Genomic DNA, 72,089 nt, shown 5'->3' with positions numbered 1-72,089 from the left:
TCATTTGTAGAACCAAAAATGATATCATCAACACATATCTGTACCAAAAGTAAGTCCTTTCCATGGTTGAGATAGAATAAAGTTTTATCAATAGTCCCTCTATTGAATCCACTTTCCAGAAGAAACTGAGCTAATGTCTCATACCATGCTCTTGGAGCTTGCTTAAGGCCATAAAGTGCTTTATCAAGTCTGTAGACATGATGAGGAAATTTTGAATCAATAAAACCTGGAGGTTGTTCAACATATACTTCTTCTTCTAATTCTCCATTAAGAAAAGCACTTTTTACATCCATTTGAAAGACTGTAAACATTTTGTGAGCAGCATAAGCCAAAAATATCCTTATGGCTTCCAATCTAGCAACTGGTGCAAATGTTTCATCATAATCAATTCCCTCATTTTAAGAGCATCATTTTACAACCAACCTTGATTTATTTCGTATAATTATGCCATCACTATCAGTTTTGTTTCTGAACACCCATTTTGTACCAACAACAGATCTGTTTTTTGGTCTTGGCACTAGGGTCCAGACTTTATTTCTTTCAAATTCATTTAACTCTTCCTGTATTGCTTGCACCCAATCAACATCTTGAAGAGCTTCTTCCACTTTCTTTGGTTCAGTCTGAGAAAGAAAAGAGTGATAGAGACATTTATTTGATGTTGCTCTAGTTCTTATACCTGCTTCAGGATCTCCAATAATCAAGTCAGGTATATGTGCTTTAGTCCACTTCCTTGCAGATGGAAGATTATCTCTAGAACTGGATGCTCCCCCATGATCCATGCTGTCTCCATCAACATTCTCTGATGCTCACCCTGAAATTATGCTCTCTGAGTTGGATCCTTCAGAATTCGAGTTTCCAGAATTATCAGAAATTGGCCCATCAGAACTTGATGAATCAGAACTTAAAGAGCCCGTTCTAGGTTCTGATGCTTCTTGAGATGTGGTTGGATCTTCAATATGCCCCCCCTGCACAGGAGCATTTTCCTGTGGCATAGTCACCACAGTTTCAATAACACAGAGTTTAACCCATCAGAGTTTGCAGTATTAGGATTTAGACTATCAGAATTTACAGAATCAGAATATAAAGCTTCATTCTCAAATCTCAGCTGATTATGATCATTGAAATCTTCAAGTCCGGTAATCTTCTTATCATCAAAAGAGACATTGATAGATTCCATGACAACCCTTGTTCTTAAATTGTAGACTCTGAAGGCTTTTATGGAAAGTGGATATCCAACAAAAATTCCTTCATCAGCTTTTAGATCAAATTTAGATAGCTGTTCAGGATGAGTCTTAAGAACAAAACACTTGCTCCAAATACATGAAAGTACTTTAGATTTGGATTTTGTTTTCTTCACCATCTCATATGGTGTCTTTCCATGCTAGTTGATAAGTGTTGCATTCTGAGTAAAACAATCAGTCTGCACAGCTTCAGCCCAAAAATAGGTTGGTAACTTTGCTTCATTAAGCATAGTTCGTGCAGCTTCAATAAGAGTTCTATTCTTTCTTTCAACAACTCCATTTTGCTGTGGAGTTCCAGGAGCAGAAAATTCCTGCTTGATTCCATGGTCTTTGCAGAACTCTTCCATAATCAAATTCTTGAACTCAGTGCCATTATCACTTCTTATGATTTTCACAGAGTCTTTAACTAATTTATCCAGTTATTTGACATGATCAATCAAGATATATGCAGTTTCACTTTTTGTGTGCAAGAAATACATCAATGTGTATCTGGTAAACTCATCCACTATAACCATAACATATTTCTTCTTTACAATAGACATGACATTCACTGGACCAAATAGATTAACATGTAGTAGGTGATAAGGCTCAAGAATTGAAGATGCAGTCTTGCTCTTGAATGAAGATTTTCTATGTTTTGCCTTTTGATAGGAATCACAAAGGCTATCAGGAGCAAATACTGATTTTGGCAGTTCTCTCACAAGATCTTTCTTAACAAGTTCATTTATATTGTTAAAATTTAAATGAGAGAGTTTCTTGTGCCAATCCCAGCTTTCTTGAATTGATGCTCTGCTTAACAGATAGATTGCAGAACCATTAGAACTTGTTGAAAGCTTGGCTTCATAAATATTACCATGCCTGTATCCTTTCAGAATAACTTTGCCTGTAGATTTACTTACAACTTCACAGTGTTCTTCAAAGAAATCCACATGATAACCTCTTTCACAAATTTGACTAACACTCAGCAGATTTTGTTTAAGTCCTGAGACTAGAGCTACTTTTTCAATGATGACATTCCCAAGATTAATATTTCCATATCCCAGAGTTTTTCCCATGTTGCCATCTCCATAAGAAACACCTGGGCCAGCTTTCTCCACAAAGTCTGATAGCAGGGCTTTATTTCCAGTCATATATTCTTAACATCCACTGTCCAGAACTAGGATGTTTTTCATGTTGCCCTGCAATCTTAATGACCACTAATGATTAGTTTTAAGGACCCAGACTTGCTTGGATCCTTTGGCCTTATTAAGTTTGTTAACATTTGCAGCGGATTTAACATCAGAGTTTATGTTAACATTTTTCTTATCAACATTTACAATATCAGACTTTGCATCAGAACTTACACTAGAAGGAACAATGCTAACTTTCTTTAAAGAAGGTTTTATTTGATAATAATCATAGTACAAACTATGATATTCCTTACAAGTATAAATGGAATGCCATAAACTACCACAATGAAAACAAGGATTTTGTGGCCTATATCTAACAGACTGACCCTTAACTCCTGATTTTGAAGGTAAGGAGTTTATATTTTTATTTTTCCTACAAAAAGAAGCCAGATGGTTAGAATTTCCACAGTTATAACATTTCTTTCTAGGAGCATTAGGATCAGGCTTATAATTATTGCTTGTATTCACACCTTCCTTTCCATTCCTATTTTTCCTAGGTGGTTTTACCTTGTTTACATCCTTAATCTCTTTCATCTTATGATTAAGCTGCTTCTTTGTCATTAAGCCTATGTTAACTTCAGTTGGCTTATCCTGTTTTGGTTTGTCAGAAGTTAATTTCTCTTTAACTTCTGATTTATCAATATCAGACTTTACTGCTATAAACTTAACAGGATTTACATTTGGCTTTTGTTTAACAACTATAGGCTCAATTTCTATAGTTCCTTTATTATTCTTATCATCTCCATAACCTAAACTCTCTTTCCAGTTTCCACTACTTAACAAATTCTGAGTTGTTCTTCCAGAGTTAGTCCAAGTCCTGATAATCTCTCTTTCCTTTTCTAACTCAGTTTTTAGAGATTGATTCAATTTTAACACTTCATCTTTAACATAAAAAGCATCATCTCTTTCTTTCTGAGTATGATGGAACATAACTAACTCTTTCTCTAAATAGTCATTCCTTTTCTTAAAAGCCAAATTTTCAGAAGTTAACCTTTCACATGTTAAAGTTTGATCTCTATAACTAATGAACATGGTTTTAAGATATCTTCGCAACATATTAATATCATCAGTATGAAAAGCATAAGTTATTTGAGGTACCTTTAACTCAGCAGCTTCAGAACTGCTATCAGCATTTGCCATCAAAGCATAGTTCGCCTCACTTTCAGAATCTGAAGTGTCTGCCCAGCTTTTCTTCTTTGTGACAAGGGCCTTGCCTTTGTCACTTTTTCCTTTCTTGCAGTCAGGAGATATGTGGCCTTTCTCACAACAATATTAGCATTTAACACTTGAGTAATCTCCTCTGTCAGACGTTCCAGCTTTGCCTTCAGATTTTCTGAATCCCTTCTTATCAGAACTTCCACTTTTCCTGGAAAACTTCTTTCCCCTTCTGAATTTCCTGTACGCTATCTTTGTGATACCCTTCACCATAAGAGCACACAATTTCATCATCTCTTTATCAGCATCCATCTCAGATAGACTTTCAGTTTTTGAATCCTCATCACTATCAGAACTTAATGACTCAGTATCAGACTTTGTGATGAGAGCCTTTCCTTTGCCTTTCTTTGAGACAGCCACTTTAGGGGATTCCTCCTCAGCCTTAAGAGCAACTTTCCTTGACTTTCTCCCATGCCTCTTGCTTTTTGATCCATCTCAAGTTCATGAGTTTTGAGCATACCATAAATTTCATCAAGAGTAGTTTCATCAAGAGTATAGTTGTCTCTTATAGTAGTTGCCTTAGTCCCAACTTTCAGGAAGAGCTAAAAGGAATTTAAGATTAGTATCTTCAAGATCATATTCCTTATCCACTAGTGACAGATCATTCAAGAGTTTGACAAATCTATCATATAAACCAGTTAATGACTCATCAGGTTTTGAGTCAAAGTGCTCATACTCTTGAGTGAGTATAGTCCTCCTTTTCTTCTTAATTGAATCACTTCCCTGGCATCTTGTCTCCAAGGCATCCCATATCTCCTTTGCAGTCTTGAAGTTAATTACCCTGTTTGACATGACATTATCAATGGCACTATGCAGCAAATGTCTTACCTTTGCATCCTTTGCAATAGTTGAGATATCTTCAGCTGTATATTCACTTTTCTCCTTTGGTACAGTTTGTGCTGGCTCATCTGCAACTACAACAGAGAGCTTGGTTGGCTTATGTGGTCCTTCATTAATTCTGTCAAGTATTCTGGATCTGTAGCTTCCAGAAACATCGACATCCTCACCTTCCATATGGGATACTCAGAAGGTTTCAATATGGGAACCCTAATAGTCTCATATCGATTATGGATTTGAGTCTTTGAAGTTTCTTCAGTTTTGGTAGGCTTGGTTGGAGATTGTGTTTCTTCAGACATGATTGTTTTTGGATCTTTATTGTATGTATGTTAACAGATTGCTTTGATACCACTTGTTAGGTCACACACACTGTAGAAGGGGGTTGAATACAGTGTCTTGCACAATCAAATTGAATTAAGAATACAAGTATGAAACACAGAATAATCTTATTAATAAAACAATATTACAATGGAACTGTCCTCTCTCAGTGATGAACAAATATCACGAGAGCTGCTAGGGTTACAATGAATAATATTCTCGATTAAGATAACACATATAGTGTAAACCCTATGTTGTGTTTATATAGACACAGAGTTACAAGGTAATCTTCTAATTGATATCAAATATGATTCCGCATCCTAAAATATATCAACTAGTTAACTTTTCTTCCAAGTATTCTATTCTTCATAGAATTCTTCTTCATGCATATCTTTTCTTGTTTTAGTCTCGATCTTCTTTCCTTTCAATCGGCCTCCTTCCTTATCTGAAAGTCTCTTTATGTCCTGATATTATCTCCTGATAAATATCTTCTGATAACTTAAGTTCTGATAACTTAAGTTCTGATATCTTAAGTCCTGACTTCTGTATAAGTACTGATTTCCAGTTAAGTCATGATTTGTCCTGTTAGTTAAGATCTGAAAACTAAACACAAATCATCATTAGACATGACATCACAAATATATCTAACACGACACAATACCACCGCAACTCAACTGAAACATACACATGCTTACGCGTGTGTATGCATATACTAACACCCTGACTGAACCAAGGTCGGGGCGGCCGGAACAGAATAGGGCGCTGGAAAAGAAAGGCGGCGTCGGAACTTACCCAACCGAAAGTAAAATCGGACAGGAATCAGAGAAGAAACGGGGAAAATGAAGAGATGGAAGAGATTGATAGGGGAGCTCGAGACATCACAAAGCAATCGAGTGAGGTGAAGGAGTGTAACAGGGGTGAGGAAGAAGAGAACCGAGAGATTGCACGGGAGGGGTTGTGTATATTTGCGTGTGTTTATTTTTCATTTGGTTTTGTTATTATTATTATTATTATTATTATTATTATTATTTTATTCCTGCGAGCCAGCAACTTAAGCAACACGTATCATAAATTACTGCTACACTGATTCCTGACTTGCCACGTAGCAATATAATTCCCCGATAGTTCGATTCTGCCCCGAAATTTAAAATTAACTGACCAAGATGTACTTAAAATAATTTCAGAAAATTACAGAAATAGTCTTAAAATGCTAGAAATATCCCGGAGTAAATGAAAACGTAATTTTCGAAAATTTAAAGCAATTTCTGAAATGCCACTTATACCCGCTTTTAACAATAAAATGAAACAACGCGCGGTAAAATTAATCCCAAAAATTTCCAAAATAATTTTAAAATTCTCAGAATATTCCAAACTTGAATAAATATGAGGTTCATAATTTTTGAAGAATTCTAGAATTAAATATGGATTTTACAAATAAAAGCAATCAGAAAATCATTTAAAGATAAATAATTAATAAAATATTGATTTCTCAATTTTATAAAATCCTAAAAATAATTATTATAATTATAAAACCATAAAAATGATTTTAGAGACAATCCACATATTTATATAAATAAATCTGCATTAAATCCATTTTTAAAAGTGAAACAAAAATAATATAGCTCAATAATTACTTACGCAAACAGCCCTGTACACCACAAATCACCCATAGATAATAATAACACAACACATAGCTAACAGAAGCTATACACATAATTCATTTATTAACAAAAATAATTACGCGTCATATTCCAGATATTACAAGAAAGCTCTAAGGGCCTGGTATGAAACACTCGCTATAATTCTGCTAGGGAGTGGTTTCATAAGAGGTACAATTGATAAAACTCTCTTTTATAAATACCATGGTAAGGACTTATTATTAGTATGGATATATGTTGATGATATCTATTTTGGATCAACTAATGGTAAACTTTATGCGAGATTTGTAAAATCTAATGCATTCCAGGTATCAAATGAGTATGATGGGAAAATTGAGTTATTTTCTGGGGTTACAAGTTAAACAGACTGATGAAGGAATCTTCATAAATCAATCCAAATACACCAGGAATCTACTCAAAAGATTTGGAATGCAAGATGGCTCAACTGCATCAACTCCTATGGCCACTGCAACCAAGTTAGATTTAAATAATGGTTCTTCAGTAGATATAACTAACTACAGAGGTATGATTGGCTCACTCATATATCTAACTGCTAGTAGACCTGATATCATGTATGCTACATGTCTCTGTTCAAGGTTCCAAGCTGACCCTAGAGAACCTCATCTATTAGCTATGAAAAGAATATTTAAGTATCTCAAAGACACTATGAATTTGGGATTATGGTATCCTGGAGATTTAGACTTTAAGCTAATTGGATATTTAAATGCTGATTTTGCAGGATGTAAAATAGACAGAAAGAGCACTTCTGGAAGCTGCCAATTCCTTGGTGGCATATTGGTTTCTTGGTACAACAAGAAATAAAAGTCAATTTCCACATCAACTGTAGAAGCAGAATACATTGATGCAAGAAGCTGTTGTGCTCAGATTCTATGGATGAAGAATCAATTACTGGATTATGGGTTAGACTATTCTTCTATTCCAATATATTGTGATAATCAAAGTGTTATTGCAATGACAGAAAATCCCGTGCAGCATTCAATGACTAAGCACATCAGTATCAGGTACCATTTCATAAGGGAACATGTGGAAGCTGGTATAGTGGAATTGGTATTTGTTCCAACATATCAGCAAGTAGCAGATATATTCACCAAGCCTCTCCGTGAAGCTACAATAACAAGATTGGTGAATGAATTGGGAAAGGTATCAGTACAATTCTCAAACTCTGATAATTAAGTCTGCTGATAGTATTGAAGCATGGTATCTTATTATTTGTCAGTACTTGTTAGATACTGATTCTAATGCTAAATGTCGATGCCATGATAACATGCAAAATATTCTAAATGAATTTATGAGAAAATTGCCTGTTGAACTACTGATTTTGCTTACATATTTTGTTATTAGTTAAACTTGTTTAACTAATAGGTTATGTCAGTAGTTGATAAGTCCAGATAGTTATAATTAAAATGCTGATAATGATCAAAACTTGATTGATTGTTATACTTCATTGATTATTTTGAACTTGTTCGAAATAAATTGTTAAGCAATATTTTTAATTATACAATGAGATAGTGGAATATCTTTTAATTGCTTAAATGGGTTAGTTACTGATGTAAATATCTTGTAATACTTGAGTATTTATATAGGGAATTAAAATCTGAAGAGAGAGGTTACTTTTTGTTTACCTAGATACACGTAATCGTGTATTTGCATTATGGTCAATTATTACTTGATTAATCAAAGAGTCTCTTCAGTTTCAGAACTTCTTTTCTATAAATATAACCCTCCACTTTCAAAACTTCTCACTGCCTTTTTCATACTCAACTCATCATCTTCTCAATACTCTATTCACAACCTTACTCATCAAAAATGGTTCAACCTCAGTTTTACACACGCAACGGTGGATGTTATCTACCGATCTTTAATCCTAGTGATGAAAAGATGTACTTTGATCCATACAGACTTAAGGTTCGTATTGGTGGTGAAGTTTACCACCCTGCTGAAGTTCTAAATTCAGTCTATGATCATCTCTCTTGGGATGATCAGTTGTAACTACACTTCTTCACCGGAGAAGTTCTTCTTCAAGAAGAACTGAGAAGTTCTTCTTCAAGAAGAACTTCGTGCTGAACTGGCAAAACGTGCTCGTCTAGCAACTCTTGAGCTACAAGAGAATATCATCTCTTTTGCAAGAACAATGAGTAAAATCTACCATCGCAGGGCGATGAAGGAAGAGCGAGCGGCAAAGAGGCAGAAGAAGTCCGAGTAGTTAGATTATATTAGGATTTTTCGAATTCTATGAAATCTTGTACTCTGTTTCTTCATGTTTAATGAAAATCTTTAAGCTTCTTAGCTATCTTATTTGATTACTTGTTTACTTTCTTATATGTGTGTGCTTAAATGCTTTTAAATGATATATTAAAATCAATACCGCATGCTAAACTTCGAATGTTTTTAATAGTGCATGTGAATAAACTAATATCTGTTTAAGTTCATGTGATCACTTCAGTACAGATTGAGCACACTACAGGAGGTACTGTTGTTAAAGAAGAAATTTATGGAAGATTTAATTCTTAGTCAATAAGGATTATTATCTTTGAGTGTTACATTCTATTCAAAATCTTTGAAACTTTCTTTTTCTCATCAAGAAAGTTGTTCACACTCATTTCTTAACAATAAATATCTTAAATCTTAAATTTCTTCTAATCATTGAAACACTTGAATTCTTTTCTCAAATGTTGCCAAAAATCAAGTGACATAATCTTTGAATTGTGCTCACCACTCAGAAACAACATTTAGTTGGTTAGAGACTACTTTCTGAGGTAGATCTTAATGATACTAATAGAGACACGGAGGTTTCATTAGTTTTTACTGAAGACTCTGTGAGCTTTCAATAAACACCTTCAAGTGTTAGTTCTTTGCAAGAAGAACAAGGTTTGAGATCATGGTAAATGACAGTAACCTGATCAAATCCTCTCCAATTCAAATGGAGGTTCTCATTATTGATGAACAACAACTGTCATAACCACAGTATCAACTGTGAGCTAAATTGTGTATTCACAAGGTATAAATACTGTTATTACTTTATCAACACTTATTTTAAATATTGATCTAGTTCTTTCAGCATTTATTATATTTTTCATGATATAAATCCTATTGGCATGATTACTCCTAGACCTTATTTAAGGACTACCTCTAGTTGTATGACCACATATCACCCTTCTTTATCCACCTCTTATTTTTGTAGGAAAATCTTTCTGAGCCTTTTTCGGTGAGATGTGTGAAAAGATTGAGAAAAAAACAGAATTTAAGAGAGACGGGATCCTTCCTGGCAAAAGGAGAGGTAGATATGAGATAGGATTTAGTAATCCTTGTGAGGAAGATTTATTTGCTATATTTTGCAGGTGCTCAGAGTACTAAAGAAATAGATGATGAACAGCATTCTGTTGAACATCAAGAACACTCTGATACACCAAGGGCTATCAATCTCCCTGCAAGTCTAAGTACTGATACTTTCTTGCAGTCCATACATTCTTCTATTCCCACACATGGTACAATCCCTGTTTTTGTTGAAAAATAGTCCATTTACTATACTTTTCCATCACCTGAGGAAATCCCTATTGTTGTTGAAGATGTAGTAGCACAACAGTCCATTCACAAAGTTTCATTCATTTCAAAATCACCACAACATGTTACAGGAACTGAGGTTCTGGAAGTAAATCTCAAAGCTCCAATTCATTTATCTACAATACTTGAAGAGGTGGAGTTAACTGTTGAAGGTGTGGAAGCTTCTGAAGCAACTGGATCACATACTACACAAATTTTTAATTCTATTCTACATGCTGAAGCTGGTGATGAAGTTCAGCAATTAGTATAAAATCCGGTTACTGTTGAAGAATCTAATGATGGTGAAGAAGCTAATGTTTCCAATGCTATTATAGATCACGAGGATGACCTTTCTTCCTAGAAGATATGCCTATGTATGTGAGACAACAGAAACTGAAAGAGTTAGATGCTACGAAAGAAAAGGATTATTCTGATAATCTCTGGAATGCTCATTGGAAAGATAATACATATCCTATCTCCTAAACACAAGCTGTTGCACATCTGGAAATAGCAGAACATAAGATTACAAATCCTGATATGCTGAATCATATGAAAGCATCAACTTTAGTTGTCAGATCCTTACACACAGCTCATAAAGCAACTACTACTCAAATCAATCAGTTTAAAGATTCTTTGATTGCTTCAAAGCTGACTACTCATCAGGAAATTCAGAGATAAATTTCACCAATAGTTTCCAGAAAAACTATAATTGAAGCCATTCAAGCTAGATTGGAAGCTAAACAAGATCAAATGTCTGCTCAACTTACAGAAGTACATAATTCAATGAAGCTGATTCTTTCTCTACTGCTTGGTGATGATGCCAAAAAGGGGGATAAAACTATTAAATCTAATCACAAACAACTGTCATTGACAAGTACTGATGATGAAAATCCTGATGGAGGTAATAAGGGGGGACAGAAGAATAGCAAAAGGAGAAAATGTGAGAAGAGTTGAAGATTTGACCGTGACTACAAAAATGTAAAAATCTTCACAAGTTACAACTGTTGCTGATGAAGACCAAGGTATTCTCAAGATAGAAATTGGTGCTAAAGTAAGTCAATTTCTTCAATCTCTAAAAGTTAAAGGAAGAAAGACAACTCTGTTCTACAAGGATCCAAAGATTCAGTTATTTGACTCTGAGGAGAGTAGAAGAATATTTCCAAAAGAAAATCCTAGAGTTGATCTTGAACAGCTAAGGAAAATAGAGGAAAACTTCAAAAATTCTATAAAGACAGCAAGTGTTGATATTGTTGTTATTTATCAAGTACTTTATGAAGATGATCCTTCTAACAGATCAACCAACGGTATAGTTATAAGGGAAATCAGTCAGGCAAAAGATCTGAGATCACAAGTTACAGTAACTGCTAACATGAAGCTTAAAGGAAAAGAGAAGATATGAGAGGAGTCAAAGTTTTCAAAGTCTAAAGCCAAAGCTATTGGAAAGAAGAAGAAGGAAGATTATCGAAGCATTCTGAGCTGAAGAACTAAAATTAACCTCTGATATTGCTCAAGTTAAAGAAGCAGTTCAGGATGAAGAGTAAAGTCTGATATTCACTGAAGTATGATTGAATATGCATACTTGATTCCTGCATTTAGATAGTTTTGACATCATCAATTGGAACTTGTCCATATTTCCATAATGAACAAGTTGAGGGAGATTGTTAGGAGCAATTGATGATATCAAGCAGAAACTATCAAAAGTTCATATCAGAACTTATATCGACGGATGATGATGACATCGACGAATATTGATAATCAACGGATAATGATATCAACAGATGATGATGTCAACGGATGATGAAATCAGTATTTGTCACATCAGTTGATCTTCGAGAAGGAAAAGGAAATAGGAACTCCAGGAGGTGAAAGACTTTATCTCAGAAGCAATTGTATAGGTTTTCTTATTGTTGATAGAATATGATTCCTTATACATTGTGTAACTGTGCTCTATATAAAGCACATATTAGGTTCATACTATAGGCATTGTGACATTGTTATATCTTTCGCATAACCTAGCAGCTCTCAAGGATATTTGTTCAGTAATAAGTTTTTATCAGTTAATATAAAAACTGTTGATTTTGTTGAAGCTTTGTCGAAATGATTGTATTAACTATATTCACCCCCCTCTACAGTTGATTAAGGGCCTAACATGAACATATAAATGAACTCCTTTCAGTGAGTATAACTTCAAGACTGCAACTGTCTTCTTCAACCTTTGTCTATACCCTATCTTCAATTCTTCAGATTTGTATGCTTCGAATATTGTCTATCTTCAATCAATGCTAATGCACTAAAAACGTCTGGTGGCACTTTTACACTGAATTTTCAACACTTATGAAACCTTAAAAGTCTTTAACCTTTATTCTTCACTGAGGCATGAACATACTAATTAACTTCTTTCACTGGCCTGTAAACAAACTTCAAGCATTCTTCTAATCTTTTGATTCTTTGTATTTGCCTTATCTTCATTTCTTTCTGATTTCTGTGTAGATATAGTATTATTTACTTGTCATGTTATAGCGTTGAGTTAGCACGTATACTATTCATAAAGCTTTACAATCTCACCAACATGCATGTATAGTAGGGTTCTTCAGGACCTGGAAGTAGATACTTCTCGGTTAGTTCTCGATTTCAGACGAGGCGAACTTAGATAGGGCATCGGCCGTAGTGTTCTCCTCTCTCAGAACATATTCAGCGTACCATTCATCAAACTGAGTTAGTATTCCATTTACGACTCTCAGGTACTTGGCTATTGTATCATCTTTGGCCTCAAACTCTCCGTTGACTTAAGCAACCACAAGTCTCGAATCTCCACAAATTTTAAGGTTTCTGGACCTCACGGCTCTAGCCAAGCGTAAGCCATCTATCAAAGCTTCGTATTCTAATTCGTTGTTCATAGTTGGGAAGTTCAACTTCAAAGCATACTCAATCATGAACCCTTCGGGGCTTTGCAAGACTAGGCCTGCACCACTAGTTTTTGTTTTCGATGTTCCGTCAAAATGGAGAATCCAATACTCTTTCAGAATCGCACCTTCATCTTTCTCTTTCTCTTCACTTTCTGTGGTTACTATCTCTTGTCCCCGACTTTTTGGTCGTTAATGGTGCATTCCACCACAAAGTCTGTTAAGGCTTGAGCCTTGATGGCTGTTCGAGGCTTATATTTGGTGTCAAATTCACCTAACTCAATTGCCCATTTTATGAGTATCCCACTTGCCTTCGGGATGTGAAGAATGTTCTTCAAAGGTAAGTCCATTAGGACTTCGATCTTGTGGGCCTAGAAGTATGGTCTCAACTTCCTCGAAGCTGTGATTAGGGCAAGCATAAACTTTTCAGTATTGGAATAGTTCTGTTCCGCTCCGTGGAGTACTTTACTCACGTAGTAGACGAGCTTCTAGGGATTCTATTCTTCGTTTATCAAGACTGTACTCACAGCTTGTTCAGATACCGCGAGGTATAAGTAAAGAATGTCTTTCAGACTAGATTTGGCCAGCAACGGGGCCTCATTCATGTACTTCTTCAGCTGTTCAAAGGCTTCTTGGATCTCAAATGTCCACTCAAAATTCTTCACATTCTTAAGGGTTTTGAAAAAGGGGCAGGCATTTGTCTCCATACATGGAGATGAACCTCCCTAGAGTTGCGATTCTTCCGGTCAGCTTCTGAACATCCTTGATGGAGTGTGGTGGCTCCATGTCTAGGATGGATTTGATCTTGTCGGGGTTGGCCTCGATTCCCCTCTTTGAGACCATGTGACCCAAAAATTTTCCAGACCCAATGTCAAAAGCACACTTGGTGGGGTTTAACATCATCTTGTGGTGCCTTAGCACTTCGAATGCCTCTCTGAGTGATTAATATGATAGGGCTTGGCTAGGATTTTGACTAACATGTCATTAAAATAGACCTCCATGGTCTTTCCAATTAGATAGACAAATATCTTATTTACTAATCTTTGGTAGGTAACTCTTGCATTCTTAAGTCCAAAAGCTATAACAAGATAACAAAAGACACCAAAGTCAATTATGAAAGATACCTTGAGGGTGTCATCTTTGTGCATTTTGATCTGATTGTAACCGCTAAAACCATCCATGAAACTCACCATCTCGTGTTCAGCGGTGGCATCGATCAGGGTATCAATCCTTGGTAGGGGTTAACAGTCTTTAGGACATGCATCATTCAAGTCAGTGAATTCGATGCACATTCTCCACTTCCTATTGGCCTTCTTGACCATTATAGGGTTGGCCAACCACTCAGGATATTGCACTTCCTCAATGAATCTAGCTTATGGGAGCTTCTCGACCTCTAGTTTAATGGATTCCAGCCTATCAGGGGCACAAGTTCTCTTCTCTTTCTTCACGGCCTTCCGAGTTGGATCAACGTTTAACTTATGAGTTATAAGGTTGATGTCAATCCCAGGCATATTAGCTGTCATGCAAGTATACACATCAATGTTCTTTTATAAAAAAGTCATCAATTGGCCCTTCAGGGGCTTGTTCAAAGATGCTCTAATATATGTGAACTTCTTCGGGTCTAAGAACTCTAGGGGAGTTGGGACTAAGTCCTCCGCTGGCTTCCCTCGAAGTTCTTCATTCTCACGGACATTCATGTCTTCTATGGGGAGAACATGCCCTCCAATTCCATCGGGCCTAGGTGCTGTAACATAGAAACTGCAGGCCATTTTCTAATCTCCTTTTGCCTCACCGACACCATTCCTAGTCGGGAACTTCAGTACCATATGATAGGTTGAGGGCACGGTCTTAAACGCATGGATCCCTGTTCTTTCCATGATAGCGTTGTAAGTTGAGGCTGCCTTAACAACCTGAAAGTTTAACATCTGTGTGGCCCCTATGGGCTCTTCCCCCCACGAGATGTTGTATTATTCCTTCGACTCGGCATTCCACTTGGTTAAACTCGTAGATGGGTGCATCGGATGGAGTTAACTAGGAGTCATTGTACCTCATCCTTAGAAACGTGTCATGGAACATAATATACACAAAAGCTCTATTATTCACTAGAACCCTCATAACAGAATAATTTCTAATTATCAGAGTGATAACTAGAGGGCTGTCCTGAGAAAATTTCAAACCTTCAAGGTCGGGGTCATCGAACTCAAGCGTCATCTCTAACTTAGAACGCTTAGACGGCTCTCCGACTATACTCATTACTTCTCTCGCATAAGCTTTCCGAGAGTTTCTTGTAGTCTCAGCTGTTGTAGGACCTCCTAAGATCATGTTGATTACTCGACCGAGGGCTGTGGGTTACGATCCCTCCCTTCGAGCGTCATTTCTTTAATCATTATCTCTTTTTTTGCCTCCAGCCTCTTTACCCTTGGTGAAGTGTCTGAACTTTCCTCTTCGGATCAAATACTCAATCTCATCCTTGAGTTGCCTACAATAATCAGTATCATGACCAACATCTTTATGGAACCTACAGTATCAGCCCTTGTCTCTTTTTTTGGAGTCTCCTCTTAGTGGCTTCGACCATCTGAACTCTTTATCCTTCTCATTTCCATAAGGATTTAACATCTTGTAGCGTTCAACCTTGCATATTCAGTGAACCTTGTGGTTGATTCTTCTTAGAAGAGGATTCCGAGCTTTTTCCAGTTCGAGGATACTTGTCCTTGGCGTCATACTCCTGATCCATCTTCCGCTTCTTGTTGCCTGCGGGCTCATTATTCACCATTGTCTTCTTCATTCTTTCTAGTACCTTGATGTACTTTTCAGCTCTATCTTGAAGCTGCAACATGCTTTCACGAGGGCGTTTGGCCAGAGACATTTTGAAGAACTCATCTCTAGTCCCTTTTTATAGGGCTATCATAGCTACCTTGTCGTCAAGATTCGGGACCTTCAGGGCCTCCTTCGTGAATCGGTTCAGGTAGTCTCTAAGGGACTCCTTGCTCCTTAGACTAAACCCATTAGAGAAGCCGAACTCTTCTCGGGTACTCTGCCACTAATGAACTGCTTAATGAAAGCTTGGCTTAAATCTTTGAAAGATCCAATTGAGTTGAGGGGGTAAACAACTGTACCACATTTGAGCCATACCCGACAGGGTTTGAGGAAAGGCCCGACCCTTGATAGCGTTGTTTACGGGCTATAGCAACAAGGTGTTAGAGAATGTCCTGACATGGTTAGCTGGGTCGCCAATACCATCATATTATTTGATGGTGGGAATCTTGAACTTCTTCGAGATGTGGGCATTCATTATATCTTTAGTGAATGGCGGGTCAGGATCATCAAGATCTTTTAGGGGCATCAGATCACTGGGATCAGCCCTTGGGGTTGGAGTTCCCCTTCTTCGTGTTGGACCTTCCAAGTCTATGATAGGAGGAAAATCCCTTTGTCTCGCTATCTGTTGGGGCCTAGGCGTCTGATGCATCTCCAAATCATGCTTCAGCCTTTGAATCTTGGGTTCATGAGCCCTTATCCTCTCTTGTACATATTGAGGAATCCTCAATTGAGTGCTCCCGTGTTGTTGATAACCATTAGGAATCGGCTCCTTACCAGCACAACTCCTCCTTGGAGCGACTTCGCCGTCTGATGAATCGGAGTCTCTAGCGGAGTAGGGTCTAGAAAACTCTTGATTCTCAGGGATGAGAGCCAAGTCACGGATGTATAGGGGAGTCCGGCCTTGTCTTTCCCCTCGATTAGAGGGTCCACTTCTGCCAACCTCGGGATATAGAGACATCCCATAAGGTGGGTTGGTGGTCCCTGGGGTCACGATCGTTGAGTACTCATACCTAATTGGCCGAGGGTTTATCGTTGCCTATAGTTGCTGAAATTGGGGATTCGTCCCTTGAGGAGCCGGTGGATTCTTCCCTAGGGGCGGATCTTGGATTAGGGGATTCGTCCCTTGAGGTTGAGCCTCAGATGCCCTTGCAGGGGTTCCTTTTTGAGTGGTGGCATAGGTTGAGTATGGGGTCCACTATTGATGAGATTGTTGGTGATGAGATGATATTGCCAGTTCCAATGTTGTTCCTTCACCGTGTGTTCATCATGATTGTTGTTGCGAGTCCACAGACGGTGTTAAATGTTGTGGAATAAAAATTAGGTTTCGTTAGTATTTAATGCTAGAGTTTGTGACTTTCGAGCTTAAATGGTTGTTCTCGCGGTGTGGACTGGCTGTCCTCGCAAGATACCTACGTATCTCTGTGTTGTAGAGAATCAAGCCAAAAACGTAGTTCTAGATTGAGGGTAAAGCCCTTTATATAGAGGTGAGTCTAGGGTTAGACTGGTAATGGGAGACTTGGTGGACAAGCCTCCTACTTATATGGTAATTAGGATTTTTGTAAGCCAAGGGATTCTAGATCCTTCCTTGAAGGAGTTAGTGTCCATGTTGGACGTCATGTCTCTGCTCTTTCAGCCGCTCTGGGCCTAGTCCATGAACATCTTATGTTGGTGGACCTTGACGACCTCTTCTCATGGCCTTGACTGCTTGGGGCGTCTTTAGTCTGTTACGAGTCTAGACCAGCCTGGTTTGTATTGAGTTTTGGACAAGAATTCTAAGCGTAATTAATGTGACATTTAATGTGTATTTATAATGTATTTTTTATCCATATCACATGCATACATACATACATATATCTGTGTGCCTGTGTATGCAATTTTATTTTCAGTATATTTCAAAAATATATAAGGATTTATTGATTTTAATTTATGTAAAAAAATTTAAAACAAATTTTTAAACATAAAAATTATTAATAAGTAAGTTAATGATTTGTTAATATATTATTTTTAAATTTTTATTTAAATTTAATTTATTGAAATTAACTCCACAAATAATTCAGTGTTTATGTTTAATGTTAAATAAAATGTCACAGTATTGAATGACACCCACCCACATGTTATATAATTGGTGAAAAATGCAAGTGATAATTTGGTGTAGTGGTTTAAAGATATATTGGCGAATGAGAATACTCAGGTTCGATTCTCATTAAACATTTTTTAAAAAGATGATAAATAAATGGGCAAATCTGTAATTTTATGAGAATAATGTGTTTCATTGATATTATAGCCACGAGCTATCATATATAAAAGAGATATAACATAGTGATATGGATGATTAGTAAGTACACAATGATGTGATATAAAAGTTACGTATATTATATACAATACTCCTGTAATTCTAAAATAAAACATAATTATGATGAACAAGTACACATTGATTTGATATAAAAGTGATATAGTCCTCATATAATTCTAAAATAAAGCATAATTATAAAATAAACATAATTCGAATAATTTGGATAATCAGAAAATCCAAGTAAAAAATTTGAAATCCCAAAGTTTGAAAAATCATTTATAAATATCGAAGCATATTTTATAAATTCGGATACTGAATCGAATTATTTTGAATAAATCCTTTTGGAAGCCGTTTGAAAACTTACATTTTATTTCAAATGAGGGATTTCAAATTACAGGATTTGAGTTGTCATTTCAAATTCTCATATTTATACTAATATTTGATAAAATCCAAATCCAAATTTCCAAATAACGTATTTGATCAAATCCAAAATTTCAAATGAAATCCATTTTACCAAACAGGCAACTATTGGATGATAGCAGCAAAATTGAATTTTGAAAGTTGAAGAATGGGCCGCCGGGTGAAAACAAATAAATAGCGGGTGAATTGAATTGAGTATAGAGGGGGGGGGGGCGGAAAGGATGTTGTTGGACGAGATGAATTCAATTCAAGTACAATTGAAGCTGTTTGCTATTCGTTTCCCTCGGGGGTTGTGCAACCCTGCTTCCTTGTTACTTGATGGGTATGTTTTTTATTTTCTCTCTTCCCTTGTTTACTTATCATCTCACATTTGTAATTAACATATTAATTATGTCATTGCAACTAACTTACTTATGTCTATCCTTGGTTGTTAAACTGAATTAGGTACTTGCTTGACAGACCCCGAATCAAAGCCATCACCAAAGATCCAACAAATGACAAAAGCCGTTACATTATACTATCAGAGAAGGTTCAGAATCCTGGTATTAGTGTGAACATTTGATTTAAATTTTACTTAATCAATTTTAGTTATTTGCGTTTTACTCTTTTAAGTAACAAGTCGTGATCATGGACACTGCTAACCTGAGGACCAGGGCCAGTAATTTAGTGTCTTTTATTTAGGTGCTGTAAGATTCTTGAAACATCTGATTTATCTTGTATATCATCATAATAACAGCCACACAACCGTCACACTCTTGTTTTAAGCTTGCAGTTCTCTCCCTCTTTCTATGTGTTACCATTTCTGTTCTGGATGTTATTGAACATACATTTAAACAATAAATTTCCATGCAACAAAGTGCTATTTTGTTAGTTAGGCGCTACACAAGATTCCTTGAATTGCTAAAGAACATTAACAAGTTGATGTAATTTGCTGCCGCTTTCCTTAAATTTCTGCCTCGTAAATTCCTTGTTGCGTTTTTAAAGTTTGATTTGATTGAAGTGAACTTAGAGACTTGGAGTCCATCTTCTAAAGAAGAAGATATATGTTAGTGTACCTATGGCGAAGTCTGTTATTCTAATCTAGGTAAAATGTAGCTTATATTGTCCTCTCTCATTGACTTTATTTTCTTGATTTATTTTAACTTAAAACATTTTATTGGGAGGTTCTGGTGAGGCTTAGGTATATAAACATTAGGATGCATCATATGTTGTGTGAGTATTACACTATTAGGTATGTAATCATGGTGTATCATGCATTGCACACACGCGCGCACACACACACATAGAGGTAAGTGATGAAGTGACAACCAAGATTAAAATGTCAACTGCCACTTATAATTTCCTTGTATAAATGTATCAGCCATTTTGTAATTTTTTTTTATATTTTATCACCTTCATTGATTTCCTCAACCTCCCATCCTCTAATCCCGCAATCATCCACCTTCATCTTGATGCTCCTACTGATCTCATCATATGTCTTTTTTCTTCTTTATCTTCTCTTATCAATTATTTTTACACATGAAATACAATGAATCTTCTTGAGTAGCTGATATGAAATTAGGTGATTAGAATAAATCACCATATTTGTAGTCAACTTATCAGTTAATATTATTACTTGGTGATTTGCTCAAAATAATTGTAGTGATTTGTCCAAAGTAATTTTTGATTTGGTTCTTGGTTCTTGGTTCTCATTGGAGTATGAACGTGTGTATATGTTATCTTTATATAGGAACTTTCATATCATTTATAAATTCTCATGCAATGTAGCAAGTAATTCTTGTAACCAGTGGAAAAGTTATAACGATGTCTAAATTTTTCTCTATGCATAACAGATCTATCTGATATCCCAAGTGAAAAAATTGATGAACTGAAGAAGCTTTCTAAAGTTGAAGTAGTCCCCTATTCAGTGACCCTTGGATATTCATGCTTGGGTGCAGGTCAGTTATATTAGGGCACTCCTGTGAATTTAAATTCGTGTATCTACTTAATTTCATATGGATAACTACCGGAGTCTGTATATTTCTTTACAAGCACATAAAGAACGACTGCAAGGCATGAAACAGAAAATTAAAATATGATAAAAATTATAGTAAAACGTTTTTTCTATATAATTTATATTTGGCGCTGGTATATATATATATATATAGAGAGAGAGAAAAGTTCTATGGACACCATTTTTTTATCGGAGACTTTGGAGACCACATATGTTCTGCAATCAAAACACTATAAAATTTATTATTTTTATGAAGTATGTTCTACGAGTATCACTAATTCATTAAAATTATTGAAGATCATTTAAGTTTAATAAGTAGAATGTGTATGTTCTGCAAGCTGAACAAATGTTCTGCAAACTTAACATGTTTTGCAGAATAAAGTATTTTTGTAATCTTTTACATGCAGTACATATATGATATTCAAGATTTTGAATAAAATAAAGATCTTTGTAGAGCATGATTCACAAAACAATATGTTTTTCAATGTTTTTATGCAACATTCTACTTGCAGAACACAAGTGGTCTCCAAGGTCTTCAAAAAAAAGTGGTCTCCATAGAACTTAACCCTATATATATATATATATTTGTAATAGAATCTCAATGTAAAAATTACATGCCGGAGAGTAATATATTTATTGCATTTTTTTCTAATGTAACTATAACTTAATCATAATGTATATCCACATACATGGTGCAATTAATATATTCATTCAAACTATAGAAAATAGTTCAAATTTTGGGCTTTATAAGTAAAACAAATATAAAATCAAATAGAAATTATAATTTAATAATAAATATGTATATTTAATATACTGTAAATATGTAATAATGTTAACCAAACGTGTTAAGACCAAACCGATAGTAAGGGATAGGCTATGCCAATTGCATAAGCCAGTCAAATATAATTTAAGCTCCTTTTTAGAAGTATCTAGAAGTTGTCAGGGGACTTGTAGCACATAAGGAATTTCATATGCTACCTTAACATAAAAGTTTAATTTAAAACTTTCAATTCTTTTAGATCATCAATATACCATATGCAAATTTTTGTTAGCAGTTTATAATATAATAAGAAAATTGAAATCGTTAATGAATTTAATATTGTTTCACTAAAACTGGGCAAACAAGTTTGTTAAAGTATAGTATATGATCCTGGTAAGTCCTCCTAACACCTTGAGATCTTGGAAGCACCGGTAACTTAACATGGTGTCGAAGATAAATTCCGAGTTTGAACCCTCCCGCCCACCGTGCTCCACTTTTGACCAAAAGATGGTCTTTTAAGTGAAGGGAGTGTTAGAATATAATTATGATCTTGGTGAGTCCTCCAAACACCTTGAAGTTTTAGAACTGATAACTTTACAAAGTCATACTTTTGAAACACATTAAAATTATGTAGGCATTGTTAGTTATATGTTATTAGTTGGAAATATTATATCTATATTGCCATAAATTATAGTAAACCTATAATGTCATTCGTTGCATGTGTATTTATGCATATATATCTTTATAACCACAATATTTACATAGCAAAACCTTTTGAGATATATCTTGTAGACAATGATGGATTTTGGTTTTATATATCAAATAAATTAGGGTCTTTCTAAGGTGTGCCCAAGGGCACACACTAAGTACTAGCACACACTAAGTACTAACTCCTATGAGTTTTACTTATTTTTATTGGTGGAATTGGTCTGCATGCAGGGGTGGGGGGAGGGTCCATCAACATTTATGAGTAGAAAGCCAATCAAAATAAGCCACACCGATTAAATTATCCGTTTCCATATCAATATTTTATAGCCATATCAGTCAAATAATAGTACTATGTAATCTATATCCTAATGTTAATTGTCTCGCATTATCAACAATTAATTGGTTATATACATAAGAACACTGGGTCTTTTCTCTGACATTTGCCCTTCCTGATCCTTGGGCCGCAGGCTGTTGCTCTCCCTCGCTCTGGATGGGGAATGGTCTCCTTTTGCAATTTTGTGTTGGACTTGGTCAAGACTTTTAGTCCATTAAACAGTAAAAGCTTCAATGAGAGGTTTCTTTTCAGCACCGTAGTTGATGATAATAAGCAATAAATGAGACTCTATGATCCTCCAACTTCAAGGCAGAACATGAAATGTAACCGATATGTATTTACTATTTATCAATGTTTTGACCCACAAGTCAGAAAAAAATAAATTAACCTCTTGCTATCTAATTTGATCATTTCCTTCCAGCATGTAAATCTTGTATACTTTTTCATTAAAGGAATTCTACTTACTTTCACTCTCTTTAAAATCTTAGATATTTGCATTAATTAAATATACTGTTTTGCTACTATACTGATTCTGTAAATCAGTCCAGGAATGTATAGCCCTTTATTTTGATCAGTTACTAACCACCTTAATGGTTAATATTGCACAATAGATCATGTGTTGAAGCAGATTCTTCCTCCTGGGATCGAAGCACCTTCATCATTCGAAACTGTAGTTAAGTATTAAATATTTTCTGTTATTTGAGCGTTTCTGCTTTAGTTGCTGTATTCCTCCTCATGAAGTTTAACAGCATAAGTTTTCTTTGGATAATATATTATATTATTTTCCACTATGCCTATCTATTTTGGGCAGGATAATTCATCTTTAACCTATGATTTTGATGGAAAGAACACGCATTTTCTTATACAGGTCACGTTGCCCACGTGAACATAAAAAATGAACTACTTCCTTACAAGGATCTTATTGCGAAGGTTATATATGATGTAAGTTTTACTATCCTGTACTGTTCCTACACAAATTCGCCTAATACCATCTCTAGTTTTATGTCACTCTTCGTAAGTGGTCCATGATGATTGGTGTTAGGTACATCTGTCCAGTTACTTATTGTTTCTCTACTTATTCAGTGTGAATCCACCACTCTATCTTCTTGTTTCCATTTTTTTACCTTTAGCTACCATTTGGAGGTTATTTGTAGTAAATAATACTCCCTCCGTCTCTTTCAATTGTTTACATTTTTTAGAGGTGCCTGACACGCATTTTAAGGTGTATATAAAGTATAGTTCTGTAATTTTTTTTACAATTTTGTTTTTCTGAATAAAAATTAAAACATTCAACTTTTATTCAGAAAAAGAAAATTGTAAAAATAAGTTACATAACTATACTTTTTATGCGTGCCGGACACTTACTCAGAAATGTAAACAATTGGAAGGGACGGAGGGAGTATCTCTCTGCAGTCCAATGGCTTGCCTCCTTAATCTGTTGCATATAAGATAGAGGGGCATTCCTAAATTTCTAGTTATATGCCTCTATTCTAATTTGCTTAGATATGATTAACACACGCATCTGGTTTTTCTCCCACAAATTGCATTCAGTATACCCACTCATCTGCCTGACTGCCCCCACCAATACTGATTACACAGTAAATTTCACATTTTGTTCTGTATAATGGAAACGACAACATCTTAAATCCGATATCCAATATAGTTTCGTAATGGCGCGTCTTTTGAAAGGGGGTGTAAAGTTTGAATTTTATATCGCCAATATATATCTTCCATAGATAATTGGTTCTATAGTGTTAATTTATGACCTTTTGGTGTTACAAGGTTGTCAAAACTCCTAAAACATCTTAAGTTTTAAAGTTAACATGTTCCTTTTTATTAAGAGATATAACTTTCGGGTTTCCGACTTAAAAAGTTCAGAATTCCCAAACTAATGATAACGTACAAAGAAAAAAGGTTTTTAAGAATGGGTTGGTTGTGCACGTGTGCATGTGTGTGTCGAGTTGTTTAAGTTATCTTGTACTTCAAAATTTAAATATTGCTTATAGACATGCTTATAGACATCCCTCACTTGCATTTTCTAATATTTCATTTCCTTGTTATTATATCCTCAGAAAAATTATCCCAGAATTCAGACGGTTGTTAATAAAGTTGGATGTATAAGTAATGAGTTTCGTGTACCGAAATTTGAAGTTTTAGCTGGGAAAGCTGACCTGACTACAGAAGTAAAGCAGTTTGGTGCAACTTTCAAGCTTGATTATGGCTTAGTCTATTGGAATTCAAGGTTGGAGCATGAACATATAAGGTTGGTTTCGCAGTTTCAAGCAGGGGAAACCATTTGTGACATGTTTGCTGGTATTGGTCCATTCGTTATTCCAGCAGCAAAGAAAGGATGCCTAGTGTATGCAAATGATTTAAATCCAGACAGTGTTAAGTATCTGAGGATTAACGCCAAAATCAATAAGGTGGAGGACTGCGTTAATACGTACAATATGGACGCTAGGAACTTTATTGCACAACTGATGGCAATTCCTACTTGCGAGACACAATCTGTTGCTCCTTTTCTTGATTCATCCATTGAACTGGACAAAGTACCAAAAAATGAAGACCTTGGGCAGATAAATGGTACCCCTGCCACTCTGCCTTGTGGATATTTGTACTTACAACAGCACTATCAATAATTGTAATATCTTTATATGTTTTGCAGGGAAGGTGAAAGAAGTCCCATGTAATAATTCAATTTCTTTGGATGCTGGCAAAGTTTTAGGTATGAATGAAGAGACAGATGTCACTGCTTTTAAACGAGGTTCAGGAATTTATAAAGAAGGTATTGTTACAAGTTCAGGGAGGTAAAAATGGACAAGTAATGTGCCGTACTGAGTAGAGTGTTAGATACATGCTTACCACACTCAGATATTTGTAAGATTATCTTAGCTAAGTCCATTTTGTCATTTTTTTTATTGCCGAAGCTACAAGTGCCGACAATGTTGGTCCATCTTTAAAGACAAGCAAGGGACAAAATTTGCAAATAAAAGCTTCTGTGTCAGTCAATACTAAACCTTGGGAGCATGTTGATCATGTGATAATGAATCTTCCAGCTTCTGCACTCCAATTTATTGGTATGCTTGGGTCCTTATTATATCCATATATATTTGAGAATTCTGTTTTAGTCGATGCTGAACCTTACTAAGCCTTATATAAAGATAAATGATGAATTTTCTTCGTTCTCTTTTTATTCCATATGCCTATATGTTCAGAGTTGCACCAACTTGTTCATCTAGATAACTGTGTTCCTAGTTCCTCCATATAATCTTATGCCACTATTTCAGAAGTGAAGCCTAAAATTTCTGTTCATTTGTTACTGATCTTTGTGCTGTGTAGTTCAGCCATGCTATGACATGTAGTCGTTTGATCTTTATTAAACTTTATTTGGAGCTGTAATCATGCTAAAACAAACCGCATTATCTTCTGGTTCTTTACAATTCCAAAAAAAGTCACTTTTGCAGAGTTCTCAATATTTGGCTGCAAGTTTTATAATGTTTACCTCAATGTATATAAGATTCTAGTGTACAGATGATGCCTTAACAGGAAAACTGATGACATCACATCATTCTTATTATGAAACAGTAGGTCATAGGGCTTTTTTGCTGGTTAAATGGTTATTTATTGAAAATCTAAACAAAGTGCAATTTTTGTCGGATGTTCATTTTAATTAACTCCATCTTTACAGATCTCTGGCATAGATGTTTGGAATACTAATCTGTTTTTGTGTATCCAACTACTAATGTGTTTTTACGTATGTCTTTTGCAGACTCATTCAAAGGCCTCATACGGAGAAAATTCTGGAAGGGTTCACTACCTTGGATTCATTGTTATTGCTTTATGAGGTCAACTGAGACGAGAGAATCAATATTATCTGTGAGTTCCTTTAGCATGGTTGTCATCATAAAATTTCGTTGGGTCTTTGCATGCACTGCATGATAACTTGTATATACAAAATTTCTGACTGATAATTAAGGTATTTAATTCTCTCCGATTTCTCTATCTTATATGTGGACCTGTGCCTGTTGAATGTTTGGCAGGAAGCAGAGGCTGCTTTGAAGGCTAAAATACAAGATCCAGTATTTCATTTGGTTAGAAATGTTGCTCCATACAAGGTACAAAGTATACCAGGAGTGGGACGTTAATATGGTACTTCATTGTATAACTAACACTTCTGTAATGCAGGATATGTTTTGTCTAAGTTTCAAGCTTCCAGAAGAAGCATGTATCAAGGAAGATGACGGAGACTCTAACAGTGTGCTATTCTACAGATAAATAGGTATAATCACTTCAGCATCTGTCCCCGAATCTGGAATCATTGAATTAACTTTTATGTTCCATCCTTGATTTCCTTTCAACTTTAAGAGGCAAAAGAAAAGGCCTACTACACAAACACTGTAATTTGAAATAGTTACCGAGAAACAATTATTCCAATATATAATTGCTGTTGAAATGTTTATTTACTCATCAGATTTGTTTATGATTCCACCATCTAATTTTTATTTTCGAGGTCACTGTTTTGTTGATAGAGGTGTGGATGAAAAATACAGTGTGCATCTCCTCGCATTTTCCTAAATTCACTTCGATATAAGAACCAATATATTTCCCCTACAATTTACCACCTTTTTGGAAGAGGAATATGCATACACCAACGCGTTTGTTCATTGGTTGTAAATTTTGGCACTCTTGCTAAGGGCCCTTCTTTTTTTAACTATTAAGACTCTCTGTTGACTGTTGTTGTATTGGTTTTTGTAGATCATCCATAATTATTAAGTTGTTTTCTATAGATCATTAGTAAATTTGAACCAGTAAATAGAAGTGAAACATACATATACTTGTCAAGGAAAGTACTCAAATTTTAGTCATCCCTTGTGATGTAGGACAAACAATAATAAGTATTGAATTATATGATATCCAATAATAATTAGTTAAATTATTCCCAAGAAAAAAGTGTATAATCAAAGCTTAATAGTATGACATCATTATATAGAGGATAAACAATAAAGTACTTAATTATATAACCATATGGATCCAGTAAAACTCTCATGTGATTAGAGAATATATGTAACGATCGAGAAATTACGCGTGTATTATATTATAATAAAGATAAATTATGTGTATTATTATGTGATTAAATGTGTTGAGTCATTAAATCATAATTGCGTTGTGCTACGTGTTGTTGTCGTTTTGATCCGAACGTGTTTTGGATATTTATTGAGTGTTTTATCGTAAGTTATATATTTTATATCAAAACCGTACAACTCAAACAGTGTTTTAAAAGTCTGTATTTCAAATAAAATCATTGGCCCTATTTTGCCAAAAACAACCTATACCATATCGCTATTCTGAATCCCTAGACGTTTTACAAATTTACCTTTTTCGCGAAAAATGACTTTTCTGGACCCTTTCGGGTACCAAAAACCCCACAAAAATCACATTTTTATTTTTATATGATCATGAAATTATCATACATCATTTTTCTTTGCATTTTTGAAATATTCATAATTTTTGGGAATTTTTAACATTTATTTTGTATTTATTGGATATTTAAAAATTCATAAATAATACCCAAATATTATAAAAATTGGGGTCAAATATTTTTATTAGATGTGTAATTAGCCCCTTAATTTTATTCAGGGGTATTATTTTCCATAATATAAATAGCCTAATTTTTACTAATTAATTAGTTAAGTAATCATAAAAATTCAGAAAAATCAAGAACTAGGGTTTGTTGGTGAAGAACAGGGCAGATAAACAAATCGGATTTTGAATGTGATTCCGGCATCCAAATTGATCATGTAAGTATCCGTTTTGAAGCTTATTGATCGTAGTTTTCAATTATGTAATCGTTTTTGTTGATGGTTTAATCGATTTTGATTTCGTATTTTTGGGTTTTAATTTCGAATTCGGGTTTTATGTTTGAGTAATTGTTTGATGAAATATTTGATGGGAATGAGTAGATCGTCGAGTTTCCTATCGATTCGTACCAGTCTCGTTAATTTTGGCTTCGTTTTTGGTGTCGCCGGAGAACCGCCGTCGCGGCGGCGTTCTTGAGCTTTCCGGCGTCGAGATCGATAAAGGAGGACGGAGGACGACAGGAGGAGGTGTCTGTGTTGCTGTGGAACAGAAACAGTGAGGAAACGAGGTTGATATCGTCGTGTTCAGCCGTGTTTCGCTCACCGGAAAGCCACCGGCGTCGTTGCCGGCGACGTGTTCTTGGTGACCCGAGGTCGACCCGGTTTCTACCCGGGTTTGATCCTCAAAAGCCCCAACCTGTTTCCTATTTCCTGTTTCTGATTAATTTAGTATTTAATTATATTTTACAAAATCAAATCAGTTTTAATAAATTCTAAAAATCTATTAAAAATTAGATTTAAATCCTGAAAATTATTATAATTAATTTCTGAATTACATTATTAATTTAGAAATTTGAAATTAGTTATTTATTTAATTAATTATTTAATTATTTATCTAATTATTTATTAGTTATTTATTAATTAATAATTAAGGATTAAAAATAATCAAATAATATGAATAATAATTCGTTAATTAGTTGAATATTGCGAGTAACTCGTATCTATACGAGTATGGATTCATTAATTAGAATTATTATTCGAGCGATAATTTATTTATTCGAAAAGTGTCATAATGATTATTCGTATCGAATAATTAAATACATATAATTAATTAATTAATTAATCGTATAAGTTATAATAATAATAATAATAGTTTGATAATTATTCGAGGAATGCGAGTAGCTCGTATTTATACGAGTAGTTAAATATTGAGTTAGTTTATGGTACGAATAATAATTATTTATTCGATAAATAGCGTATCAATTAGTTATATCGATTATTTATTTGTAAATAATCGATCTAATCGAGTAAATGATAATAATTTGTAAATAATTGTAATAAATTGTAGTTAATCCTAATAATTAGGGATTAATTATTTTAAAATATAATAATTATTAATTAATTATTTAAAAATATAATTAAGGATTATTTAATTATAATTAATTATTAATTAATTAAATCTTGTTTAATTCATAATAATTAAACTGTTAGTCCGATTTGAGTGAAACGAAGACTCCTAGACTCAGAAAAATGAAACAAATCCAATAAAAATAATTACAAGTCATAATTTCCTCCGAAAGAGAGTGGTCTTGTGATAGTTAATTGTTATAGGCCCTAATATAGGTAGAATCGAGTCAAATAAATTCCGAAAAATTATAATAAAATCAAATAGGGTTAGTTAATACAGTTATGAGTCTAGTATCGATTCTAAAAATATTTATAAGTCCAAAAATCAATTATGTGCTTTATGTGCTATGTGCTTTACGTGGTTATGTGAACCATATGTGTTATATAATTATATGTGTATATATGCGAGTCAGATAGAAACGCATGGGTAGATTGATAGGGTTGCGTAGTATCAATTCGAGATACGCGTATGTAGTAAGCTATCTAAATGACTATCTTTCTATGATTAATTCAGTATCAGCAAGGCAGATCAAGCAGGAGACCGAAGGCGGTGAGTTGAACCAGGTTAAGTACGCGCCAGACAAGTTTTTCCCCTATTCTAAATCCAGAATAGTGAATTATAACCCATTTTCCATATCAGTTACACTTTGATAATTCTTGTTCATATACACTGTTACACAATTATTGATTCTTGTTTCTATTTCATTTTGATTCTTGATTTCTCCCAATTTATTGAATCCTCTATTCATATTCCAATACTTTTATCCTTGTTATATATACTCTGATATACCCTGATGTTGGGATACATCAAAAGCATTCCGATTGTTCCGGATGCTAAGCTTTGGACTGGATGGTTACGATATGGGCTGGGTTTTACCCAGACCATTAATTAATAGGCCGTAGTTGCCTGAGTACTCCCTATGTTGGTTGGATCTATGCAGTTGAGTATAACTCCGCACTGTATCTTGACTGATCAACCGGTTATAGTGCATAGTTAGTTCTTGTTTCCAGTTTTATTCATTTGGCACTCGCCCGCAATGGCAAATTATTATTCTATACATAAACAGATGATTGTTCAAACCAACAGATTATCGGTTCATTTATTCTTCTCTCTTTACACTACATATATTGTTGCAGGCTTGTTGAGCAATTTTGGCTCATCCCCTTTTATTGTTATTCCTATTGTTTTACAGTTAAGGTAGAGAATGAAACCCATCAGAACCCGCATAGTCAAGAAGCGAGTCAAGCAGCGGGACCCTCTTATACCAAGAGTGTTCATCCCTATCCCAGAAGAGAGTTTTGAGTTACCAGATCAGGTGTAACAGGATAAGTAGTAATGTTGGTTTGAATAAAAGTTGTGTGGTGAGAATGTAGATAGAATAAATTTTTGTAATAAAGAGAGTTCTTGAGACAGATGGTTTTTAAACTGGTTTGTAATAAAGTTAGTGTGTCGTTCTTGTTTTTAACTCTTAACCTTAAAAGATCCTAACTAGCAGTAGTTCGGGGTAATTATTATATTTGTATTCCTCTTGTGCAGGTTTAGTTTGTAGTTGATATTAATAATGCCCCAAATCTATACCCCAGATTTGAAGGGTGTTATAATATATATAGTAATAGCCAGAGTAGTAGTATGTGTTGTGCAGTATAGTATGTATTGTGCAATATGTGCTTAGTACTAGTATGTGTTATGCAGTAAATGTGTTGTGCATTATGTATTGTGACATGGGGTAGTATGGTAAGATGTGTCATTAAGGGTAATTTTGTCTTTTCTGTCATGTGTTGTATTGCTCTATATATGTCATGTGTTGTACTGGTCTATATAAACCAGAGTATTGTTCTATATGCTTTATGTTGAATGATATGAAAATAGCTTTTGCCACCACTCCCCCCCTAACTAACTCTCTCTAAATCCTATCTTATTTGTTATGTCTCTCTAAACTCTCTTATCTCTATCTCTCCTCTCTAATTATATCTCACTTATGCTCTATTCTCCGTGATCTACTTGTTCTATTGCTTATAGATATAGAAAATACCAAAAATAGCATAAAATGAGGTCAGAAACTTACAAGTTGGTATCAAAGCTCTTTATTTTGAGATTATTTAAGTTTTGTTGTAGTGGAGATTGTCTTTTGAAGTGTGGAATTTAGAGTAAGTAAATTGGAAAAGAAGGATGAACTGGGCTTTGATTAACTTCTACAAGAGGTTCAACAACAGTTATTGTGTTACAGTGAGTAATCTAATCTAATCAGAGATTTCAGGAGTAGGATAAACCGATTGGATTAGTTGCTCAACAGATGGAGAAACTGAAAAAAAAGAGTTCATAGAAGGAGATCAATCAGAATAGATAATTCTCTTGTTAGAAGAAAGCAAAGAATGTACAAGAGGATGGAGAGAAGCCTTTATATCATCTCAAACTTAGTTTTCCCAAGTTCACTGAAGGAACTGGAGTTGGTGAAGGTGAAGGCATACAATACTGTGAACAATACTTTACAGTATTCAAAATTGAAGATGCAAAGAAAGCAGCTATAGCAGGCATGTATTTGGAAGGAGTAGCTAGTAGGTGGTCTCAGACTCTTACACTGGGCAAGAAAACATTGGATTGGGTGCAGTTCTGTCAGCAATTCTCAGCTACGTTTGGAGTAAAAGAACATGAGCTCTTATATGTTTTAAGCAACTTCAACTACATTCTTCTGTGGAGTTGTACCTATCTCAGTTCGAAAAACATCAAGAACAAATTAAAGAAAAACTTCCTTTATTCACAGAAGGTTGGTGGACTGTCTCATTGGAAGTTTACACGTTAAGGTCAGAGAAACCTAAGTTGCTTAATCCATATATTGTATTACAGGCGTATAGATTAGATAAATAGTGTCACGACTCTAATGAATCGATAAAAAAATGGAGGAGAAACAAGAGTCATATGTTAGCAAGAAAAGTCTAGTTGTCACAATAGGAAAGTTGGATAATCTGCAGAGTAATATAACGACCCGTATATTTTTATTATTATTTAAATATGTAATTATAGAATAAATAATTAAATAAAATATTTGTGTGGGTTCAGTCACTGGGTTATTACTCTGTTACTATGTGTATGTGATTACTAGTGTATGGAATTAAATTGCGTGGTTAATTAAGAAATTGTATGATTTTGTACCGTTATTAAATTGGTACTACTGCAGTTTTATTTCCATAAATACTTGGATTGTCTCTGAAATTATTTTTATGACTTTATAATTTCAATAATTATTTTTAGGACTTTATAAAATTGAGAAATCAATATTTCATTAATTATTTATTTTTAAATGATTTTCTGAGTGTGTTTAATGGTAAAATCCATATTTAATTATGGAAATCTTTAAAAATTATGAAACTTATATTTTATCAAGTTCGTATTATTCTGAGAATTTTAAAATTATTTTGGGAATTTTCGGGATTAATTTCACCCGCGCGTTATTTCGTTAATTGTTAAAAAGCGGGTACCAGTTGCGTTTTAGAAATCGTTTAAAAAATTTCAAAATTTATGTTCTTATAAACTTCGGGATATTTATAGCATTTTAAAAATTAGTTTGTTAAATTTTTGGATTATTATCGTTCGCACATTATTCGTTAAATTTCAGAAGTGAGATAATTATGCGACCCAAATAAGAGGAGGGACACGTGTATAACCCCCAGCATTTCATTTTGTGCGTGTCTTCTACTGATTGGAAGAAAAATATACATGTATATCTAACAAACACACAATCACAACATCGGGTTACAATCTCTCAATTGTTAAATCTCTTCTCTCTCCCTCTCTGATTTCGCCTGCAATTCTCTACATCTCTCTATCTCCTCTTGCCTCTTTGTGCTCTTCCCCTTCCTCTCGGTGATTCTGGCCGCCGAAGTCCTGTTGTTTCCGGTTTCTTGGTCGCTGTTTTCTTCCTCTCGATGACATCGACGCCTTGATTCAGTTTTGGTGGCGGTATCTATACACGCACGCGCGTGTGTATGTATGCATCATGTGTGTGTGTTTCCGCTGTTGAACAGTTAAGGTGAGGCTGTGGATCGATTCTGGTGTTCCGCCGTTGTATTTCTGTGTGTATTGTCTGTGTAATTGTTCCGGTCTGTAGTTGTTTCAGTTTTGGGATGGTTCTGGTGGCGCGTGAATTGCACGCGCGGCTGTGTGTTTGTGCGCAGTTTGTGTGCAGGGAACTTAATATTTTATTAATTTTTAATTCTATTTTATGCAGGTATTAAATGAATAATATTCGTGATTAAATGTACTTACCGTGCGGGAATTTGATTTGATTATCGGTGAAATTTATTCGGACACCCGAATAATTTCGGGCACCAATAAATTTTGCCACCGTCCGCGATGAATTAATACGAGCGGACGGTGGACGATGATGATGTATATCTGAGTCCTAATATTTTAAAATAAATAAATATAAAATACGAATAAATCTATAAGATGTAAATAAGTATATTTAATTGGTATTGGTGAATTTGTGAATTGACTTGTTGACTGGAAGTGGTGGTTGGGAATTGAATTGTAGTTGGCTTGGATTTGGTTGTGATTGATTTGACGTCGATTTGTTCGACGAGTTAGTCCGATAAATAAAGGAGGTGCTGCCCAATTTCCGAGAAATCGAACTACAGAGATACGGGAGCGTATCTAGCAATTATCGAGCCGTCGAACGAGTATATAAATATATATATATGTGTGTGTGTGTGTGTGTTGTATACGAAATTTGATTGTATGTGGTGGCGAACTGTTTTGCCAAAAAGTAATAACCCTAATTTTTGCAAAATGACGAGTATATGTATTTTTCCGAAAACGAACACCGAACCTATTTTTCATGAATATGAACCCTAATTGTTATGTGTGTTATTATAATATGTGTAATTACGAGTCGGGATTTGATGTCGAATGGGCAGATGTGTTATTGAGGATATGTCAAGCATACCTAGACGTCTAACGTAGGGTATTTCGGCTCTGTAGGTTCTAGTCGAAGGACTCAAGAATTGATATCGAACTAAGATAACCTAGTGATCAGTCGACGAGCGCAGCGAGGTTCCCAATCGAAGGACCTGAGCGTTGAAGTCGAATTCAGGATAGTCAAATAGTAAAGCGATAAAGCCTGAGCGTCCGAGTTGGCTCAGAGTCGATTAATAACAGTTGTAAAGCTCTGCAAGGCAAGTACCCCTGACCATTCTTTTGTGGTTCAGTGCATATGAATAGCTAAATGTTTTATTCTTGTAAAGGAACATAAACGTTTTAAGTTACGTATCCCCTGTAGTTATAAATCACTGTTTTCAAATTGTTTTGGGGAAAAGTAACTTCGCAAGGTACCTATCTCGAATGAAATGATTTGCGAACTGGATTTTATATGTGTGCTCGTTAAATAAATGATTTTGAAAATAAGATAGGTACAAGTGTTTTGAAAACTGGATAAAACGGTCAGATATGGGATACATTGGGGCCAGAGTAGGCCTATTGAGGTGGCGTAAGAGGCTAATTCGGTTGCGCGCACTATAAAACCGATTAGTCCAGCAGGTCAGAGACCTAGCTAGTCTCTGAGTTCCGGAACAGGTATATAGGATGGCAGTGGGCGCTGTCCGGTGTTGATAGCCTGATCAACTATCTTCACATATCCACTACGTATCTGATTTGGGTTTTGTAGTCTCCATAACGGAGTAAGTGGTTTATCTAGTGGATTTGGAAATGGAGATAACATGCTAAAATTTGACTCTGGTATTTATACACAGCACACTACTGATGTTATTATTTTACTGAGCATGCTAGTTTTGATATCCAGTTTATACTTGATTTACATGTTTCTGGCAAGTTATAAATTCTGTTCCTATAACTGCTTTATTTTAAACTGTTTTGCTTGTTATTCATATAGCGGTACTGCTGAGCAAGCAATTGCTCACCCTTGCAGAATGTTTTATATGTATTACAGATGCCTAGGAGATTCTTCGGTGATAGTCGGGCAGAGTTCCAGTTCCCTTCGTGTCAGACTCCTCTGAGATGGTTGTGCTAGATCAAGGGTGGTCTGTTGAGTTGCTGTATTAAGTTAGCTGCGTCGAGATAATTGTTGTAAGTTTGAGTTGTGTTAGTTGAGTAACCTAAGTCATATTTAAACCTGACAAAGATCTTGATAAAGGGGTCGTAGTTATATCCTATTATTGAATTGTTTATCTTTTGGTTGTTGTTGATGACGTCAACTCCTGACCCCGGGGTTAAGGCCGTCACAAGTAATACAAAGGAAATAAATATAAGTGAGGGTTTTATTCGAGTTGACTCTTGAGAAGTTAGAAAGTAGGCTTAATGAAGGCCTCTTTCAGGACAGGAATGGGGACAAACATCAATCTGTTGAGCCTTGTCAGTTTGTAATAAGGCAAGTTGACCGAAGTACTACAGATGAAGGTATCAATGAAGAAGTGAAGCTTACTTCAAAAGGTAATGTGGAGACTTCATCTGTAGAAACAATAGAAGTTTCGGTACATGCCATTGAAAAATGCTAAAATATGGGATCATAAGACATAGTAGATCATAATTTGCCTCTTCTCTTATATTAGTAAAAAAAGATGGTTAACGGAGATTCTGTATTGATTATTATAGGATGCTGAATTCTTTAATAACAAAGAGTAAGTTTCCTATACCACTAATTGATGAACTATTGGATGAGTTGTGTTGAGTGCGTAATAATTGGATATCAATTTATTAGATAATCAATGAGTGAATGATTAATAGTAATATGGGAGAATTAATGAACTCATGAATAGATTCTTTACTCTTTTTTTATTGTCAGATTATCCAACCCTTTCAAGGTAAGGGGATATCAAGTATTTATAGGGAAGTCCCTATTGGGCTTTCCTTTTTCTATTACATATTTGAGCCCCTAATTGGGCTCCTTTTCCTATTACATATTTGAGCCCCTAATTGGGCTCTCTAATCTATTCCCTTTTTACACCTTTTATCTTCTATTTGGGCTCTATGACCCAACATTTGTCCCCCCATTCAAGTCTCAAAATCTTCGTATTTTCGTTCGGTGCCTGCGAAAAATAATAACTACTATTATTTTATCTATTTATTTTATTATTACTATAATCTACTATTATTTTATCTATTATTTTATTATTACTTCCAAATTTTCATCAAACTTTTTATGCCAGTCTATAGGTGCTTGTTGAAGGCCATAAATGGATTTGACTAACTTACATATTTTCCTTTTGTAACCAGAAGCAATAAATCCCTCAGGCTGATCCATATAAATCTCTTCTTCAAGGTCACCATGAAGAAAAGATGTTTTTACATCCATTTGATGGATGAAAAAACCATGTACAGAAGCCAATGCAATAAGCATTCTGATTGTTGTCATTCGGGCAACTGGAGAATATGTATCAAAATAATCAATGCTTTCGCTCTGCCTAAAGCCCTTAGCAACTAGCCTAGCCTTGTACTTATCTATTGAGACATCAGGGTTTAGCTTCCTCTTGAAGATTTATTTACATCCAATAGTAGAACACCCAGGAGGGAGATCAACTAACTCCCATGTTCCGTTTGAAACAATTGAGTCAATTTCACTTTTTACAGCGCCTTTCAAATGCCTTGACTCCGAAGAATCCATGGGTTGACGGAAAGTTAAAGGCTCATCCTCGACATTGTAAGTGATAAAGTCACTTCCAAAGTCCTTGACTACCTTTGCACGCTTACTCCTTCTAGGTTCCTCTACTTCGTTTGGAGTAGAGCTACTACCAGGATCCACCCCCACATTCGACATCCTTTCCACATGATCGGGAATGGAACTCGATGTGTGAGCGGGATCATCCTCAGAACTACCCAAAGGTATACCAGTCTTCATAGGGAGTACTTCCTCAAAGAAAGTTGCATCATGAAACTCAACTATCAAATTCGCCACAATACCAACTATGTCAGATTTTAATACTAAAAATCTCATAGCAGTTGTAGTTTCAAGATAGCCCAGAAAGATACAATAAACAAATTTTGGACCCAGTTTCTTTCTCTTGTGTTCAGAGACAAGCACCTTAGCAAGGCACCCCCACACACGAAGATAACTCAAACTTGTCCTACGTTGTCTTCATAAAATATGGGATCATAAGACATAGTAGATCACAATTTGCCTCTTCTCTTCTATTAGTAAAAAAAGATGGTACACGGAGATTCTGCATTGATTATTATAGGATGCTGAATTCTTTAATAACAAAGAGTAAGTTTCCTATACCACTAATTGATGAACTATTGGATGAGTTGTATTGAGTGCGTAATAATTGGATATCAATTTATTAGATGATCGATGAGTGAATGATTAATAGTAATATGGGAGAATTAACGAACTCATGAATAGATTTTTTACTCTCTTTTTATTGTCAGATTATCCAACGCTTTCAAGGTAAGGGGATATAAGTATTTATAGGGAAGTCCCTATTGGGCTTTCCTTTTTCTATTACATATTTGAGCCCCTAATTGGGCTCCTTTTCCTATTACATATTTGGGCCCCTAATTGGGCTCTCTAATCTATTCCCTTTTTACACCTTTTATCTTCTATTTGGGCTCTATGACCCAACATTTGTCCCCCCCTTCAAGTCTCAAAATCTTCGTATTTTCGTTCGGTGCCTGCGAAAAATAATAACTACTATTATTTTATCTATTTATTTTATTATTACTATATATATATATATCTTCTTTGAGTATAAAGACGTGTAGTCATTATTAGGTTCTTTGTTTCAAATCATTTCCTTGGGAGTTGTTTCTCGAGTCTCTTCGGCTTCCGGGTATTTGCAACAAAATGAGACGTGGTGGTGGTTTATCTGTCATTCTCCTTCCTCTCTTAAATCTTTGTAAGTTTTTCCTCGTTTCTTTCTTTGTCTTCTTTTTAATATTCCCTTTCATGCTTTCAATTTTGTATTAGAAATGTCAAATAGTGTATCTTCATCCGGTGCTTTAGATGAATTGAACCCTGAAAAGAGACCTTTAGAAGATTATGGGAACGACTATAAATCTTGATCATCTTGAGATGCCAGATGTCTTGTCCTCTCAATCGTTTAGTATGTTTGATGAATCTGAACCTTAAATTAAACGCGGCCCACCTCTGAGTCCAAGGGTCTCAGTTTTTGAGGGGTCACGTTGTTGAACGAGGTCTCGCTGATGGGCCAAAGAGTTTGCGGGTGAACATACTTAAAATCTGCTAGTTATTATATTGATCGTGTTGTGTCTAAGTTGAAGCTAATGGAATATATAGACTTTGATAGTGTTTATGAGATAAAGGTACATAAGGATGGGGATCGTGTTTGGATGATGCGTGAATTCGGTTTACATGGGTTTCCTTTGATTTTATTTGACTATGGACTTTGGCTATCGATGCACCCTTTTTATCTGGAAATCTTAAAGACAATTGGTTGTGGGGTGGCCCAGTTGGCTCCAAATGTGATGACCCCGGTCTTCGGCTTTGTGGCTTACTGAGAAGTGGATTGTGTACGTCCATGGGCCTGATCTCAAGTTTGTTAAGCCTTATGGGAATGTTAGTCGAGAGTCCCTCATCTTTTTGAATGGGATAGGTAAGTATGATTCTCGGTTTGTTTGTGATTTTTTAGGCACATGTTCAAAATATACGCATCGCCAATTTAAAGAGGTTGATTTTATGGAGTTTCGTACTCATAAGCTAGTTTATCGAGTCTTTTTTTTTGCTAAAGCTGTTATTTTATTCTTGTATCTTTTGTTTATTTGATTAACATTTTTGTAGTGACACTCATTTTTTTATACCTTCCTAGTGGCACGAAAGTCTCTAAAGGACATTTTGAATCGAGGTGTGTGTGAAGTTGGGATGGATAAGGCTTTGATGTTAACTGGGAGGGTGTCTGGGAAATCTTGTGGAGGAAAGGTCGGGTCTTCATCCCTTGGTGTACCATCTGCTCCTGGAACTGGTTTGAGGGCTTGTAGCACTGATAGAAAGAGAAGCTTGATCGATGTTGAGAGTAATGATGCCTCGTTGGGTGAAGCTGTTGTTGGTTCTCATAAGCGAAGTAGCAGTGAGGTAGTTGCAGACAACAAAGTTTCGTCTAAGCGAACGAATGAGTCTAGTGGTCAAGGTGTGGGGAAAACACTTACCATTGTTGGCTGTTCTGGGATGCCTATCACCCCCATCGAGGTGAAGAAGTCTAGTGAACAAGTGGTGATTGAGATTGATGCTATGGAGGCTTGGTGTACAGGAAATGCTCCCCCTTTGAACGCCTTTTAGGCTTTTAACCTACATCAAGATTCGACGTCGTATATTGATCGATCATGGGAGGATCTTGTAAGGAACTGTCTTCGTCGAGGAGGGACGGTACGTTACTTTAACTTACTTTTAGTGTACAAAATATATATTTCTCTTTCTCTCTTTCTCCCTTTCTTTTTTTTAACTTTGATATTCTTGTTGTGTAGTTTTTGTCTGATGTTGCTAGGATAATGGAGGGTTATCAAGCCGATTTTGATGAACACCGTCGAGCTAAGGCGAATGCTGAGATTTTGGTTGTGAATGAAGCAAGGAAAAAAGCTGAAGACAAGGTGTTGGGCCTCGAGAAGCGAGCACGTGATGCTAAGGAGAAATTGTGGGCCCTTGAAATGATGAAAAAGGATATGGTTGAGAAGCTTAGAGACTTGGAAGGTTGCGTTGGTGAGATGCATTCCTCCCGTGCTACTAATGAGATTAAGCTGTCTTTGTTGCAAAAGGAAAATGATGAACTTAAGGAGAATAATGCAGCTTTGGTGACAAAAATAATGACTTGAAAATCGAAGTCCAAGCTGGTGTAGAGAACTTGGGGAATGCCTTAGCGGGTGGTTACTTTTGCTGCTATAATCGCATCAATGTGCTTGGTCTTGGTATTGACCTTGAAGGTCATACTTTCGATCAATATCTTGCCGATTTTACTGCTAATGCTGGTGTCTCTGTTGCCGAGGGTGGTTCGGGTCCTGTAGCTTGAAGGCGGGGTATGCCCCGTGGAAATATAATGTCTTTATTTTAATATTGTCTATTTCGACTTTCTTATTATACTCTGGCCAAGGCATGCCTCGTGTTCTCGTGGATGTTGTTGACGTATTTAAGAACATATTTTTCGAGGTTAATTTCCTTCGATAACTATGTTAATCAGTTGTTTTTGTCATTCGTTTGCGTAATCTTTTCTTAACTATTCACATATTTTTTTATGGCCAAGGAACTGTATATTATTTTCAATAAAGATGTCACTTTGGTAATTTTTGTGTTTGTTTCTTCAACTATTCATTAATAGACTTACATCTATTTGTTGAAGAAAAGTTCTTTTCTTGTAACTTTAAAAGATTTGAAGTGGGATTAAAGGGAAGAAGAATATTTGCTTAACTTTTATTATTTACCTTGAAAAGGTAATGTTTTATTTGTCACAATGACAAAGTTGTAGGAACACCATTTTGTTGTTTGTACAATTTACCTTGACGAGGAAACTAATTTTCATCGTTGAAATCTTGTTTATGGATTCCTTATTATTTTTGGATTTGACGTTTAACATGTTTATTAATTCCCCTTTTATTTTATCATAAATTAGATAATGAATTGCGTAGTTTGGGAAAGATAAAATAAATTTCGATAAGTCGTTTGGTAACTTTAATTGTGGAAAAAGTAGAAGGTTTTTAAGCAATCAAAGATAATTTATTCAATAAATTAATGGTATTTCAATGGGAACCTCTGAGATGTCAATGAGATTTCAACAGGAATGACATCTTCCATCCCATACGCCATTTTGAACAGGTTTCACCTTTTGAGGTTCGAGGGGTAGTTTTGTAGGCCCACAACACATTTGGGAGTTCGTCGATCCAACTCCGAGGGATTTCTTCGGTCCTTTTCTTTAATTCCTGCATAATGATTCCGTTGGTGACCTTGACTTGCCCATTGGCTCGCGAGTATGCCACAGAGGCTTTGATGTGCTGAATGTTAAGTTCTTTCAAGGTAGATTCAAACTTCCCCCCCACAAATTGAGTCTCATGATTTGTTACAATGATTCTGGGTATTCCATCTTTCCCCATAAATAATTTGATGATGTCGTTTTCTCTTATTTTGGAGAGCGGCTTCGCTTCAACCCATTTAGTGGCATAGTCAATTACGAAATAATGTATTGTGCTTGGGCAATGGATCGTGGAAAGGGTCCGACGATGTCTATTCCTCAGTGGAAAAGAGGACATGGATTCAATATTTCCTACTTCCTCTGCGAGGGTCATACGGTACTCGACGAGTTGGAACGCCTCTTGTAATGATCGAGGGTTCTTTTAAAAAACTTTTCTAGCAGGGTCGCATGACGATGTTTATAAATGCCTGCAACCAGGTAATTGACGATCAGTTCTGCAACTAGGTTGGGGACCTGTGCCATCCCTTCTCTGAATCGTTCTAAAAACTTTCCGAGAGATTCATCCTGACCTTGTCTAATTGTTATTAATGAGGCTGTGATTTTACCGCCTTTGAAATTACCGAAGAAACGAGAGTGAAATTTGGCTTTGAGTATTGTCCATGAGTCAATTGAGCGGGGAGGAAGATTGTTATACCACTGGAGTGCTATTCCTTGAAGACAAGTAGAGAAAAATTGACATCGCGCTATTTCTGAGTGATCATAGAAAGCCATGTGTCCGTTGAAAGTGTTCAAGAACGTTGAGGGGTCTTTCGATCCATCAAAATGATCAAGAGCTGGGGTTTCCAAAGTTCGATCTATTATGATATTCTCAATTGCTCTTGAAAGTGGACTTTTGCTTGTTAAACCGAACTTAGACTGATTAATAATGTTCTCACGGAGTATCCCCATTTTTTCTTGTAGGCGCAGAATGGTATCAGGGTCTACAATCTGAGTTGTTATGAGTTCTCGTTAGAAGCTGTACCTTTGGTTCTATAGTGACGGGGTCTCGAGTAAGTGGACTTGATGGATGCCTTGTCCTCATGTTCATAATCCTCATCTTACATATTGTCATCCTTATAAGGATATTCTGTCACCTCATCATCAAAGAACAACGAGGTCGGCGTCTGTTCAAGCTCGAGTTGGAGTCGGCGAATTTCTCTCTGTTTGTCTAAGCGATTATGTAACTTTTTGACTCTTCTTTGAGTAAAGTCCATTGCTCATCGTCGACCACGCTCTCACCTAACTCAGCTTCTCATTGAGCTTTTAGGCGTTGAATTTTGTCCAGGTGTAATCTTATGTCACTTGATAAGACTTTTTTCCTAGAGGTTATTGTAATTCTTGGGCTCGTGTCTCTCTTGGTTCGGCGATGTCCGCTAACCGGTTTCGAGATTGCTGGACGTTTTTTGTCAATTCTTTCAAGTTGGATCTGTTGTAGGAAACAAACGGCGAGGCGTAAAATCGAGAGGCCTTACTCTAAACCATCTTTGGGGCCTTTCCCATTTCCTTCGTGCCTTCAATTTTGTTCGTTCCCTTTTCCTCCATTTTACAAAAAAAAGTTTGTTGGATAAATGAATAACTAAAGAGCTCCTTTTAGAGTCAAATGTTGAGTCCGTATTAATTGGATATCAATTTATTAGCTGATCAATGAATGAATAATCAATAGTAATATGGGAGAATTAATGAACTCATGAATGGATTCTTTACTCTCTTATTTATTGTCTAATTATCCAACCCCTTTCAAGGTAAGGGGATATCAAGTATTTATAGGGAATAACTTATTGGGCTTTCCTTTTTTAATTATATATTTGGACATTTTTGTCAATTCTTTCAAGTTGGATCTGTTTTAGGAAACAAATGGCGAGGCGGAGAATCGAGAGACCTTATTCTAAACCATCTTGTGGGGCCTTTCCCATTTTCCTCGTGCCTTTAATTTTGTTCGTTCCCTTTTCCTCCATTTTCCAAAAAAAAATTGTTGGATAAATGAATGACTAGAGAGTTCCTTCTAGCACCAAATGTTGAGTCTGCATTAATTGGATATCAATTTATTAGCTGATCAATGAATAAATGATCAATAGTAATATGAGAGAATTAATGAACGGATGAATGGATTCTTTACTCTTTTATTTATTGTCAAATTATCCAACCCCTTTCAAGATAAGGGGATATCAAGTATTTATAGGGAAGTACCTATTAGGGTTTCCTTTTTTAATTACATATTTGGGCCCCTAATTTGGCTCCTTTTCCTGTTAAATATTTGGGCCCCTAATTGGGCTTTCTAATCTATTCCTTTTTTACACCTTTTATCTTCTATTTGGGCTCCATGGCGCAACAATTTGCATGGTGCTAAATTCTACATAAAGTTAGACCTAAGAGCACGGTATCATTAAGTGAGAATGAAAAACAGAGACATAGATATGTAATCTTTCATGACTCACCTTGGTCATTATGAATTCACACTGATGCCTTTTGGCCTTACAAATGCTCTAACCACCTTTTAGAATATAATGAACCAAGTCTTTGCACCTTTTTTGAGAAAGTTCATATTGGTATTCTTTGATGTTATCCTAATCTATTTTGAAACTACTACTGAACACTTGCAACACTATGTTATCCTAATCTATTTTGAAACTGCTACTGAACACTTGCAACACTTGGAGCAGGTCTTTTAAGTTATGAGGCAACATTAGTTATTTTCCAAGCAATCCAAATGTGAATTCATGAGAAGTCAGGTGGCATACCTTAGTCATGTTATTAGTAAAGGAGTTTTGGTTGACAGCAACAAAGTTGTAGATGTGTTGGCTTGGCCAAAACCTCAAAACTATCAAGACTTTAAAAGGATTTTTGGGATTGAGTGGCTACTGTAGGAAGTTTGTAAAATGTTAAGGACAAAGTGGCGTGTCCCCGTATTTCACTATTCATCTTCGTGGGGGGGGGGGTGGAAGTGCATGAATTGTAATTGTTTTGCCTCTTACAAACCTTTGTCACTTCCGCATGGTTGTTTCTCTGCCTTCATCGTCATCGCTTTCATAAGTTTTCATGTCCATGTTCAATTTCTTGTTATCAGTCATCAATCTCCATCTTCGATTTAAGGTTTTTATTTTTGTATGTATAACATGTGTGTATATATGTGTGTTTCCCAGCTATTAATAAACAAAAAAGGGCTATGACCAGTTTTCGAATTCTGAAGCTGCCCGATTATACCAAGGAGTTCACAGTAGAGACTGATTCTTCTAATACTAGATTAGGAGCTGTGTGGGCATCCTTTGGCTTACTTAAGTAAAGCTCCGGAACCAAGATGTCAAGCAATCTCTACGTATGAAAAAGAACTCAAGGCAATAGTGACAGCTGTAAGAGAATGGACACCTATTGTATGGACAAACACTTCTACATAAAGACTGATCATTGGGCTTTCAAGTACTTGACTGAACAAAAAATTAATAACTTGCTCCCACAAAAATGGATCAACAAATTATTGTGGTATCACTATACTATTTTGTATAGGAAGGCGGGAAGGGTGCTGAAAATAAAGTGGCTACCGCTCTCAGCAGAATGCATGAAACTTCGGAGTTACCTCAGGAGCAAGGATTGACTAATCACAACAATGAGGACATGGATGTCTTTAAGGGGGAGGGGGATGCCAGGATTAGAAAATATATAGTAATAGCCAGAGTAGGTAGTATGTGTTAATAGCCAGAGTAGTAGTATGTGTTGTGCAGTGTGGTATATATGTTGTGTATTGTGGTGATAGTATGGAAGTATATGTGATTAAAGGTAATTATGTCTTTGCTGTCATGTGTTGTAGGCAGAGATGTTCAAAAAATCCGAAGCCCGAAATCCGATCCGGAAAAAAGCCCGAAAAGCCTGATCCGGAAAAAAACCCGGCCCGGTTCGGCCCGGCTCGCAGGCCTTAAATGGGCCTCCTTTTTTTCTCGAAAATCCGGCCCGGCCCGAAACCCGAAAAGCCCGGATAAAAACCCAGATTTAAAAAAGTCCGGATAAAAGCCCGGATCGAAAAAAACCCGGATAAAAGCCCGGGCTTTTTGAAAAGCCCGATTAAAAAAACCAATTTTTTTATATAGAATTTGAAAATATACAATACTTTTTATGATTTTTAAAATAATATATCATAATATTAGAAACAATTAAAGTATATATGATTATTTATATATTATATTAAAAATAATTATTTATTTCGGTATCTAAACTACTCTATCTAATATATCAAGATATTATTTTCTCTGGTATTTAAACTACTCATAATTCGAGTTATAAAATATTAAAATATTTTTTTAATATATAAATAAAAAGCCCGGATAAAGCCCGGTTCGGCCCGATCCGGCCCAACCCGCGGGTCTAAAACGGGCCTTATATTTCTTAGGAAGCCCGATCCAGCCCGATCCAGCCCGATTTTTAGAAAAGCCCGGCCCGATCCGTTTTAAAAAACCCGGGTTTTTTAAAGCCCGGATAAAGCCCGGCCCGGTGGGCTTTTTGTGCATCTCTAGTTTTCCTAGTTCTAGTTGTACGGGTATTGTAAAAAATATAAAGCACTAAAGTGGAAGACTGTGTATAATCATATGATCATATTTGCTCCCTGAAGCTTCATTGTATTTTATTAGGTTTAATGACAGAGGACAATCTGTATACTACATCTAATGAGATTTATTTTCCTTCCTTTTTATTATTATTAGTTAAAAGATATTGAATAAAGTACAATATGGTATCTAATTTTCTGTACTATGCCACGGCTAGAGCCGGTCGAGCGTGCCGGCCCGAATTGGTAATCAGCACAGTCATGAATGGTCCGTAAAAATTAACGGTCCGTGCCGAACTGGGCCGAACAATCAAAGGAGTAAATCGTTAACGGCCCGCGAATTAAACGAATAGACGGTTCGTGTGTGGCGCGTATTTCCAGAAGTGCGTGGCGAATAATTAGCGGTTCAACCGCGAATTGGCAAATCAAGCTGCGTTTTTTTCTTTTGTCTGTTACTAACTCACTGACTTACTGTTACTATTAGTCTTGTTAGTCTGTTCCCATATTTACAAAATATTTTTTTTTCTTTTTCTTTCTCTAGTTCGCTTCCTATATTTACAAATTATCTATCTATTTTATTTTGATTTTAGTTCCTAAGTTGACTTAATTTTTCAAAAGTATATCAAATTGATTTTTTAAAACTAGCAAACAGGAATGTCACAATTAATTTGGGCCTCTAAAAAATATTATGATAATTTTATTAATTAGAATGTGTTAAAAAAATTGTGATAATTTTATGGAAAATGCTAGAGAACCCAAATATTGTTACAAAATTTTTTCCCAAATGCTTTATAAATGGTAACTTTTCTAGTAATAATATGGGACCCCGCGTGCATTTATATGTACCCACGAATTATATTTGAACACATATCATGCAACGTCAATTTGTAACTATTTTAGTACAACTTTTGGGTTACTTAGCATTACTCTAATTTTATTGATTAGAAGGAGGGGACAGAGACAGAAGGAGCCGTTGGCGCGTGGGAATTTCTCGCGATTCGCGGGCCGGTTGGCGGGCCGTGCCGAGCGGTTTGGTCTCGACTGAATCGCCCCGGTTTAGCGATTCGTGCGGGGCCGGTTACGGTCTTCCAGATTCCAACTCGTGCTCGGTTCGTTTGTATAGACGGTTTGTGCCGATTTCTGAATCGGCACGTGATCGGCACGTGACGAGCCGACTTACGCAATTTTCAGGCGAGCCGGTTTCCGGTCGTGCGGAGCCAAACCGCCCGTTTAGCCGGCTCTAGCCACAACTATAAAATGTCAAGCAAGAGCCATTATATTGATTTAAATAAATGAGCTTTCTACATCATATAAGAGTGTAGTCAGCTTGACAAATGAGATGGTGAATTCTCAATTCTCAATCTGAACTGGAAGCAAGTCATGAAAATGATACTAAAGTCAATGTAATTGATTCTAGAGGGAAGCTGGGAGGTAGTGGTATCAGGTGGCACTTCAGACGTCAATGTCTCTTGTGAGAGTGTGAAAGCTTCCATTACCACCAATGATATGATATGAGATGGTGGCTTTGGAACTAGAGATAATATAGGTTGTTTTCTTCCTGTCGCAATTGACTTTTACCTACCGACACTGAAGCTTCTCTTCCTGATGCTCAAGATTATGATGACACTAGAGAAGAAACTGAAGACCAGTTCTTGGCTGGGCAAAATTATAAACTAGAAGTAATTTTTTCTATTGAAATTTTGAACTACTTACACCGAACCTTGGTTTATACTCTTCTGGTATCTCTTTCTTTCTGCTAATGCAATTTGTGTTTCCTGTATTGCGGGTGACTGGCTTTCATTTAATAGTATATCCTTCTTTTGCTTGTATTGATTGTTTTTTCCATTAAATCAGAAAATGTGCAGCTAATTGTGTCCTCTTTTTTTTTTATATATATATTTTTGTTTTCTGCAACTAGACAGTAATAATTTCCTTAAAATTTTGTACCATAATATCCAAAGTTTATAGTATATGCATAGTTGTCAAGAAATCGGATACTTCAGACAGTTGCATGTCTTTTTGAGGCAAATATGATGAGTGCTTGGTACTACAATGTTGATTTCCCTTTAGCGGAAGACAAAGTTACATATCTGTTATTTCTTTCTGGAAGATCTTTTGACCAGGAGATAGAATTGCCAGGGGATCGTAGGTATATTTCCTCTTTCTAAAGATCTCCCATTTAGTACCAAAATGAGATTTCCACTCTTCCTGAGTGTCATAGTGAGGCAAATATTGCTTGACCCCAAGATGGGCTGAATCACAGAAATCTAAAATTCTTCTATTTTGTGTCAAAATATGTTTTAATCCATCTGACCCGGTGGAGTGCGGCACTGCTGAAGATAGGAAGGCCACAAGGTAGAAAAGATCTTCCTGCGGGGTTACCATGGAGGTTTTGTTGTCCCATCTATAATAACAACATCAGTGCACGTGATTATTAGTTTGAATCAATGCTAAAACATTTCATATTTGAATATGGAGGAGGAAAATTAGTGAAACTAGTACCTGGATTTGTCAACAGGGTAAATGAGTACAGGACCATTGCTGGTGTCTGTAAGAATGTTTCCAAATACTTGTTGGGCAAACTCATGAACACTGCTCTTAGGAATGAGAAGATTAAGCCATGGATGAGGGACCTCCCACATGCCAATTTCTCTGAGTTTCATTTCAGCAACATGCACTCTATCAAGAAATTCCACATATGAGACATCTGATATGAAAAGAGTGAACCGTATATATTTCAGTTTGTTTAAGAAGACCGTATATATTTCAGTTTGTTTAAGAAGCCCTCGATCCTCTGCATAGTAAATTTACGAGTCAGATTTAAAGCTAAGGAACTTGGAGGGTCACTGGAGAAACTATGTAATGTGTTGCTAGCCTACCTGGTTTATCTTACCACTTTCTTCTGGATTAAAGTACTTTGCAATTTCAAGGCAGTAAAGAGTTTTGCCCTCCGAATGGAATTGGCTGGCTTGAAGCGGGTCTTGAGGACTGAAAGTAGATCTCCAGTTATTTAGTAAACCAGTCCTGTTTATTATGACGAATCCCTCAACATACTCGAAGTAGTTTTCTGATGATATTAAATGCTCTTGGTCTTGGCAAAACGTGCTGAAGTCTGAATACAACAATCTAATCCATTTAACCTGTCAAGTGATCCATTGTACTATAAATTTATGGACTTGTTAGGCATATGATATCTAGTTCCAAACACTTCATAAAAGTTAACAGAAAAATCTATCTTACCCGCCTGGGTGCTTGTTCAGTGAAGATTCTAGCCCTTGTGATAATGCCAAACTGTCCCAGTCCTCCGAGGACACTGTAGAAGAGGTCAGCATTGTGCTTCTTTGTACAAGTCACTATATCTCCTGTTCCTGCACTTAATCAAACATATGAGTTAGTTTTTGTATATATATTTACACTGTGGGGGGATCTTTCATAGGTCTGATACTGAATTCTTGACCATTGAGGTTTTTGTTTTATATACGGAAACAGGAAAAAGAGTGTAGCAGAACATTCTTTCTTTGGTACATGGGGTTATGGGTTAGATTGTTTAATTAATTATCAAACTACATAAGATATTTATTAAGTAAGCATATGAGGGAGGTAGCCATATTACCATATAGCGCGTGTAGGAATTTAATAGAAGTATAAAAGAAATGTACCTGTGACTACCTCTAGCTCATAAACGTTATTAATCTGTGGTCCGTGGCGAAAAGCTTGGCCACTGATTCCAGCGTTTGATAGGGTTCCCCCAACGGTGAGGTGAAGATAATCTGTCCAAGATTTTGGTGCGAGACCATGTTTAAGACCCTCATGCAGAATATTAATCCACAGCTCACCGCCAGACACATCGACATAAGGAAATTCTCCCGTGTGAAAGAACATTTTGCGGTCCTGAAGAGATTCCATGTTTATAACAATCCCTTGACGGGCTTGCGCTTGACCTTCAAGGGAGTGACCATGGCCTCTTGCAGCAACAGTGAGCACAGAAGTCGTACCCATTTCAAAAACATGCTTCACAGTTGATGAAATATCACGAACTGATTTCGGGTACAAAACTGCTGCTGGCAGGAAATGATATCGATTGCCAAAGTCATTTGCTGCATGGTGAATGTTCTCAAAGAAAAGATGCCCATCAAGACTAAGTGACTTGAGTGATAACGGTAGGATTGAGAACTCTGACTGAGGAGAAACTGATAGGGTATGAGAAGGAAGTTTAGGACAATAATCATTTCTGTAAAGATTGTTGGTCAGCAAAAGAATCATAAGGAACCTGCTGATTATATCATTGTTCTTAAGTAAACCATGTGCCATCGATTTCATTATAGTTTTCAACCATATACTTTGTCAAATTTGAATTAAGATGCGGGCGTGTCGTGTGTGTGTGAGAGAGAATTAGATAGAGAAAGAGAGATCAGAGAGAAAGAGATCGTTGTAAGAAAGAATTGGAGATTTGTAAGAGCTCATGAATTCAAGTGTAGTATTTAAGTACAGGAAAGGTGTTGGGTTAAGCTTTGCCATGATAGATCAGAAATCTAGAAGTGTGAACTGTGCATGGATTTGAGTACTTATTTTTCACAATAAGGTTACACAAATGTTTATTGTTTATTCCAGTTGATAGCCCATAAACAATTCAGGCCCAAGTGAAGAATCTCAGGGCCCAAATACAAGAACCCAGGACACGTGGCGGCATCACCACCGTCCAGGTTCCCGAGATCCAGAACATTCCTACGGTCCGGATCTGACAGTACTCTGACGGATGCAGCGTTGACCTTGAGGAGCCCTGGACACGTGGCAGCATCACCACCGTCCAGGCACCCGGGATCCAAGACGTTCCTACGGTCCGGATATGATAGTACTCTGACGCATCTCAGGCGTCCAGATGCCCTACAGTCCAAAAGGTCAACCCACGGTCCAGATGAAAAGGGACAAACCCCTAAACCCTAGTAGGAGGCCTATAAAAGGTAGAACAGAAGGAAGATTACAGGTTACAAGCTTTTATACTCTCTCTCTCTCTCACACATATACTTACATGCACACACGTACTCCTCACAAACATATCTGCATAATCCCAACTTCGCCCTTCTTCCCCTCAAAAACCTTTTCTCATCCTCACGTCGGAGGTGCCGCGGGGACGCCACCCCCCTCCGGTTCTGTTTTGTAGGTTCCCACCCTACAGCTACACCGCACACGGCCGCCGTCACAGCCTAAAAGGAGTTTGAGTTCGGGCCCTACAAGGAGAAGGCCCCAGGGTGATCTGGGATTATCATTGGCGCTAGAAGGAGGGGTCGAACCTCCGAGAAACGTGAAACACCATCTCCCAGTAAGAACGCTGATACCCATCTCTTAGATCCGTTTCCACAAGTTTTATTATTGTAAATTCATAGCACTTCCAAGTAACCATGACTACGAGAAAAAGCAAAGCAGCAGTTTCCGCCTCTTTCCTGCCGCCTCCACCCCAACCCAGGGATGGAGACATGGAAGACCTGGACGAAGGGTTCCCCATAACCCGGACTCCCTCTCAAAATCTCCAACCAGGAGACCAGAGAATAGTCATTGAAAAAGCTGCCCACAAACACACAAGGATCACTACAAATCCATGGGGAAGCATGACCCCGGAACAGATACAGGCGGCTATGGACTTGTGGAAGGAAAAGCAGAACGCCGAGCCTGAGACCCGCCCAGGGGATCAGCGAGAGCGGTCTAAAGAACAGTCCGGAGAATCTCGGGGATCCGTCTTCGACCGGATTGCGAAGAATTTAAAAAAGCCACCAGAGGATGCCAGAGATGAAATAAGAAAAGCTGCCCTCCGGGAGAGAATCCGGAAGGAAGAAGAGGCTAAAGCCCAAGAATCTATAGAAAGGAGGATCCGGGAGGAGGAGGCCAAGCTAAAGAGAAAGGCCCACCGGATTCATGTTTCCTCAGACTCAGAGCCGGAGAAGGAGTCCAAGCAAGAGCACATGGCCCGGGCCCTTCGAGACCTTAAAAGGAAAGTGGAGGGCGACATGGAAGTAGGGGCAGCAGCGACCCCGTTCACAAAGAGTCTGGAAGCCACCCCTAGAGAGTCAGGGCTAAAGCACTTCAATTTTGACTCTTTTGACGGGCTGGCTGACCCTGAAGAGCATTTGAACTATTTTGAGCAAATATCCAATATTTATGATTACAGCGACCTGACTAGATGCCGATTCTTCGCGTCAACATTGAAGGGGGCGCTCAGAAATGGTTCAGCCGCATACCATCCCGGAGTGTGGACTCCTGGAAAGACTTCCGCGAGATATTTTTGAAAAGATTCAGGGCCAACCGGATGAACGAGCTGCAGATGTGTCATCTAGAAACAATCCAACAAAGAAGCAAGGAGCCCCTTTCGGAATTCATTAAAAGATTCCAGGAAGAAATCAACCAACTCTCCAACTTGGAAGAAAAGGAGGCAGTAAACATCTTTCGAAGAAACTTGCACCCGATATCTTGTGAAGGCTATGTCAAGGACCTGATCCATAGGGAGCCCCAAAGCCTGACATCAGCATATGCGTTGGCATCAAAGTTCATAAAGGAAAATGATTTCCTCAAATCAATGAAGATGAACAGAAGAATACATGATGATGACGAGTCTCCGGAGCGACGCTCGTCGTCCCGGAGAGACAAGAGATACAAGCTTGACAGGCAAGCCAACTACATTCAGCAGTCCCGGGGAACCCCACCCCGGGAAACGTACCTCGAATCAAGAAAAAACGAAAGGAAACAAAAGGCCAAGAAGGAACCCAAGCCGGAACCAGAGTGGACACCCCTCAACAGGCCCCGGGCCGACGTTTTGCGTGAAGTCAAGGGCAAACCGTTTTATTATCCGCCAAAACCCTTGCTAGCACCTCCCGAAAATAGGGCCCGGGACAAGCATTGTGGCTATCACGAAGATCATGGCCATACTACTGAAAACTGTTTCTCCCTCAAGATGTTCATAGAAGACCAAATCAAGAAAGGAAACATGAACCAGTATCTTCAAAGGGGCTCGAATGACAAAGACAGAGCCCCGGGAAGAGGCAAAAATGTGGTGAATGTTGTTTTCGGGGGCACAGCCTCTCCACCGCGGAGCCCGGATCGGGAGAATGATGTGATGATGATCCAGACTCAGGAGGACGAGCCGATTTGCTTCTCTTATTCTGATTATGAGGGCCTCGATCCGGATCACAACTTGGCATTAGTGGTGACCCTCGACGTCGCAAACAACGAGGTAAAAAGAATTCTAGTTGATAATGGTTCATCTGCTAATATCGTATTCGAGCACACACTTAACAGGATGGAGCTCGGACACCTCAGAATGGATCCCTATCTTGAAGACCCTTTGTACGGATTCGGGAATACCATGATTCCAATCCGGGGTATCATCTATCTTCCCATCATATTTGGAACCGCACCCCGACAGGTCTCCCATATGATGAAATTCTATGTGATAAGCGCAACCTCCTCATACAATATGATCCTTGGTAGGCCCACTATCACCAAGCTCAGGGCGATCCCCTCAACTATTCACTTAAAACTCAAGTTCTCCACCCCAGGAGGCACTGGAGAACTGAAAGGAGATAGGGAAATGGCTGGTAAATGCTATGGTCAAGCACTCGTCATGGCAGAAACGGAATCGGAAAACCGGAAGAGAATAATGTCCCTGCCCAAGGGACAAAGCAGAAAGAAGCATCGAGAACACCTTAGTAAAAGGGCCCATTTGGATGTGAACATGATCGAAGACTCCGGATACAGCGTAACCAACGCTGATGCCCGGATACAAAAGTTTGTAGAAAGCAAGGAGAAGACGAAGGTAGAACCGGCCCAAAAGACAATCGAGGTAGATTTGGAACCCGGGAACCCCACCCGAAAAATCAAAATCGGAAAAGGCTTGGAAACCACATTCCAAAAGGAGCTTATCGATCTACTAAAAGAACACGCTGACGTATTCGCCTGGTCCCCGGAAGACATGCCGGGGATTGATGAATCCGTAGCCATGCACAGTCTGGATGTAGATCCAAAGCAAAAACCAATCAAACAAAAGCGAAGGAACTTCGCCCCGGGAAGGTAACAAGCAATCGACCAAGAAGTCGAGAAGTTGTTAAAGGCAGACATAATCTGTGAAATTAAGTATCCGGACTGGCTAGCAAACGTTGTGCTGGTCAAAAAACCCAATGGCAAGTGGCGAATGTGCGTGGATTATACAAACCTCAATTCAGCGTGTCCTAAAGATTCTTACCCCCTGCCCAATATCGACCAGCTGATAGACGTGACCTCGGGCCATGTTATGTTAAGTTTTATGGATGCCTTCTCGGGTTACAACCAGGTCAAGATGAATCCGGCAGACATTGCAAAAACGGCATTCATCACACACCGGGCCGTCTACGCTTTTGTCATGATGCTGTTTGGGTTAATCAACGCCGGAGCAACATACCAAAAAATGATGAATACCATCTTGAAAGAGCAACTGGGCAGGAACATGGAATCTTACGTTGATGATATGATCGCCAAGTCGGTCACAATCTCAGAGCACATCCAGGACCTTCGGGAGTGTTTTGACAATTTGAGGAAGTACAACATGAAGCTGAACCCGGAGAAATGCACGTTCGGGGTCCCTTCCGGGAAGTTTTTGGGTTTTCTGGTCAGTGAAAGAGGAATAGAGGCCAATCCGGAGAAGATCAAAGCTATAATGGAAATGACAGTTCCCCGAACTCAAAAAGACATCCAAAAGCTCTCAGGATGCCTAGCAGCACTTCGAAGATTTATCCCAAAGTTGGCAGAGAAATGCCTACCGTTCTTCGAACTGTTAAAAGGAGCCCAGAACAAAAAGATAATCGACTGGACCCCGGACTGTCAAAAAACATTTGAGGAAGTAAAGCGACAGTTGATGAACCCGCCTATTTTATCAAAAGCAAAGCACGGGGAGCCCCTTTACTTCTACATCGCAGCCGGGGAAAGAGCAGTATCCTCCACACTCATCCGGGAGGAGAATGGGACGCAGACCCTAATATACTATGCGAGCCAAGTCCTGAAAGATGCCGAAACCCGGTACCCAAACTTGGAAAAATTCGCACTGGCCCTCGTACACTCGAGCAGAAAGCTAAGACAATACTTCCAAGGCAGGGAAATCAGAGTAATCACTAATCAACCACTTCGCAAAATCATCCACAAGCCGGACGCCTCCGGGAGGTTAGTCAATTGGGCAATTGAATTGAGCCAGTTCAATATCAAATTCATCCCGAGGATAACCATAAAAGCCCAGGCGTTGGCCGAGTTTGTCATGGAATGTACTTTTCCAGAAACCCCCGGAACGCCGGAAACCAGTTCCAAAGGAGAAAAAGAGTTTAACAACCGGGATCTTTGGACGCTACATGTTGATGGCTCGGCTACAGCCGAAAGGTGCGGAGCCGGTCTGATCCTCTCCAGCCCGGATGTATTCGCAATTCAGCAGGCCATCACCTTCACCTTCAAAGCAACAAACAACCAGGATGAATATGAAGCCCTACTCTCCGGGCTCAGGCTAGCTAAATCCCTTGGAGTAAGGAGTTTAACAATCTACAGCGATTCTCAGATCGTGGTAAGACAAACCAATGGTGAATATGTCGCAAAAGATCCTAAATTGGCCCGATATCAGGAAATGGTTAGAGCAATCCTGGAAACCATCCCGGACTCGACCATCTTGCAGATCAACAGAGAAGAAAATGCAAAAGCAGACGAGCTGTCCAAGCTCGTCCAGAATACTTCAGATTTAAGCAGCTCGATTTACTTCGAGGAGCTCGGAGCCCCCAGCACCGATCGACAAGAAGTATTATGTGTTAGCAACCCGGAGAATTGGATGACGCCTTACATAGCCTACCTCAAGGACGGTACCCTGCCGGAAGATCAGAACAAAACCCGGTACCTCAAGTATAAGGCTGCACGCTTCTTTCTAGAAGACAATCAGTTATACCGGAGAACCTTCTCTGCACCAACTCTAAAGTGCGTTGATCCGGAGGAAGCGGACTACTGCCTCCGGGAGGTTCATGAAGGGATCTGCGGGGATCACCTAGCGGCTAAAGCTCTATCCTACAAAGTCATCAGACAAGGCTATTACTGGCCAACAATCCACGCTGATTCAGTCGCCTATGTCAAAAAATGCAGTAAGTGCCAGAAGTTCAGCAACGTACCAAAACAGGGTTCAAGCCTCTCGGGATCCGTTCTCTCACCGATCCCATTCGCTGTCTGGGGAATTGACATCATGGGCCCTTTCCCTCGAGCAAAAGGGGATCTCCGTTATATTCTGGTAGCAATAGATTATATGACTAAATGGGCGGAGGCCAAGGCTATGAGAACCATTTACCAGCAAGACTGCATCAAGTTTGTGGACATGATTATAATGAGGTTTGGGATCCCGATGGTCTTAATCTCGGACAATGGCCCACAGTTCGTGGGTTCAGATTTTGAAACCTATCTGAAAGAACTCGGGATTAGACACAAAAAAGCATCTGTTGCCCATCCACAAGGGAATGGACAAGTTGAGGTCACAAACAGAACTATACTCCGAGGCCTGGAAAAGAGACTGGAGGACTCTAAAAAGAACTGGCCGGATGAACTCCCGAAGGTTTTATGGTCATACAGAACTACCCCCCGGACGGGAACCGGGAGACTCCATTCAAGCTCGCCTACGGTACTGAAGCCCGGTTACCGGTAGAGACCGGATCCCCTTCTCATAGAGTGACCAACTTTGACGAGGTATCCAACATAGAAGGCCTCAGGACCAACCTCGAATTCCTGGATGAGGCAAGAGATCGGGCCGTAGAAAAAATGGAAAGATACAAGGAAAAAACAAAGCTTTACTTGGCAAGAAAGCCAGAATACGGGAATATGTGGCAGGAGATCTAGTACTCCGGGACACTGAAGCCTCGGACCCAACTAACCAGGGAAAACTGCAGCCGAACTGGGAAGGCCCTTATATAATCAAAGAAGTGGTCCGTCCGGGAACTTACAAGCTGAACTACCTCAGCGGAACCGAGGTCCCCAACACCTGGCATGGAAACCGCCTAAGGAAATTCTACCAATGAGAAAAAGGAATGAAAAATTCTACTTTAAGCGTTCCATACCTTGAACCAATTTCATTACGTTCCTTTATTTGCTATCAAACTTAAACAAATGCAGCCCATGTGTACTCAAAGATTCTATAAAAAGGGTATAGAAATGTTATCCAATCCCAAGGAGAAAATTCCATCAAATTGAAAACTACCCCATCCCGGGGTCCGAAAAACGCAGCCCATGTGTACTTTAAATTTTCATCAAATTGAAAACTACCCCATCCCGGGGTCCGAAAAACGCAGCCCATGTGTACTTTAAATTTTCATCAAATTGAAAATTACCCCATCCCGGGGTCCGCAAAACACAACCAACGTGTATTTATAAAATATTTTTTATAAAAGCTCAGCCAATGAGTATTCATAAAATTTTAGAAAGTTAAAAATACTACCCCATCCCGGGGTCCGAAAAACGCAGCCCATGTGTACTTTAAATTTTCATCAAATTGAAAACTACCCCATCCCGGAGTCCGAAAAACGCAGCCCATGTGTACTTTAAATTTTCATCAAATTGAAAACTACCCCATCCCGGGGTCTGAAAAACGCAGCCCATGTGTACTTTAAATTTTCATCAAATTGAAAACTACCCCATCCCGGGGTCCGAAAAACGCAGCCCATGTGTACTTTAAATTTTCATCAAATTGAAAATTACCCCATCCCGGGCTCCACTAAAATGCAGCCCATGTGTCCTTAGGAAAATTCCTCACCACTACTCAAATTCTAAGTTCTAAACATGCAAATCAATATGAAGGAAACGGAACACAATCACATTAAACTACCCCAGGGAAACACACCCCGGAGAGGCAAACCGAGATCATTCAAATTACAAACAAGTTTAAAAAGCCAAAAGGCTTAGTTCGGAATGACTTGAGCTAAAAACAAGGAAATAAAAAATTACATGCCAAGATATGGCAGAATCTTTAAGCTTCAGCGGTAGAGTCGGCGGGAGGCGAAGGAGGCTGCTCTGGATTGCCCTCTGGTAGGGGAGGCTGCTCAGCAAGTGGCGACCCGGAGAGGAAGGGGACATTTTTGGACGTCCCAACACCAGACTCCATTGCTCGGACAGCTTCCTTTTCCTGCTCCAATCGGGTCTCCTCTTCTATATACTTCTCCAGGAAGACGTCTATTGTACCTTGAGGCTCCTCGCCGAGATACTTCGAAGCAACATTCCAGCAGATCTGGATCTTCTCCAACGCTTTGTCATTCAGCTCTTCGAAATACGCGGGAGTTCCCCGGAACCCTGCCAAAACCTCCTCGGGGGTAGGCCGGGCGGCAAGATCATCTTTCAACTTCTGATTTTCAGCCCTCATCAAAATTTTCCCAACAGCCCCCAAAATTTTCCAAAGTATTTCAAGGAATCCTACCTTGAACTCAAGTCAAATGACTAACCAAGTCAACCCCGGAGTCTCATCCCCATTTGACCCCGGGGTTAGGAGGCAGCAAATCAAACAACCCCCAAAATTTTCCAAAGTATTTCAAGGAATCCTACCTTGAACTCAAGTCAAATGACTAACCAAGTCAACCCCGGAGTCTCATCCCCATTTGACCCCGGGGTTAGGGGGCAGCAAATCAAACAACCCCCACAATTTGGCAAAGGCGTCGCGGCTCAAAGGCAGTTACTCTACTCCCCCATCTGGGTAAACCCGCATAAGGGAGTGTGGGGCAAATGATAGCCCATAAACAATTCAGGCCCAAGTGAAGAAGCTCAGGGCCCAAATACAAGATCCCAGGACACGTGGCGGCATCACCACCGTCCAGGTTCCCGAGATCCAGAACATTCCTACGGTCCGGATCTGACAGTACTCTGACGGATTCAGCGTTGACCTTGAGGAGCCCTGGACACGTGGCAGCATCACCACCGTCCAGGCACCCGGGATCCAAGACGTTCCTACGGTCCGGATATGATAGTACTCTGACGCATCTCAGGCGTCCAGATGCCCTACAGTCCAAAAGGCCAACCCACGGTCCAGATGAAAAGGGACAAACCCCTAAACCCTAATAGGAGGCCTATAAAAGGTAGAACAAAAGGAAGATTACAGGTTACAAGCTTTTATACTCTCTCTCACACATATACTTACATGCACACACGTACTCCTCACAAACATATCTGCATAATCCCAACTTCGCCCTTCTTCCCCTCAAAAACCCTTTCTCATCCTCACGCCGGAGGTGCCGCGGGGACGCCACCCCCCTCCGGTTCTGTTTTGTAGGTTCCCACCCTACATCTACACTGCACACGGCTACCGTCACAACCTAAAAGGAGTTTGAGTTCGGGCCCTACAAGGAGAAGGCCCCGGGTGATCTGGGATTATCACCAGTCACAGTAAGCAGCGATTAACTTGACTACCTCTCTTCCCTTGCGTTCTCCTTTCACCTTTGAAAGCTGAATACTTCTTCCTTGCATTTTTGTCTAAGAAATTTTTTGATCTTCTGAAGAGGGAATGGGACAGCCACCTCTGTGATAAAACTTCCTTGGTCAGATTACAACCTTCTACTATCAGTCTTTTACACTAAGCTTTGATAATCTAACTTCACATGTCAAGTTTTTTTGCATACCTGTGATAAAATTCTGTCAATAGTATTTTAGATAACGATTGACAGACTTCTCTACGGTGAGGAGGCCCCTACCGAGTATAATATATGCTGTTAGATGCTAAGTCTGCAGTGGTCCTTCTGGAGTATAATCTTTAAGTCTGTGTCATCAGATGTTGCTCTAAATGGACTACTCAGAGTTATAGTCAATTAGGGACCGACATTAGGAAGAACAATGCTCCAACTTGGGTAGAATGTCTATACAGCTCAAAGGTATCTCTAGCACATTATTGTATTGCATAATCATGTACTCGGATTGGTATATATAGTGGTGAGAGTAGAGATTAACCAGGACAAGTTGCAGACCTAGTAATTTGCCAAAAGATATTCCCCCAGATTAATCTAATTATTTATAGAGAACTACTCCTGATTTATTATTTACATTAATTATCATGTATATTTTATTAGATAAATTTGAAATCAGAGAAGGTTCGATGCTTGTTTTTCCAAATTTGCAGCCTCGTGAGTCATGATGGTCTGACCAAGAACCATAGCAGTCTCTATATTCTGGACGTATTTTGTCTCTAACTAGTAAGATGCTAGCTTCCTTATATATCATGGCCACTGTGTAATTGAGAAATTTATAATGTGGTGTATTACTCATATCCGGTATTATGCATGCAGAAGGCCTGGTACTTTCTGTAGGACAGGGATGCTAGAGTAAAAGGTGGACATCCAATGAGTTTGAATCATTCTGCAGAATGCAGTAAATCTATTCTCCATTGCCTTTCTAATAATATATTGTTGATGCCTTCTTTCTGTGCCAAGCAAGCATGTATTATCTATGCTATTCACAATCATTCTAAAAGATCGTCCAGGCAACCATTTGTAGGGGTAATTAACCGAAGTAAGTGGTTGTAGCTGTAGTTATAGTGTCTGGGTCTTCAGTAAGCAGGCTCTGAGCTAGATTCTATTAGCAGAGATTAAAGCCAAACAAGAAACAATACATCGATGTTTAGAAGATGACCTTTGAATGGATCAACTGCGTACTCTGATAATTATCATGAATGAATACATCTGATACTTATAATATGCTAGAGATTATAACAGACCAGAAGATCAGGAACTAACTGCTGATTTTCCTCCGTCAATCTACTAACAGACTCCTAAAATAAAGCCTTACCATGTCTTGTATACTTAGACCGCATACAAACAATTATTTAAAACAAAACAAATAGAAAATAAATAATTATGTTAGATTATTAATCCAACATATTCCCCCCTAATCCAACATAATTAAACTGATCGACCTGCAGCAGTTTCTGCAACACCAAGTAGCTTCCTCATTTTCTCAAATTTCATTGCAGAGAGAGCCTTTGTTAAAATGTCAGCACGTTGTTCTCCTGTGCTAATGTGTTTAATCACTATCAACCCCTGTTCTACACACTCTCTAATAAAATGATACCGGACGTCTATATGCTTGCTTCTGCCATGGAATACGGGATTTTTAGCTAGGTCAACAGCAGACCTATTATCAATGTACAAGGTAACAGGTCCAACTTTCACATCAGAAATTTGATTCAGAACTCTTTGCAACCATATCGCTTGACATGCTGCAGCTGTGGCTGCCATGAACTCGGCTTCACAGGACGATAGAGCAACACAACGTTGCTTCTGGGAAATCCATGTTATCAAACTTTCATCCAAATAAAATACCATTCCGCCTGTGCTTCTTCGATCTTCAATACTTCCAGCTAGGTCGCTGTCTGAAAAACCTGCTAGCAAGTAGTTTCCTCGTCCCTTTGTGTAAACTAGACCAAAGTTTATCGTTCCCTTCACATAACGAAGGATCCTCTTTGCTGCATTAAAATGAAGTGTAGTTGGACGTTCCATGTATCTGCTTACAACTCCAACAGCATAGGCGATGTCAGGCCTAGTGTGTACTAAATAACGGAGACCTCCTACCATCGACTTAAACTGTGTTGGATCAACTGGTTCACCTCTCTCATCCTTAGTCAACTGAATCTTATGTTCCATAGGGTATTTAACAGGGTTGCATTCACTCATTCCTGCTTTCTCGAGAACCTTTTTTGCATAGGCAGTCTGTTTCAATTCGATCGATCCCTCCCTTTGTTCAACTTCCAAACCGAGATAGTAAGACAGTGTGCCTAGATCAGTCATGTCAAATTCCCTGGCCATCTGTCTTTTGAACCTTTCAATGTTAACAATATTGGTTCCAGTGATCAAAAGATCATCTACATAGACTCCAAGTATCAGGGACTCAGAACCTTCCCTCCTAGTGTAAACGGCATGTTCATAAGGACATTTTACAAAACCTAAACGTAACAAGCACTTGTTCAATTGTGCGTACCAGGCTCTGGGAGCTTGACGTAATCCGTATAGGGCCTTGAGCAGTCTGTACACTTTGGTCTCGTGACCAGCCTTTACATACCCCTTAGGTTGAGACACGTATACTTCCTCCTCTAATTCGCCGTTCAAGAAGGCTGACTTAACGTCGAGGTGATGCACCTCCCAATCATTTTTTTGCAGCCAAAGCGAGTAGTAAACGGACAGTCTCCATTCTTGTGACCGGAGCAAAAACTTCCTCATAATCGATACCGTACTTTTGAACGTATCCCTTTGCTACAAGACGAGCTTTGTGTTTTACAATGTCCCCATTCGTGTCCTTCTTTACTTTGAAAACCCACTTTAAGTCAATAGCTTTGTGTCCCTTTGGCAAAGAGGTCAATACCCATGTTTTATTTTTTTCTATTGCTTCGATTTCACTGTTCATCGCTTTCTTCCATACATTGTCTTTGGTTGCTTGCTCATATGTCACTGGATCATCAATTCCCAACAAGAGCATTTCATCAGCTAGCTCAATTGTTTCTGAGTTGTTATAGATATCACTAAGAGTTCTGAAATGCTTTGGCTCGCTACTTGAACTAGCGTCTAAACTGTCAAACTCGTCAGACCCATTTTCTACTATTTCTCTGCTGTGAGCTACGGTTTCGGGAGTGTATGGACTTGAGTTTGCTCTGGCATTTGAGTTATCAGATAAGTGCCTTTGTGACTGTGGTGTGGACACACTTGAGTCCTCCGTTTCCTCTTCATTCTGCACATTATTCTCTTCATCTTGCATATTTAATTCGAAACCAGCCAATTCAAAGGAACCAGTAGCATAGTGTTTTTCAAAATCAGTTGTCTCCCATGGCCATCCTTGTGATTCGTCAAAAATAACATCACGACTTACATGAATTGTTCCGGTGATTGGATCATAGAGCCGATAGGCCTTGGTTCCAGGTTCTCTTCCAAGATGGACTACTTTCTTGCTTCTGTCATCTAATTTCTTGACATGTACACTGGGTATCTTCATGTGAGCAATACAACCAAAGATTCTTAAGTAGTCCACAAAAGGTTTCTTTCCAAACCAAGCTTCGTATGAGGTCATTCCTGTTAGACTTCGTGTGGGTAGTCTGTTTAAAACGTACACAGCATGTCGAATTACTTCCCCCCACATGACAGATGGAACTTTCATTTCTTTCAACATACTTCTGCCCATTGCTACTACTGTTCTGTTACGGCGTTCAACAACGCCGTTTTGTTGAGGTGAGTATGGAGCAGTAAAGTGTCGAAGTATCCCTGCTTCTTCGCAGAATTTTGTAAATTCATGTGAGCAAAACTCACCCCCACGATCAGTCCTGAAAACTTGTATTTCTGGTTTTCCATCTTTTTCAACCAGTGCTTTAAAACATTTAAATATCATCAATGCCTCATCTTTAGATTTTAACATATAAACCCACATCATACGAGTAAAGTCATCAACCAATAACATGAAATATTTATTTCCAGCAGGTGTGTGAGGAGATATGGGACCACATAGATCCCCATGTACCAATGCTAAAGGAGTTTTTGCAGAAAAATTAGACTTAGTAGGAAAGGGCTTACGAGTTTGCTTTGATAAGAGACATCCGTCACACAGTTCTTTTGGTTGACTTAATGCAGGCATTCCATTCACCATGTGATGCTTTGACATTTCTTGCATTGCTTGATAATTTACATGCCCCAACCGTAGATGCCACAGTCAGCTTGTTTCTTCTGCTTTGGCTAACAAACACGTTCCCCTGTTCTCCTGAATGCTTAGTTTATACAACCGGTTTAATGACCTTTGGACTCGCATAAGTAATTTTCCACTTGTGTCATATACCCACAGTTGGTCCCCATCGAGAATAACTCTGTTGCCTTCCTCGGATAGTTGCCCCAAGCTAATTATGTTGCTTTTAAGAGTGGGAATAAAGAATACGTCTTTGAGTTCCCTCTCCTCGCCGTTCTTGCACAATAATTTTATTGAGCCCCTTCCTCTTATATGTACCACAGAACCATCTCCAAACTTGACTTGACCAGCAACACTTTCATCGAGTTTTGTAAATTTTTCACGGTGTCCAGTCATATGATTGCTGGCACCATTATCTAAGTACCAGATATTCTCTTCAATTTTACCTTCAATTTCCTTTCCTATGTTGGTCGTTGCCTTAAGTGTACCAGTGTTGTGTAGCATCATCCTTACGTCCGTTATGTTTGTGTAATTCTTGAGTTTTGCCACCAACAAGGCGGGCTCTTCATCATTAATTTGAGTTAAGTTTGCCTCAGCTCTCTGTTCTCGTCTTGGTTTTCGACATTCTCTAGCGTAATGACCTTGATTTTGACAATTGAAGCATCGTACCCTGCTTCGATCGCCTCTGAACCCACGGTTGTCTTTGCCAGAATCCCCTCCTCTAGTTGTCTTCTTAATCCATTCCTCTCGTGTGAGCAGGAGCTTTTTCTCACTTCCTTCCCGTTTCGACCATTCTTCTTCAGTCAACAGGAGTTGTCCACCAATATTTTCATCTTGACCTTTGAGCCTCTCTTCATGTGCCTTGAGAGATCCAACTATCTCCTCAACTGACATGGTTTCAGGATTGCCAAATTGTTCGATTGCTGACGCAATTTGCAAGAATTTGGCAGGTACTGCTCTTAACAACTTTTTGACCACGTACGCTTCCTCAACTGTCTCGCCTAGAGCCCGAATGTTTGTCACTAGGCTGTTCAACCTCATACAAAAGTCATCTATAGGATCTGTTTCCTTCATACGGATTGATTCAAACTCAGCTTTAAGTGTCTGGGCACGTGCTTTCTTCACTTTGTCAGCGCCCAGATGTACCGTTTTGATTGCTTCCCATGCTTCTCTTGAATTCTTTTTGTCTGCAATTGATAACAATAAATCCTCCCCGATTCCTTGATAGATGATGGCCAATGCCCGTTTGTCCATCTTATCCTCAATGACCGCCTTTGGATCTTTAGGTTCTATAGCCTCCCAGACACCATGAGCTTGCATAAAGACCTGCATCTTCATTGCCCATGCCGTGTAATTAGTCTTTGTCAACATGGGATAACTGAGACCGAAAGAACTCTCTTTACCCTTGGCAGTGTCCATTGTTGGTGGGTGTACGTGGATAGCTCTGATACCAATATATTAGCAGAGATTAAAGCCAAACAAGAAACAATACATCGATGTTTAGAAGATGACCTTTGAATGGATCAACTGCGTACTCTGATAATTATCATGAATGAATACATCTGATACTTATAATATGCTAGAGATTATAACAGACCAGAAGATCAGGAACTAACTGCTGATTTTCCTCCGTCAATCTACTAACAGACTCCTAAAATAAAGCCTTACCATGTCTTGTATACTTAGACCGCATACAAACAATTATTTAAAACAAAACAAATAGAAAATAAATAATTATGTTAGATTATTAATCCAACAGATTCCTCGCGGATCCTTGCTACTCCTGTTTTTTTTATTTGACATTTCACTTTTTTGCATACATTTTTAAGTCCAGACTGTATAGCTGACAATTTTTATGAATAAAAATATGCAATCATAACTTTAAACTTTAATTTACAAAAAAATTATTCATAAATTTTTTTTATTTACATTGAAGATACAGTTTTAGAGCAGCCGAATATCCCGGTCAGGGTGACAAAAAGTGAAGATGAATCAATTATACTTTTTGGGGGAAAAGGGCAGTAGTGCATCAACTAGGTCTTGAGCCCTAGATACCAGCACTATACACTTATAAAAGACATAAAGCTAATGAAATGATTCTTCTTCAATACAATATTAACCATCCACTCCCTCCCTTTAGCTTGGTTGTTGCTTTAGTAGTAATAGTTTGTCTAGTTGTTTTGTTATCACTGTCTATACTCTATGGATCAGCCTTTTTCTAAGATCTGTTTACTTTTCTTTTTAAGCATCCTTTTCAGCTTTTTTCACTTTTTTTTTTTTTTTTTTGTGTCAGTGTTTTACCATTGACATGCATGCAGTTAGAAGCCAGATTTTTCTTATGCCAAAAGCTTGGCAAGGGAAACTGCTCCATTTATTTCACATGTCCATGTACATATATACGAGTCTAATATGTATGTATATTGCAGAGCTTGTTCTCCTTTGTTTGTTATCATTAGTTTGTCATCAGAAAATAGTGAGGCAAAAATGAAGAATCAGAATATTATAGGAATCTAGAAGGACTTAAATGCTCAAATATTGTTGGTCTGCATTGATATAAAATCCCTGCCATTAGTGTCATTTGTCATAAGGATCAGAATTGTTCAGTAGTTTCATCATTTCTAGTAAGAACTAAATATGTACCAACTTGTTTCTAAAGTTTTTGCCCCACTTTTATGTTGGTTTTTCATAAAGAGTCCCCAACCAGTTTTTTAGCTTAATATGAGAAAAGTCCATATTGTACCTGTATTTTGAGGGTTCAAACATTTGTAATACTATAGTTCTAAAACCAGAACATGCTCGTCACATATTTTATATAATTGTCGAATCCCTCTCAGTATGCCTCCGTCTTAAATTATGTGAGCCAATTTCACTATCACGCTTTTAAAAAAATTAAAACTTGACTTTAATATTAGTCGTAAGATAGTGGGGGTTAAAATAAATATATTAGATGAATGTCTGATTGCAGTAAAATGTATAATCAAGTCGATCCGAGTCTAGTCGAATACTGTCAGGTTCGGCTGGAGGTCGGAGAGAGTCTAGCTGAGCCAAACTCGAGCCTATCATATTTTTTACGAATCAAGTTTTGAATTTGGAATGAAAGACTCGATAAGACTCGCGACTCTGACGAGCCGAATAATTTAATACTCGTGTTTGGATTGGGAAAAAAATCGAATAGCTCTAGCTCGACTAGGCTTGATTACAACCAAGCCGAATTCGAATATTTTACAAGACGAGCTCGAGTAGCTCACGAATGGTTTAATTCATTAATATTCTTAGTTTCGGTAATCTTAATCTTAATTAAATGCTATAAATGAAAGTTTCATTTTGTTTGAGACATACAAAAAATGAAAATAATATTTTACGAGCTAAGTTTGAGTAGCTCACGAATAATTTGATTTATTTACACTCTTAGTTGCAATAATCTTAAACAACTGTTATAAATGAGAGGTTCATTTTGGTTGGATATACAACAAATGAAAGTAGGTAATATATAATGGGACAGAGGAAAATACAAGATTTTGGAAGACCCAAATGACTCAATCCATTCTCGTCATGCCCCGAAAATGTATAACATTGAGATTTTTTTGGGAGAGTCATATTTTACAATGTGCTAAAAGAGTTTTTCCGAATGAGATCGAGATGAATAATTTGAATATGGATAAGCAAGTTCATGAGTATGTATTTACGATTCAGTGATCGAATTTTACGGTATTTCAAATTTTAATTCAAAATTTGTATATACGGAGAAGAACGTATAAGTTAATTGAGTCAATTTTTGCTTGTGACGGTAATATAATCATTGTACATATGATTGGACAAGTGTCTTCTCACGACGCTGGTTAAACTAACGACAATATATTTAACATAACAAACAATAAAATCCGGTAATACAAGTGCTGATTTTAGAATTATAGTTGTTGAAAGTATTCGAACCTACAAAATGCAATTACATAAGTGCACTTTTCCCAACAAATATTAAAGATCCTGGTGTTAACATACCATATATACTCAAGCGGGCAATCGGTAATATTTATGTAAAAATCAGAATCTGTAGAATCGTATATGGCATTTAAAAGTGCAGAATTTTAATTCTGACGTTTTAAAGATAGCTGAGCATTGTTCAAAATAGGAAAAAAAACATAAAAAGTTAGATTATTATTTTTACTTGTAACATTTTAAATTGATCTCCACCAGACATACCATGATTCTTCTGTTAGTCTTGTTTAATTTAATTTCTCTGGCAGGGAGTTTTTGGCAAATAATTAACTTTGTGTAAATTGGACAGCATAATTGCATGGCTTTGTCCCCTACTTTGTTGTGGTTATGATCCTTCTCTTCCACTAAATTCTTAATCAGCATGTAGTACATGATTAAAGCTTTTGCGTCTATGGGTTGTTCCCCAAAAGTGTTAATTTTCCTTATGTTTAGGAAAGGATATCTGTCTAACTGCTTTAGTGATTATTGTATGTTTCATAGTATAACTTTACTTTAAAAGATTAAGGATTCATACTTAACTACTGCTGTCCAATTAAAAATCGACAATTAACTTGACTATAGGCTTGTAGTGTTGTAGATTAAATACCAAGATTATATGGTAGGAGTATTATTTTCCCTTCCTCTTCTGCATTTTACTCAACTCATGTCTATGTCTAATTCTCTCACACACGCCAACAATCACAGGTGGCTGACTAAAAATTATTAATTCCGGGCTAATGTACACTTAATTACTGTCAACCTTTTGCTTATATACTTTCATCATATATCCCATCTTAGATTTCACAAGATTCGGACCTTCGACATCTCATATAAGAAACGATGTAGCAAGAGCGATAGTGATGGACAAGGATTCAAGAATCCAATCTCTCACAAAAATACGAGAACAATACTGCACAAGTGTTTGGTCTTAATTTTGAAATATGCAGGGATTTGGCTAAAATTGACAATAACACAGCTGAAATTTATAAAGTTACTATTATGTGCTTAATTATGAGCTTGGCTATGTGTTGCTTAGTTACTAATCTTAAGTTTGATGTTTTCTAATAGTACATGATTTGTATATTTCGGCCCACTTTTGTTGGTCTTGTTCTGTTTTAGTTATTATGGTAGATAGAGACCGTGTTCTACCAACCTTTTAAAATTTTCATCTGAATAACTTGTCTGTAAAAAATTTTTTATCAAGCTTTTAAAAACAGCCTCCACAAGCTTCCATAAATAGGTATGACTCATCCAGCTACTAGTAGCAAAGAATATTTGTGTAGACAAAGTTGAAATTGGCAGAAACTATGGCAAGAAATTCCAGAAAGTGGAACATATAGGTAGGGGTGTCTAGTTCTGGGGCTCAAATGGCATTCTACTACTGTATTATTGAAAAGGGATTTGACAGATAAAGATGAGACATTTCAAAATGACATGCAAGACTTGCAGAAGAAAAAGAAAATGTTAAAAATCAAACTCTCCATTAGGATATTAAATGAATAAAACAAAGCAGTTGAAAATTATAAGTTAGAAAAATGGCAGCTGTACATGGGAGAAATAAAAGATGGTTGTGCATGAGAAAAGAAGAAAATACAGTAGTTTTTCATGATCAATAATAACAAGCTACAGGTCTTGGAATCATGTCCAAAAAATAAGGTAGGCTATTAACCTCAAGAAGATGTTATCCAGAAGGCTTGGTCAAAGAAAGAAACAGTAACTCCTGAAATTAAGGTGGGCACTGCAGAAAAATAAGAACAGCTTGAAAGGTGACAGTTGTTTTTGGTAGGCTGCATGGGAAAACATATAGCAACATATGTAAGCGATGACATAAGCATTTTAGAGCCTATAAATAGCAGTTCTACCAGTATTAGTAAAACAACAACACACAACGAGAGAGGAAAAACAGAAGAAAAAAAAAGCAGAAGCTTTTTGTTGTAAGAAAAGAAACAAGGCTGTAGCCTTTACGTGTTGTACTTTTATTATTCATCAAAATAAAAGTGTAGTGTTATTGTATTTGTGCTTTAATATTATCAAAGTTTAGGTGTAAAAGCCCATACACGTTTCCAACAAGTGGCATCAGAGCTAAGGTTCCGTTCGTGAAAAATGGCGACGATGGTGCAACCAAATATTCCAAAATTGACGAGTATAAATTACGGGATCTGGAGTATTCAAATGAAGGTATTACTCGGTTCTTACGATAATTGGGATATTGTCGAAAGCGGGTATGACGAGCCCACAGATGCAGCCGCTGAAGCAGCCCTGTCAAATGCTGAGAAGATGATTTTGAAAGAGACCCGGAAAAAAGATAAAAAGGCGTTATATACAATTATTCAAGGAGTTGACGAATCAACCTTTGAAAAAATTTCAAATGCAAAAACGGCGAAAGACGCGTGGGAGATTCTGCAGAAATCATTCCAGGGTGTCGAGAAAGTCAAAAAGGTTCGTCTCCAAGTACTACGTGGGGAGTTCGAAAATTTGAAGATGAAGAGTTCTGAAAATATTGGTGAATTTGTTACGCGTTTAAAAACGATGACAAATGAGATGAAAAGAAATGGTGAAAGTCTCGACGATGTTCGGGTAATAGAAAAGTTGTTCCGTTCATTAACAAGAAAATTTGATTATGTTGTTACTTCTATCGAAGAATCAAAAGACTTGTCCACGATTTCTATTGATGAGCTCGTAGGTTCTCTTCAAGCCCACGAGCAGAGAATGAACCAGTATGATGATGTAAGCCATTTGGAAAAGGCGTTGCAAAGTAAGGTGTCCATTGGTGACAGTTCTGGCAGTAGCAGTTATGCACGTGGCAGAGGTGGCTTTAGAGGTGGCTACCGTGGTGGACAAGGACGAGGAAGGCAGTCTTTCAATAGAGGCCAGACATCTGAAGGGTATCATCCATCTGGTCGTAGTCAAAATTTTAGAGGCCGAGGACGAGGCGGATATCAACAACGAGGTGATAAGTCTCAATATCAGTGCTATAACTGTAATAAATATGGTCATTTCAGTTATGAGTGTAGAGCACCAAATGTGGAAGAAAGAAGCCATTTTGCAGCAGCAAAAGAAGACAAAGATGTTGGCACTGCTATGTTCCTCACTTACAAAGGAGACGAGAAAAACAAGAAGAATGTTTGGTATCTTGACTCAGGGGCCAGTAATCACATGACTGATCACAAGGAATTATTCACGGAGATTGACGACACCATCAGCGGAGAAGTTACTTTTGGTGACTCGTCAAAGATTCCGGTGAAAGAAAAATGTACTGTCACGATCATGTCAAAGAAAGGTGAAAAGAAATATATAAATGATGTTTATTATATTCCTGCATTGAAAAATAATATTATCAGTCTTGGACAACTTGTGGAGAAAGGATATAATATACAGATTCAGGACAATTCCCTCATCATCAGAAATCAAGCTGAGGAATTGATTGCAAATGTGGAGATGTCAAAGAATCGATTGTTTACACTTGATATGCAAACGAATATGCAGAAGTGCTTAAAGTCGGTCATTAAAAATGACTCGTGGTTGTGGCATTTGAGATATGGTCATCTTGGATTTTCTGGCCTGAAATTATTGTCAAAAACAAAAATGGTGGACGGTTTGCCAGAAATCAATGAACCAGAAAATTTGTGTGAAGCATGTGTAAAGGGAAAACAACATCGACAAAGTTTTCCCGTTGGAAAATCATGGAGAGCCAGGAGGCCATTGGAGATTGTTCACACAGATATTGCTGGTCCATCTGATATCTCATCACTTGGAGGTGATAGATATTACCTAACATTTATCGATGATTTTAGCAGGAAAAGTTGGGTGTATATCATCAAAGAAAAGTCAGAAGCTCTTGATAAATTCAAGGAGTTCAAAGCACTGGCAGAAAAGCAAAGTGGTCATTATTTGAAGGTACTCAGATCAGATAGAGGAGGCGAGTATACTTCTAATCTGTTCAGAAGCTTTTGTAGAGCACATGGAATCAATCATCAGTTGACAACGGCCTATACTCCTCAACAAAATGGCGTTGCAGAAAGAAAGAATCGCACTATTCTTGACATGGCAAGGAGCATGGTGAAAGCAAAGCACTTGCCAAGAACTTTGTGGGCGGAAGCCGTTCAATGCGCAGTTTATTTGTTGAATCGTTGTCCAACAAAAAGTGTCAGAAATAAAACTCCGAATGAAGCATGGAGCGGAAGCAAACCATCAGTTGGACATCTCAGAATTTTTGGGTGTATTGCTTATGCCCACGTTCCCGATCAGAAAAGGAAGAAGCTGGATGATAAAGGCGAGAAATGCATCTTTACCGGATATGACAAAAGAAGCAAGGCGTACAGACTCTATAATCCCCTAACGAAGAAATTAATCATTTCTCGAGATGTTGAGTTCGATGAATCAGATTACTGGAGATGGAGAGAGGATGAAAGAAAAGTTGCTGGTTTATTTTTCAATGGTGATGACGATGACGGTGATAACCGGAACATTGAAGATGACGGAGACGATGATCAAACTCCTCCATCAAGTCCAAATCAACAAACTTTTGGATCAACACCATCCACGGGAGGAAGCAGCAGTTCAGGGGGAGCACCACGAAAGATGCGGAGTCTGGATAATATCTACGAAGCTACAAGTCCGGTACAAACAACCTTTGATTATTCCTTATTTTGCTTAATGGCTGAATGTGACCCAGTTACATTTGAGGAAGCTTCTGAAGAAAGCAAATGGAACAAAGCCATGGATGAGAAAATTGGCGCAATCAAGAAAAATGATACATGGGAGCTCACAGATCTTCCAGAAGGACATAAAGCAATTGGCGTCAAGTGGGTCTA

The 72,089-nt window shown here is 37.7% G+C and overlaps 2 protein-coding genes across 8 annotated transcripts; one reads left to right on the top strand and one right to left on the bottom strand.

Moving 5' to 3' along the window:
• Nucleotides 1–18,590: 18,590 nt before the first annotated feature.
• LOC141707798 (tRNA (guanine(37)-N(1))-methyltransferase 2-like) lies at nt 18,591–26,686 on the top strand. Of its 7 annotated transcripts, XM_074511162.1 has the most exons (12): nt 18,705–18,754; nt 18,877–18,961; nt 20,265–20,369; nt 22,361–22,467; nt 22,839–22,900; nt 23,096–23,169; nt 24,300–24,810; nt 24,893–25,012; nt 25,155–25,304; nt 25,997–26,103; nt 26,268–26,342; nt 26,413–26,686. In XM_074511162.1, the coding sequence occupies exons 4-12, from the start codon at nt 22,391–22,393 to the stop codon at nt 26,500–26,502; spliced, it is 1,266 nt and encodes a 421-aa protein (XP_074367263.1). In that variant the 5' UTR covers nt 18,705–18,754; nt 18,877–18,961; nt 20,265–20,369; nt 22,361–22,390; the 3' UTR covers nt 26,503–26,686. The 7 variants fall into 7 exon arrangements, with proteins under 7 accessions (XP_074367262.1, XP_074367261.1, XP_074367263.1 ...); XM_074511161.1 differs by lacking the exon at nt 22,361–22,467 and having other exon boundaries at nt 18,591–18,754; nt 18,877–18,974; nt 22,839–22,901; nt 24,893–24,952; XM_074511160.1 differs by lacking the exon at nt 22,361–22,467 and having other exon boundaries at nt 18,593–18,754; nt 18,877–18,974; nt 22,839–22,901.
• Nucleotides 26,687–47,668: 20,982 nt separating this feature from the next.
• On the bottom strand, nt 47,669–50,130 carry LOC141706064 (cytokinin dehydrogenase 9-like). Its single transcript, XM_074508895.1, has 5 exons — nt 49,299–50,130; nt 48,880–49,007; nt 48,533–48,779; nt 48,142–48,424; nt 47,669–48,043 (listed from the first exon to the last, which is right to left on the bottom strand). Exons 1-5 carry the CDS (start codon nt 49,957–49,959, stop codon nt 47,722–47,724), a joined length of 1,641 nt encoding a protein of 546 aa, XP_074364996.1. The 5' UTR covers nt 49,960–50,130; the 3' UTR covers nt 47,669–47,721.
• Between the last annotated feature and the right edge of the window lie 21,959 nt (nt 50,131–72,089).

Source organism: Apium graveolens, chromosome 2 (assembly GCF_009905375.1).
Source record: "Apium graveolens cultivar Ventura chromosome 2, ASM990537v1, whole genome shotgun sequence".
NCBI lineage: Eukaryota > Viridiplantae > Streptophyta > Magnoliopsida > Apiales > Apiaceae > Apium > Apium graveolens.
The sequence above is the reverse complement of the archived record's forward strand: the minus strand, read 5'-3'. Positions and strand labels throughout refer to the sequence as shown.

Bases quoted from the DNA above. Each gene is read 5' to 3' on its own strand.
- LOC141707798 (XM_074511160.1), top strand. From the start codon at position 18,654: ATGTTGTTGGACGAGATGAATTCAATTCAAGTACAATTGAAGCTGTTT. The intron at 18,755-18,876 runs GTATGTTTTTTA...AAACTGAATTAG, and splicing joins GCTTCCTTGTTACTTGATGG to GTACTTGCTTGACAGACCCC. The intron at 25,305-25,996 runs GTATGCTTGGGT...TGTCTTTTGCAG, and splicing joins TTCTGCACTCCAATTTATTG to ACTCATTCAAAGGCCTCATA.
- LOC141706064 (XM_074508895.1), bottom strand. From the start codon at position 49,959: ATGAAATCGATGGCACATGGTTTACTTAAGAACAATGATATAATCAGC. The intron at 49,008-49,298 runs GTACATTTCTTT...GATTAAGTGCAG, and splicing joins TGAGCTAGAGGTAGTCACAG to GAACAGGAGATATAGTGACT. The intron at 48,780-48,879 runs GTAAGATAGATT...ATCACTTGACAG, and splicing joins CTGAACAAGCACCCAGGCGG to GTTAAATGGATTAGATTGTT.